Genomic DNA, 72089 nt, shown 5'->3' on the forward strand with positions numbered 1-72089 from the left:
CTTGAAAAAGACATATGTATGCGCAAGGCAACAAGTTTGATATACACCTGTGTATGTCATTAACAGACTGCCAGACAAAGCCTGAAATGCAGTTAAAGAACAGATGCCACACTAAACAACTTAATGCTCACTAGGGTTCTCTAACAACCATGTTATGAAATGCATTTCCAACCTTGGTTGTTAAAAAGAACTCGAAGGGTCATTAAATGGCTGATGTCACAACAGTCAACCATGGGATTCAGTGGGAAGGATCATATACCTTAAACTACGGCAAGGCTATTGTTTATTTCGTTTTTATTCTGCACCTCTTCCAAGGAGCGCATGGTGGCATACATAGTTCATCCCACCCCCACTTTATCCTCACAACAACCCTGTGAGGTAGGTTAAAAGCGACAGTGACTGGTCCAAGGTCACCCAATGAGCTTCATGGATGAACAGGAAAATGTGAACCCCAAGTCTTGTTTCGACTTAGTCCAACAATTCTAACCACTTCTACAACATTGGCTCTTAAGGTATCAAGAGCAGTACTGGCTGCACTGGCGACAAGTTAAACGTGATTCTATATTCCCATCTCTCTCTCTCTGATATGTAAGTGTGTGTCTCTTAAACTCAATAAAACGGAATGACACTGAAGATCTAGTTGGCTTTGCAGACTATGGCTCATAGTGCACCATGTTAATGTAACATTGCAAAAGTTGCACTCTTAATGCTCCAAACAAGAATTTACTGTATAAGCCAAAAATATTGCTATGACTTGAGGCCATCTCACTTCAGCAACATCTAGCCCAGAACATACAGCACCTGAACATTAGGGCATGGGGAAACTCGCCTAGATTTTTTAAGGGCAATGAATGAGGAGGAAACTAGAAAACTGATTTTTTTTGGCATCAATTAAATGCATGTGACAACATCCGATTCCAGAATAAATGTTTAGAAAAAGAAAGAACAACCTTCGTAAGAGGGTCCCATTGTGTTTTCCTTCAAGCTTCACAGATGTGTATATGAAAAGGTGTACGTTTCTGTCTCAGTGATTGCAAGTGTTTTCTTTTTTGAACTACAAATCCCAAATCCTCCTCAAAAATGGCCAAGGTGGCTGGGAGATTTTGGAAGCCGAAGTCCAAAAAAGAGAAAGAGAATTTTAAAAATAGAGAGTGAAAGAGAGAGAGAGGGAAAGGAGTTCTATTTGGATACTGGATGCACCCCCACACCTTCCGACCTCCCCCCAAGTACATGCTTCCCTCCTGCATTTTTAATATGCTCACATAAAACTACCATGCTTTGAGGAAAAAGAGAGACGAAAGAAAATGAATTGGGGGGGGGGGGTGTTGGATGGGGAAATCCCAGCAGTCATACAATCAAATTGTCTTTGTTATTATTATTATTATTATTTCTTTTTTTAAAATCTAAAAAGGAGAGAAAAATAATCTCCGAAGTGAAAAGCAAAACAGACTTTTCAGGGTGCGGGTAAGTGGACGTTTTGCTAATCCATCGGGCACCTCGGGATGCTAAAAACTGCCGGCCTGTCCTTTAAAAACCTATTTTGAATGGCGCTTTTATTTCCTTTTGTACAAAAAATCTTGCTGGAAAAAGGTGTTACAGTCATAATTTCTTTTTAAAAAAAAGGATCTCCCCCGAAGCCTATGCCACCGCTTTTCTGAACGTTTGGGTTCCTCATTCGCTGGCAGCCTGTCCTTGTGGGGTGGTTGAAGTGATGACACCCGTTTGCAACGGAGCCGCTCCACCTCCCCGGGACTCCTCCATCCGAGGCCTCTTGACATCCGGCTCTTTCGAAGGCTCTTCGGTGTCTTTTGTCCCAGCCTCTGCCACCTGGTTGACTACCACCGGAGTGGAGGAACTGGCTTGGGCCGCAAGGAGCTGCAGTGGATTTGTGAGGGCTGGAGAAAAAAATGGAGAAAAGAAGTAATATTTTATTCTTTTAAACAAATACATATGACACTAGCAATGATTAAATCTTTAAAATTCGTAACCTTGCCCTAGGAACACAGAAGGCCAACACAGAATCATAGAATCTTAAGAGTTGGAAAGGGCTGTAAAGGCCATCCAATCCAACCCCCTGCCATGCAGGAATACACAACGACTGTACTTCTGACAGATGCCCATCAAGCCTCTATTTAAAGACTTCCAAAACTGTAGAGTCTACTGCACTACAAAGCATTTTAATATTTAATACTGGGTGGACAAAGGGCCAGCTGTGTGTTTCTTGTGGCCCTTGGGATCCTAAAATATGGTTCCCAAAGGCCTTCCAAACCACCAATTTTTTAACAAGAAACTGATTTACAGGTGATTTTTTTCATTTAAATCTAGCCAAAATGGATCCAAAATCACATGCAAATTCAGTGGTTTACTTCTGTCATCCCCAGAGTCCTCTAACACCTGAAAAAAAAAGCATAACAGAAAACAACCAAACTCAACCAAAACAGTGGCAATGACATGTCTGGCAAATGCAACAGTGGGATGGCCCCCACCTTCTCCAAAGCCCCAAATTTAACATGATTCCTAAGGGGGGGAAATCAGTAGAATAAAAGCAAACTGTATACCCAGTGAATATTAGGTTCCAGAGACAAATAAACAAGTCTGATTGTAATGAGGCTCAACCAAGATAAGAGTTCTGTCTTCCATTACAGGCACTGATGCCCAGTGTAATGAACAACTGGCTGGTCCAACACATTATGTTTCTCCAGATTTTGTAACGGCAAAAGGCAAAGTTCAAAAGGCAAGCAGAGAATCAAAGAGGAAAACGGCACGTACCGTAAGTGCCACCAGTTATGCTGTTGGTAGGGACAGCGTGCTTTCCATTTTGTGTCACGGCTCGGACGGGGAGCTGGTGTTGCCCGATGGCTACAGGGGTCGCTTGCTGGAGGATGGTGACTGTTTGTCCAGGGATGCCCTGAGACATCTGGCTGGCGACTGTCTGAATAACCCGGCTAGCAGTCGGTATTGTAGCAAATGCAATGGTTGGCTTCTCGTCAATCCCTGCAGAAACAGAAGCAATTGTCACCTTGGCAGGGTTGGGAGCAATCTTTATTCACATTTTTCTCTCTTTAAGAAAACCATGCTCATCAGCAATATTATTAAGTGCGTACAGATATATGACTATGCAGTGGTCCCTTGGTATTCACCGGGGTTTGGTTCCAGGACCCCCATGGATACCCAAATCCGCAGATGCTCAAGTCCCATTATATATAGAAGGGTAGTAAAATTGTGTCCATTATATAAAATGGATAAATCAAATTGCTCTTTGACTCCGTGGATATGGAGGGTTGATTGTATATTTGTCTGTAGAGGCAAATTTCCTCCATTCTTTTTATTTATTTATTTACAGTCCTGCTTCTTCTTCTTCTATGAATACAGAGAGAGTCACAATTTTTGGCTAAGAGTGTTGGCTAGGCTTCACTTTTAGTAGCTAGCAACCATATAACTGCAGTCTTATTTCTCCATTTGTCTGAGTATCCCTCTAACCAAAAAGGAGAGACTGCAAGAACAGACCCACAACAAGCAACCTGGGGTGATTCGCATCTTCCTCCTGGGGAGAGTACGCTACCTCGAGGCTCACCGGCCAAGTCCAAGACTGTTCCTGCTGCTTCGTGGGTGCCGCTTGCTGGCCCTTGATTGGTCAGGATGTATCCGTTTGCTGAGTTTGCCGAAGTGGTCACAACCCGGACCATGGTTACAGTTGGGGCTTGCTGGACAACATGAATGGCATGGCCTGAAGGCTGCTGAGAGGTTACTATGGAGGCTGGCATATAAGCCACTGGCTTGGCCATGAGAGTGGAGGGCCGAGGAGGAACTGCCATAATGACTGGCTGGGCACTTACAGGCGAGCCTGGGGGGTAAAAGAGGAAATTGGAGGAAATGGACAGAAGAGAAGATCCTAATTCAAGGAACTCAGAAGCCATTGTTTTAAAAAGTGATACAAGTTTCTGGCTCTTGTGACTGTAGAAAGAAATCTAAACTGATATGTGAAAGTTTAAAAGCCTAAGACACACTAGCAATGCTGACTCTGCCTACCCCCAGCAACTAATTCAATGGTCTGTGAGCCCCTTGTTTCCTTGTCACTTGTCGATTTACGGCGACCCCATGAATTTCATACAGTTTTCTAAGGCAAGGACTACTTGGAGGTGGCTTTGTTGCTTCCTTCCTCTAAAATATAGCCTACAGCACCTGGTTTTCATGGGTTGTCTCCCATCCAAATACTATTAGCTTCCAAGATCAGACAGGATCTGGTGCCACTGCTGCCTATCTATTCCAAACCTTGATTTATTGAATCATTCCACCATCTCCAAACAGCAAATACAGGCCTACATCTGACTGGTTGTCCCAAACAGATTAGACCCATTGAATCAACAGGATTTTACTTCATATTGACTCACTGTTTAACAACTGGTTGGATAGGTCTACTCTAGTTGTTTGCCGCCTACATTTTTATTTCAGGGGGAAGGAATTCTAGGTTCATTCAGAGGTTCCATTCCTGGTTCATTCAGCAACCCACCTTTCTTCCCTGCAAAGAAATTACTTACCAGGCGCACTTTGTGAATACCGATACTCTGGAACAGAGGCTAACTTTGAACCAAAGTCATGGTCATGTGGAATGGGCGAGCCCTCCCTCGATAGGCACTCTGGAGTCTGTAGGCCACTCGTGTGAGGAGACAGCAGGCCAGGGTGGGTAGGGGATGCAGGGGCACTCCTGGAAGGGACAAAGCCGATGGAAAAGTCACATTAGTTTACAGAAGATGAGGAAACAGGGAAGCGACATTTGGATTTCAGCATCATCAGGATTTCGAAGTGAAATATGACTCTGAGAACTTCATCATTTTGATTTTACAACGCCAAGTTTCTAGTCCACACTAGAAAATAAGGTGCTTTTGTAATGTAAAATGCTCCACCTTTGTTGTTAAATTAGACTAGTATTACTAAAACCACAGACCAAACCATCTTGAATCCCAGTTCTGGAAGAAAGGCAGAGTATGAATAAAGAAGCTGTTGTTGTAAAAACAACAACAAAAGTTAAAAAATATAATTGCACTACCAATAAAATTAACACCAGTTAAAAACATAACCATTTAAAAAAGAAAACACAGTACATCCATGCAAGACTTGTCCTTCTTGATCAATCAGTCTTCAAAACTCTGCTGAAACATCACATATCTGTAGAAAGACAGCAAGGAAGGTGCCACTCTAACCTATCTAAGAAGGGAGTTCCAAGGCTTGGGAGTAGCTACCAGGAAGGTAATCCTTTGTGTTCCCACCAGATGTATCTGTGAAGGTAGGGGTGGCTTCCTCCTGAAGTTACATCTGGGGGAGCAGAAAGTAGCCCTTTTGTCCTAGTGTCAAACTGAACTTACCGGGAGGAAAGAGGCCCAAAAGGCGTTCGGAAGCAGGACACCCCCCTCTGTCTCCGTTTTCGGAATGCCTGCTCCACCAGTTTGCCTTCTGAGAGAGGATCGATTCGCCAAAAAGAGCCCTTTCCAGGCTCCTCTTGAGAACGTGGGACTTTAATAAAATAACGGTTCAAGGAGAGGTTGTGCCGAATGGAATTCTACAGGGAGCAGAGGGAAGAAAACAGTTATCCCAAAGCGAACAAAGACAGAGCTGCTTAGGCAGAATGAATGAGAGCTGTATCACTGTAGATCCCCACACCAGGCACTTACCTGCCAGCCTTTATCAGCTGTCCGATAATAGGGATAATGCTTTGTGATGTGGGCATAGATCCCACTTAGTGTTAATTGCTTGTCCTGGGCCGATGAGATAGCCTGAACAATTAGCTGGGCATACGAATATGGCGGCTTGGATTCGTCCTGCAGACAAGCAATACAAACACAGGCACACAGGGGAGTTTTTAGTAGCTTCACAGTTCATTAATAATTTAGGCTGGAGCTTGTCTAACAAGGTAGGAGCCAACTATCCAGATGCCTTTCAAAGTAAGACCTAAAAGCAGGCAGGCAAGCAAGCAAGCAAACTAAACCCCCAAAACTATCGCCCATCCACCCCATCCTCATTCCCTTTTTCTTTCTCTGCTTCTCAGGCCCATTTATGATGTCTCTTAACCCCTAAACAGCCACTATAGAACTAGTATTTCAAAAATAGAGGTATATTTATTTACTGTATTTATACCCTACTCTTCAGTGGCTTACAGATAGACATTTCCCTCTCCTCGGGCTTACAGTCTAAAAAAGACATGACACAAAAGGAGAAGGGAATAGCAAAATGGAGCCCTACCTCTGAGCTTATGGCGCAGTCATTCCTTCTATGTACAATTAGCAGAGTTTAATACCCTTCTGGGCACAGTGGAGAACCAGCGCAGACTGGAACCTGAGAGATTCAAGTTCAATTTTTTGCCGCAGCCTCTCCCAACCTTTTTACCGTGGAAGAACCCTTTAAATCATTTCCAGGCCTCAGGGAACCCCTACATAAAAACTGTTCTATCTACAGGCTAAAAAATGATTATTTCTTTTTTCAGTCACCATCTCTTACAGAACCCCAAGTGGCATCTCATGGCATCCTGAAACCAATATAATATGCTAGCTTTCTAAGTTTAGCATCAGGGAACCCCGGTTGAGAAACCCTGCTCTACAGGGTCCTGAAATTCACGGGGGGCATTTTGGTCCAGTCACTCTTTCTCTCAGCCTGATCTCTTTCACAAGGTTGTCAAGGGGATAAAAGTGAGGACGCAGAGCTCTATGGATATGCTTTGAGTTCATGGGGAAAAGTGAAATACCACTAACTAAAACAGCAGCACTTGCAAACATGCAGATGGACCATGTCAAGTTTCTTGGAACGTACCTTTGGGCTGTCTCCGCCTGACGCATCTGCCTGGTGTTCTGACGTAGCTTTTGCCGCATATTCTGCTGCCAGCTGCAGATCCGAGGTAATGTTGTGAGTAAAGCGATATCCTGAGGAGCCAGCGCCGCGTGGACTGGCTGGGCACGAGTTGGGAACACTGCAGGAGAAGAAGCAATGGAAGAGAAAGAGAGGGAGGTTTTAGCAACACAAACATATAAATATTAAAGGTGGAAAGTTACACTTCAGCAAGCTAGGTGATACAGAGTTCCTTGAACAAAAGTTTGAAAAATCCTGCCCCAACAAGCTTATTAGGTCAGTGAGAGTTTATGAAATTGATCTAATAATGTCCTTTCTACTAGTCATGTTTCAGTGGTGCCTCGCAAAGCAGGTGATGGTGGAAAATCACAACTCGGAGCAGTGCCACAAGATGGCACTCATGGCACAAGCTGTAAGGAACACATGCCAAGTAATAAAACATAAAAAATAATGAATGCTTGCTTAAGCCACAGCCTCTTTCAGACCAAACAGGAGTCATTAAGACGTGGGAGGATTAATAAGTGAATCAAGACCCACAATCAAACAGCTATAACCTGGAGAGAGAAGCGGATTTTGAGGAGCATAATGGCACTGGGACCAAACGGAAAGGTACAACAAGCACCAAGTGTTTTTGTTGGCCCTTCACCTGCAATGTGTTTGCCAAGAGCATCACAGCTGAAGCAACAGGCAAAGTGATCAAAAGACCACTGCAGTTGTGTACATGCCAAGTCCCTATATTCATGCAACAGTACGTTCAAGCAATCAATTGCCACCTTTTAAATGCCGTCAACCGGGAATGCACCAAAGTTTATCCAATGAACTTGTGTGCAGTGCCAGGAGTATAAAAAGTGAAAGCCAAGTGCTGTGAATAAAGGAAATCTATCCATGCCCAGACAATGTCTCCTTCACCACCCATATGTCTGATAGTGTTGGCATGACTGAACATTGAACGTTAATGTCTCTAATTCTACTTGCTTTGGGGTAGCAAAGTCTACTTGTGAGGATGACACAAAACAGTGTGGGCAAAGCTATATGATAGCAGAGCTATCCTCAGTCATTTTTTTTTGGATTTTGAATTCCCGAATTGGTATGGCCAGCTTAAGTATGCCTTTTGCAAGTTTATACCTTTGGAACAATGGCTAGGGAAGAAGGGATTTTTTTTCTGGGATTACTAAATCTATTTCACAAAGAAAGCCAGTGCCAGGCCAAGACATTTTGCTGTCTGAAGAAAGTGGAACTGAATGATACATCCCACTGCCAATAGTAAGGCCAATGTTTTAAAAGACAGACTGCACCATTCAGTTTCTGTCTTCATCTATAACACCCACCTATGCTAACTCTCAGGTGAGTCAATTCTCTGTGCTGTATGATAGGACCATTTGTAAGCATAGCTTGAGAGAGGATAACAACTGCTCTCTGCTGATGCCTTCAAAGAACAACAGCAAAATGGAACCTGAGAAATGGATTAGGTTTGCAATTAAGAGGTGGGAAAATGTCTACCTGTGGAAGTCAAGACACAAACAAAACTGCTACAGTCCAGGACAGAGGAAAAATGAGGTTTCTTAGACCTTCACTTTCACTTCAAGGAGTTGTATGTGGGTAGGTGCATGAGAAAAAAGAAAATTTGCAGGACTGATAGATCTTGGAAGAGAATGCCAGCTGCTATGAAAAAGTAACCCCACTATAAGAGAAGATCTGTTTTCTTCCTTTCTAGATTTGGCTGCTCCACTTTATACTTACCACTTTTTGTTTTAACCCAGCAGAGGGTTTGATTTGATGGCCCTCAGCCTGGGCTTCCAACTTTTACGATTCTGTGAACAATGTCACTGCTTTTCAAGGCACTTTGGTTCACAACAGAATTTTTAAACACACAAAAGCTACAAACCCAGTCCCCATTCAGGTACATGTCACCAACCCATGGGAGGCTGAAATGGATCCCTAGTACTCAGCAACAGCAACATCCCTACTACCCAGCTTTCATCATCCTAGAAATCTATACTGTCAACTGTTTCACCAGGAGAAGTTAACTACAAGCTTAGACGACTGTGATCAGATTATCCCTGGGTCTGTCAGTTTGTCCTAGACCAAGAATTGTTCGTGTACATGCATAATGCTTTGTTTAGAAGAGAAACACACATTCACACACAAACACACACACATGCCTATTTTTTTTTACTTTGATACACACATTATTTTTCCATTTCGTTCACAGAAAAAGAAACAAACACGTTAAATCCAACCAAGTCAAGAGGCATGTGCTTTGGGATAATACCACGAAACAGGAATGGATCTTCTCATAATCCTCTCGTGATTTACTTGATAAATCCTACAGGTAACAGGCTTGCCATACAAATTAAACCACATCAGAGAAAAATACTGATGGATTGAAAAGCAGAGTGGGGAATGAGAACAAAACATGCATCTGTAATAAATAATCCTCCATGCTTATATCAAACTCGTTCTTTGAAGGTCTGCATAGCTGCAATAAAATATTTTAGTGGGAAGTGGTGACTTTATGGTTGTGGCGAGAGACATAAAACCCGATGAATGAGGACTGAAAGTTCTTAATAACATTGGATATTGACTGAAAAACATAAAACTGGGGAAATAGATATTAAATGGAGTGCAGTAACCTGAACTGCATTTGTATATGTTGGGTGCCTTGAGGTTGCTTCCTACTTCTGGAGACCGGCCTAAGGCAACTCTATCATGGGGTTTTCCAAAATGTGATGTAGTAGTTTGAATGTTGGGCCAGAGCTCTAGGAGACCATCGGTCGGATCTGCACTGAATCATGGAAACCCACCGGGTGACCATAGGAAAATCATATTCATACAGCCTCAGAGGAAGGCAAGGACAAACACGTCCTGAATACTTGGCAAGAAAATCTGAGGATAGGGTTTCCATAAGTCAGAGTCAACCTGAAAGCACATAACAACAATTCATTTGTTTAGTTAATATCCCACCTCTATGGTAAGCCTCCTCTAAACAAATCTTGTCAAGAATACCCCATAAGATCAGAAATGACTTCAACAACCAAACTTTAGATCTCTGCTTGTAGGGATGGTTTCATAGGCCCTGCTTTTCACAGTTATTATTTCCATTTTCCAGGTAAAAAACTGATGCAAAAATGTCAACAGCCACAATCCAACATGGATGCAAGAATTCTTAAGCGTACGGAAACCAACAGGTTTAAAGGCACAAGACTCTTTGTAGGATGTGTGGCCAATGGCTTGTCCAAAGCAGGCATGCAAGCCTGGATACATGAGATCAAAATGCAACACAACAGCCACAGAACTGTAGGGTCTCATAGAAGCCATTCGCCATACTAAATAAATTAAAAAAGCAGCAGAGATAATCCAAGCAATTCCAGTCTCATGCTCCTTTCACAAAAAACATGCTGTTTCCAATTAGGGCAGCATTGAATTTAGACATGCATTATGAAAAACAGAATACATCTAATCAAGATTGCAAACAAGAGTTGCACAACCCATTTGAAAAAGCATAAAGCATGCTCGTCTTTTGAAGTTAACGCAATGCAATTATATCAGAAGCATATTTCCTGGACAAGGGAAACCCAGCGGACAGAATTCATTATTTGTGTTGTTTGCTGGATCTGAAATAGAAGCTTGAATGTATTCAAACCCACCTTCTTCCTTTCATACTCTAGATCTGTGCCACTCACTTCCTTCTACAGTGGGGCTCTACTGAGTTTTGTTTTCCTGTTTCTCATGTGCCAGCAAAGCAGTTGTTTGCTATGGTCCACACAGGGAACCTCCAGATGTTCAGCACAGCTGCTGCTACAATGCTGACAAACCCCCTTTGTGGATTCCAGGCTATGATCATTGCTGTTATTTGCACTTCAGAGTCGATAATTTCTGCAGGTAAAATGTTGAAAGACACACGGAATCCAAGCTTACAGGTTATCACTGAATTGATTTTTATGATAAAAGCACATGTGTCTGTGGCATATTAAGACATTCTGCAGCCTTTCATGCACACCTAGTTTGACGGCAGCCACCATCTGATACTCTGTGTATGCATGCCAGCTTGCAGGCTGACTCCTACAAATTCATGTAGGACAATATGTATAATAGGAATGAGTATTCCATGCATCTTGTTCAATCTGTGAGCCATAGCAAGAGATTTAATCACGTGACAAGTTACATTAAGAATGACTCTTGAACTCATGGTCAGAGCACTGAGACCCCATCCTATATCTTGTGAACTGCCTTCAAGATGACATGGACTTATGGCATCCCTATGAATGAGAGACCTCCAAGTCATCATATCCAATCAATCAATCAATCCATATTATTATTATTTATATTCTATGACTATTATTATTATTATTATTATTATTATTATTATTATTCTATGACTATCTTAACAGCAGTTTATGGATAATGGAAATAACCTGATCTGTCCTATTCTGCAGGTGGTCTACATGAAGTTCATATCTGTTTTCTTCTTCTGCCTTTCCTTTCTCTCTATGTGCAAAAACAAAGAAGGACAAAGACAGGCAATCAACAGAAAATTTTGGGAGATGGAGTAACAAGGAGGAGGAAGAGTCTGGAGATAAATGCAAGGGGCCCTCTTTTTGATGAATTGAAAATTAATCTGTAAACCATTCAGAATAAAGGCTTAGTGTGTATCTACCTTCTAATGAAAACTACATCTATGAATATGTATTAAAGCTATATTTAAAAAATAATGTACTTCTACTAAAAGAGGATGATTAAACAGGATCTTCCCCACTAGTGATTTAAACTATGATTGATCATTACAACCAAGTCCTTCAGAGAAGCAATTTCAATCATGACTTAAATCAATCTGATGTAGACCAAATCAGCCCAGTGTGTCCAGATAAACTGTGGAGCTATGGGTTATTTATCCCCTCCTATTGCACTCAGAAGTGATTAGACAGCATGCTCCTCATGAACAAGAGACCCGGATACCAGAGTGAAGTGCACAAATGGATTTCCTGCATGGCAGGGGGTTGGACTGGATGGCCCTTGCAGTCTCTTCCAACTCTATGATTCTATGAATGGGGGAAAGCCATGCGACTTTTGCTCCTGTTTGTGAGAACAAATAAACTAGGATAAGACAGTTGAGTGTGACACTGAACTCAGGGCTATGGCTTATTATGCCCAAACAAGCCAACTTTAAATCAGGGTTTCCTGTTGGCTTATGAATCCTGGGTTGTTTGGTTGTAATAACTCATAGATTCAGATGTCATGCTAATTTATCTCTGTCTGCTTTTTTGGTCCACTCCTAGAAAGGAAGCTCATAGAGACAGCGTGGTGTAGTGGTTTGAGTGTTGGAACGAAACTCTGAAGACCAGTGTTCGATTCCCAACTTTGCCATGAAACCCATTGGGTGACCTTGGGCAAGTCACACTCTCTCAGACTCAGGGGAAGGCAATGGCAAACCTCTGAGCAAATCTTGCCAAGAATACCCCATCTAGGATTGCCATAAGTCAGAAATGGCTTGAAGGCACACAACAATAACTTAGAAAGGAAAATGAAAGCAGGGTGAACAGAGCATGCATCATTATGCAGCTCATTCTCAATTTGGTTTAATAAGTCAGGATTCCTGGCTCCTTCTGTATATAAAGATGGGCTGGTTGTTCCCTACTTTCAAATGATAAGGGAGCCCATGACCTTCACTCAAAATGGAGACACTTCCAAATTTACAGATAGACTGGAATGCATACAGATCCTCCCCTACTGCATTTCAAGACACTTTGCAGACAAAATGATTTCCAAGTCAGATTGGGCTCCCTTACCCTTTTCTAACATTTTGCCTGATGATGAAATCTGAATGTCTTGAAAGCATGTATGTGTCCTTTAGTTGTCCAGATAAAGGTAACAGCTAATATAATATGCATTTTACCATTTTTATAAAGGCCAGCGTAAATTATTGTTATGTATGAGCATAGCCAGCCTGGGAAATGCATACATACAAACACAAACACACACACACACACCTCTTTAACATAACACGACCAAAAGGACAGAATGAACAAACAAGCAGAAATAAGCTAACTGTGTAAATATGACATTATCAACAACAAACAGAAATAGCTGGGTTTAGCTTTTCAAAGACAACGTAACCACAATAACGATAATACGTATTAGCATTTAATCAAAATTCTTGACTAAATTGCTTGGAGAACGGTGGCTCTGGAGTGGTACAGAAATGTAAATGAATTAACTAGTCAGAGATTGTGGAGGAAAACTAGAAAGGATAAAAAAAAGGCTCAGGCGGTGTTTGGATATAGCAGTGTGCCCATTTTGTTAATGGGGAAAATCCCCTATAGTGTAGACAGAAAGGAAGGGAAGGCTGAGGTTAAGACGCTCATTATTAAAAGGATATCAATTCTGATTAAAAAGCAAGATTTGAATGCCCTACGTCAAAGAAGACACCATAATTTATGAATTCTGCTGCGGCAGCAAGAGGTATTTCACAGCAGGCAGTATGGCACTCAGCCTAACCACACTTGCTTCTCACCAAACTAGGAGGTCATTTAATGCCAGAAAGATAGATAGATAGATAGAAATTGAGGGCTGAGAAGGAGAAAGAATTTCTGTTTGTCCTCCAGCCTACCTGGCAGTTGATCAAGGAATGTTTTAGCCTTTCCATCTAATATTCACTTACCAGAACTAGGTGGTCTCTTCTATATAAAAAACAAAATACATTCTTTATCTCGTGGTTATCAACTGGCAAATACACTGAAAGCAGAAAGAAAGAAAGAAAGAAAGAAAGAAAGAAAGAAAGAAAGAAACAACCCTGCCTTCACCCCAGAATCTGAGGTACATATAGCCTTTTATTTTTGTTGCTCTCCCATGCCTTCAAATCAAATTCAAATGAGGATGGCCCGACCTAGGGTCTGCTTGTCAAGATTTAATGAGAGGAAGGTTGTCATTGCCATCCACTTTGGCCGAGAGAGGGTGACTCTTGTCCAAGGGCACCCAGTGGGTTTCTATGACCAAGATGGGCTGGAACACGACTGACTGCAACAAAGCAGCCCAGACAATTATGGAGATGGTGTGGAATTCTTTCCATAGAAAAGAATATATTATCTCTGCAAATAACTATAAAAAGGGAAAGAGGTTGTTTCTGAAGTTGCCCATCAAATGGTCACATCTGGACAGCAGGCTGCCTGGGCACAAGGATACCCAGATCATCGTCTTCACCGCTAGGGTGAGATGCACTGTGCTCCTCTTGCAAAGGCATCTAATACTTCTAAATCTATAAACATAAGTAAACTTATGCCCACTTTGGGCAAATGTGTGCCTTCATCTGATGAAGCATCTCCTCCTTTCTAGACACAGGTAAGCAACCAGCTCCGTCCTGAATCTTCCACCTTCCAGCTTCAGTGGAGGCCCTAGGTGTGCATGCTACCAGAAGAAGAGAAAATGCCTGACACCCATCAGACCAGTTTCTGCAAAACCTTGGCTTTGGAGGGGAAAAAAACTTTGGCAATTTTCACAAAACATGATCTCATAGACAGGATGTTTCTACTGGCTCCATATCCATGGCCAAATCCCATCTTTCTCTACGTTGTATAAGAAGGCAAACCAGTTTGTTCCCTCTGTGTTATAAAAAGGATTCATTTTAAAATCTAAACCCAAAAGGACACAACGGGGCCAAGTGTTTACATTCCAACGTTTCACCAAGTCGAACACAAGTGGAGTATTTCCCCCCCTCTTGGCTTAAAATCCTGCTGAAAACAGCAACAGAAGGATGTTAAGGGGAAAAAAGAATCATTTTTTAGAAGCTATGCTAAGCAAAAGATAGGGAGAGGAAAAAAGGGAGGAGGAAAGGAGGAGGAAGAAAAAGAAGGCTAATAACTCCTAAAAGCAACCATGTTTCTGTACGCTTCGCATGGTGGAACTGCTGAAGTGGGCAGGTTTGGTTTGGTTAAAGCTCAACTCTTTTCTGGGTAGTGAACTTTTCATGCAACTTGACAGAAGTGGGGGGGATAGAGATTATAAGAAAGGAAACCAGAACCGGGTTCCAGGGCGCAGGGAGAACCTGGCAGCAAAACAAGTGAGAAAGTAAACAGAGAGACGCAGGCGGGGAGGAATAAGGGGGAGTCATCAGGGCTGGGAGTGTTTGTTTTGAGCCGCCTGTGTGTGTTCCTGTTTGAGCAGCAAAGTCTGGCCTGGCCCAATGCAAGAAAAGCTGGGAAGTCCCAGCTAAGGGGAGGGCCAGGCTCAGATTTCCAGAAAGGAAAACTAATTTGGGATCTCGAAAAGCTCCAGCCAGTTTTCCCAGCAGCCAATGAGGGGACGGCGAGGCAAAGGCACACCAAATTAGGCAAGTGAATGCTACCAAAGGGAGGAAAGGGAGAACACAAACAGACACATACATACACACACACACACACACACTGAAAGGCTGAGCTAATGAGAACTGCTTCCCAACACACCAAGGCGTGAATGGAAGAGAAGGGCTACAAGCTCTCCGCCATGCCGCCTCCTTATGTGGACTAGTTGACATTCCTCTAAGAAGGGAAGACGATGCGGAGCAACCAGTTGCTCTAGCAAAAAATCATTCCCCAAAAGCAATATTCCGGGAAGTATCGGTTTATCCATGAAACAAGGCAGGCCAGTGTTCTTCGCCCTGATGGATTGGACCAAAGGTGCCATCTGATCCAAGCTACTGTTTCCAGCAACGCTTAGTCAAAAGTAGGACAGGAAGGCAACGATTCTACTTGCCCTGCTTGCACACTTTCTAACGGTTCCAATTTGGCCGGGACAGTTCTGATCAATCCCCTGTCATCCCACTTTTCCAACTGCTTTTATAATGTCCAGGTTTTTGTCTCCTCCTCCCTTTCTTCTTTTGTGCCCAGCATATTTCAATTCCTGCAAAGTGAGTTCAAAACAAGTCTGCACTTGATTAAGTCAAAAGGAGGGAGAGGAAATGAGAGGGCAGAATATTCTTGTACACTCAGGCAAAATCACACTGTTCTTTCCCATTAATAACCTTTTGCCATTTTGACCACATCTGTCCTGGTTTTCATCTGCGACGTGGTTGTATCCAGCATCTCCCATGAGGAAAGAGGCTTCATTCAGTGAGCATCGCTTGGAGCTACTGAACTGATTACTCCTCATGAATTTGTCTCATGCACAACCTCTAAAGCTAGTGCGCATGGTCTATTCTGCAAGTTAATTACAGAGCTTATGACATATCCTTTTACTTTTTAAAAGAAATCATATCTCCCAGAAATCTGAATGCCCTTTAGCTAGGTTAGCTGGGGGATTCTGAGGGTTGTAGTCTAAACCCTGAACCTCCTCAAGCTCTGTACTCAAAGAAATAGGAGCAACACATCAGCCCCAGAAACCCAGTTTCCCCCCATCTCTAGAACGCCTATCTTCCTCTATCCTTCCTTTATCCTCTCAGAAGTCCTTAAGGCTAGGCTTCTTATGCTTTCTGATGTGGAGGACTGGCACTGGAAACTGATGTGCTTTCCTCTCTCCCTGGAAAGTCACACTGGACAGGCAGCCAAGGGCTCATGGACTGGCACTGGTCCACAGGCTGCCATTTTGAGTGGCACTGCTGTAAGTAAGTCTGGCTGAGAAGGAGCAAGCCACCCAGTGTGCTTCATGGCTCAAAGGAGCCTCTAGAGTACTTCACTTAAAAAGAAAGCCACATAAATAATACATTATTCTAATACTTCAAAATCAACTGATCTCATCTGCTTGGCTTCCTGCACACAGAAAGCAGGGCTGAAAGTTACCTCAAATGGGGCAAACCAGAAAAAGGGATGTTTATAAACCTAGCGGGTCCTCCCCTGAAACAAGGAACAGAGAATGCAAAGGCTGGGCAAAACATGAAAACCACAAAGGAGGTATTTCAAGAAACTCGGTTAGATTTTGCTGTTGCTAAGCCTCGGCGGATGTCGAAGCGTCAGAGCAGCGCCTTGTAAAACATTCTTCTGCAAAATCGGGCAGGAGAAAGCAGGACTGCCATCTCTCACTTTCTCTTCACAACAAAGCAGCTTTCAAAGGTGTATGTGGGCTGGTGGCAGCGGTGGTGGGAAGAGTCTAGTTTCAGTGATGGACACAGATCAGCATCAAAAATGCAGGGCATTTGTTGGGTTGCTTGCCACCTTGCTGCCCACAAAAGCAACTATGGGAACCTAACCCTTCTGCTTCTGCTAAAAAGAGACTGAATATAGAGCAAGCTCATTTTTCTCTCTCTTTATTTTAACTAAATACAAATATTCAGCCTGCCTGCAGCTCACAACCAGCAGCAGAATAACATCTAGAGGTGCGGTACATCAGGTGTGACAATCTGTCTACCTCATTTATTTATTAATTATTTGATGTATATGCGTCTTCCAGTCTGGGACCTAAAAGGCTAAAACAAGACAAAAAGCTACAAACCTGATGATAAAGTATTAAAACATTACTTTTAAAATGTGTAAAATCATTTAAAAGCATAACAATACAGTTAAAAATACAGATCAAACACCCCATAAAAAGGACTCCCTGCAACCAGTTAATAATTAAATGTCTGAATAAAAAAGACCGTGGAAGAGCCAGCCTAGTCTCACATGGGAGGGAATCCCAGTGTCTCAGAGCAGCCACCTAGAAGGTTCTCTTCTGGCTGCATCCACACTGCAGAAATAATCCAGTTTGACACTACTTTAACTGCCATGGCCCAATGTTATCGAAATCTGAGAATTGTAGTTCGATGTGGCACCAGAGCTCTCTGACAGAGAAAGCTAAATGTCTCACAAAACTAGTTCCCAGAATACCATAGCATTGAGCCATGGCAGTTAAAAGTGGTGTTGCTGCATAAGGCTCACAAACTCAAAGTTTGTTTGATCATCATGGCTTCTGCAACAAACCATGGTTAACACAAATTATGGCTTATTGCCGACATGCAAATGCACCCACTGAGTGACTGGTGGAAATCTGCTATGCATTTGCGTAGCGTTTTGGGGGTGGGAGAGAGACCTGAAGTAGCCACATTGGCATTATTGATAAGCTGTGAGGGCAACATGCAATTTCCTTACCTGATAGTGCCAGTGGGAGATGGCAGGGGGCTGACCAGGTTCCGGAGATCCGGCTCCGGAATATGGATCTTAAGAGGTGAGATCTGAGGGTAGAGTGGCCGAAGCGGAGGAGACGAGGCTTCCTCTTTCACCTCCTCTTTATGGAAAAGCGACGTGAACTGGATCTTGATATTTGTGCTGGGGAATCGGAAAGTACATCTGAGGAAAGAAAAGAAAGAGAAGAATTTGGTGGTCTGCATGGCAAAACCCCTCTGAAAAAACATGACATGAAAACCCTATGAGTCGCCAAAAGTCAAAAATGAACTGCCATTTCAGTCAAGATGAACCTGAAGAAATCAATTTCATCGCATTCTTCGGCATTTTCCCAGAAAGAGGGCCAGAAGAAAATAATCAAAGAAAGTTTTCAACCTCCACTGTGTACCGCAAGAGCTATACATCACTACTCTATAAAATCCAGATGTCCCACAAAATGCACCTTTACCACCAAAACAAAACCTCCCTGTTGTTCTGTTCAAGGAAATGCCTAGGCCTGCTCCATTACATTTGACATTTTCACCATCAGCAGTTATGTCTGGCTCTAACTGGACGCGCAGACATCAAACATGTTATAAGTATGGACAGTTATGATGGACGTTATAGCATACAAGTCAATTTTCTGCTGGCACATTCCTCTCTCCAGGACTGCAGGGTCTTGGCAGGGTTACTGTTACCGTACTATATCTCCCCAATGGCAATATCTTAAAAAAAGAACGTAGAGATTGCAATTCCAATTCTGAAAAATCCTGTGGGAGAAAACATGACAGGGGAGTAATTTCTTCCAGACAGAAATGCCAAGAGCTGAGCAGCAGATTTGCACACAGTCTTAGTCCCCCAGCAACCCTCAAAACTAGAGAACTTGCACTCTCCTCTTCCACCTGAAGATGACCCAAGAAAACAGGAGGCATGTCCAGGCCCTGAGATATAGTAAGTCTACTCTGACTCCATCTTGGTTTACATGTGCTAGTGGCACCCACATTACCATGCAGAAATGCACACTGACAGCTTGCATGCTCATCATTCCTTGTCGTTTCCACAATTAGGAAGACACCTTTGCAATCTTACGTATAAAATAATGAAAGGTAGAATAGCATTGAGGAGCCAGTATGGTCTAACAGTTTGAATGTGGGACTAAGACTCTGGAGGCAAGGATTTGAATCCCAGCTTGGCCATTGAAACCCACTGGGGCATATCACTCTCTCTCAGCCTCAGAGCATGGCAATGGCAAATCTCTGAACAAATCTTGCCAAAAAAACCCCATGATAGCTTCACCTCAGGGTCACCATAAGTCGGAAATGACTTTGAAGGCACACAACAACAACTACAGAACAGCACTGGGGAAAAAAATCTTAGTTCTTACAATGGAAAAAGACACTGTATCCCAAACAAAAGAAGCAAAAGAGAATTGCAAATATGGCTTTCTTTGTAAATCTCCTTCATGAAGCATACAGAATTCAACAACTGCGGCTAGGAATGCATACAATATACAAAAAGGGGGAAAAGCTGTAAAGAAGGAAGCAGCAGTATTTCAAAGCCGAGGATCAGAAGTCATAGAAGAAAGTGCTATTTTTTAAATTGACTACCCTAGGAAAGAAAAAAAGCTGAAAGAAAACTGGATGGGAAAAGACTTGTTGGCCTCTCTTTCCTTTTTTCTTTTAAAGGTGCACCTTTTTACAGTTCGCTGGGCACTAGGAACTGTAAACATGCCTGTATAAATAGGAAGGCTTCCATAAATCACTGTGGAACTGTAAATTCTACAGACATCTTGCGTTACCCAATCCGTGAAAATATTTGCAGTGTAAGAGCTTGTTTACACTCCCAAGGATCTAGAGGTCTATTTCAGAGACGGCAGTCTCAGCCATGATATCAAAAGCTTCCTATCCACATCATAGAATCATAGAATCGTAGAGTTGGAAGAGATCGCAAAGGCCATCCAGTCCAACCCCCTGCCATGCAGGAAATCCAAATCAAAGCATCCCCGAGTTGTGAGGTGTTGCAAAGACCTACCTCTCTGGTCACCATTTCTGGACATTCACCCTCGGCTATTCCAGTTTATTTAACTCACCCACTTGGTATGTGTATAGTCGACTCTTCACACCCAAAATCATGAATGAATGAATCTGTTGGTTTGGTCTATTTGCGGTTTTACCCCATTCACAGGGGTACTTCATCCCTAACACCAGCGAACGTGGAAGGACCAGGTATAAAAGAAATCTCCAGCAAATCTGTTCACATCCGTTTTATTGCCAGATTAACCACAGGCCACAACAGAATATGGAATGCAATATAAAAAAATTATACTGGTCAATAAAACAGCAGCATCCGTTACAGACATTATGAATCGACCCAATGAATTTTCATTACAGTAGGTGTGATGGCAGGTGGCAAAACCACAGCACCAGTTGCTCCCTTAAACAACAAAAGTTAAACAACTTAACAACTAAATACTGGTTAACAAGAAGTCTAATTTGAGAAGCTGATGGAGAGCTTTGCCTATCAGAATCGGGGTGAGCAAAATGCAAGTTTGAGATCTATGAAAATATTCTTCTGCCCCGCTGATGCTGAAATGCATGAAACCCCCGAATATCAGGGACAAAAACCTGCCCCCAAAGCTGTTGTTGTTGCCTATGCCTGCATTAGAAGTAAAGAAATAAATCTGTTTCGGAGAAATGTATGCAGAGGATGTAAAAAAGAAAGTGTTCAAGATCCAGCTGCTTTGCTGAGAATTTGAATTTTCACCGTCAAATGTTTGAGGGCTCTTAGTTGAAGGAACTGGGCTTGGAGGTATTTGGGGATGCTTTTTTCTGTTAGAGACAAGGGTAAACATATTCAGTGCTGCAGCATTTGAACACATTCTTCTCTCTACAAAGGAAACTATGTGCAAAGGGATCTTGTAGCAACTTTGAGACTAACCGTGAGAAAGAAGTTGCAGTTTAAACGTCTGTAGACTTGGTCCTACTTCCTCAGATGACAATAACTGGCATGAATGTTTCTTGTGCAAACCTGGGGTTTGGAATTTGGAGAGGCCTAGAGCTCTCTCTGTTGGAGAAATGTAAATGCCTCATACAACTACAAATCCCAGGATGCAACCGTGACAGATAAAAGAGGGACCATGGTGCTTTAATTGTGTAGTGTGTGGTGTGAAAGGGTCCTTAAAAGGAGCAAAACAACATGTGGCCTTGGTAAGGGCACATGATAACATCCAAGCACATTCAACAGCACAAAGGCTGGTTTTGTCTCATCAGAGCCTGAAGAAAAAAAGAAACAAAAACAAAAGAGAAACACACACACACACACACACACACAGAGTGAAGTGCAAAATTGTTTGCTTCCTGCATTCCAGTTACAACATTTTGTCCAATATGGCAAAAATATGTTTGCTCCTGGCCTGAATTTCAGCATGGAAAGGATTCTGGTTGAATGGGTTATTTCAGCCAAACCCCAAACAGCCTGAAATAGCAAAAAAGCCCTTTCTCTGTTTTAAAGAAAGCTTTTTGCAGCCTGACACTACAACAGTGTTAGAAAGCAAACAACTATAAGCAATAGAGTCCAAGTATCTAACTGAATAGCGCTACTGCTTCTTGGATAGGGCCTGAAACACATAGCTCACTAACACACAATGCCACTACATTAAATTATTTGAGATCTTCCTCAAATTTTTACTTTTTGGACCGTAAAACAATTTCTTGACAACTCTTTAAATCAGTCCTAAATGTATGGATCTGTATTTTTTTTTCCTATGAGAGCCAGTGTGGCCTAGTGGTTTGAGTGTTGGAATATGACTCTGGAGACCAGGGTTTGAATCTCGGTTTGGACATGTAAACCTACTGAGCGACCTTGGGTAAGTCACACTCTCTCAGCCTCAGAGCATGGCAATGGCAAAGCCTCTCTGACGAAACCTTGCTAAGAAAACTCCACTGTAAGTTCGTCTTTGGGTCGCTATAAGTCGGAAACTGAGCACACATGAACAGTAAAACAGAGAGAAAAGGGGCCGAAAGCATGTCGTTCCCTTGATGTGACACTCCTTGCCCCATTATTAAGAGTCCCCATAATGTGACCTCAAGCATTTCTCATGAAATCTCTCCTTTTCAGCTAGTCTAGTGATGCAGCTGTTCCTGCAGTACCTGATAGCTGTCTGCATTCCTTTGCTATTAGGTAAAGAAAGAAAACCGAATGGGTAAGAGGGGGTTGGGAAGCCCTGCAATTTCATATTCGGCTCTGGGAATGCTTCCAGCCTTCTCCCCAAACCCCAAACACAGACGCACACACCCCTCTCCTTCCCAGATATTGGAACTGCGTGAAGAAAGGCACTCTGAATTAAGAGGCTTTCCGACGAAGGGGAAGGGTCAGAAAGTGGCCATACAACCTAAATGAAAAAATTAAATGGTTTGCTTATACTGGTCAATGACCGAATAAATTTTATTACTACTATTACTACTAAATGGTTTGCTTAGACCAGGGGTGTACAAAGTGTTGCCCGTGGGCTGCATGTGCCCCCCTGGGCCTTTCTTGTAGGTCTCAGAGGTAAATAAATACATTTGCAAAACCTCTGAAAGCAGCATGTTACCCACTTCTTGCCCCAGAACAGAGCTCCCACTCTTCTATTTGCCTTGCAAAACTTATTTTGAGATAGGATTCAAAGATACAGCCATGTTAGTCTGTAGCATAGTATGTAGAGAGGTCTTGTAGTACCTCTGAGACTAACTGAAGAAAGAAGATGGCAGCCTGAGCTTTTGTAGACTTAAGTCTACATCCTCAGATAGATTTGGTCCTAATGCATCTGAGGAAGTAAAGTCTAGGAAATCTCACACTGCCAACTTCTTTCTTCAGTTAGGCTCAAAGGTGCTACAATATCTCTCTACATACTTATTTTGAGATGTGATACTTGAGTGCCTAATTTTAAATATAGGCTTACAAAAGCAGGTTTTAGTGAGTACTTAAGAAAACAACAATACGCCACCTTTACGTTACAGGTATATTTGTCAGATAACTAGAACTGCTCTCTTTTGAAAGCAAGGCTGGGTTTGTTACTATGGAATATTTGAATAGCCTTTAGAGGCAGTTTACAAAGATTTGTACACCAGCTGGGACACAAAGTCAGATGAAGTTGAGGACCCCTGACCTAAATCAAGCAAAGGGCTGACATATTGAAGGTTATGAAGAGGTTTTTTAAATGGCCACAAGCTAGTTCAAACTGAATCAGCATCATTTCCAATGTGAACTTGTACTGTATTCCACGGATGTATGCCTCCATCTCTGCTGCCTGATTCTCCCCCTCAACTGCAAACAGTGGAGAATGAGCCTTTAAAAGTATGTTCTGCATTCCATCGGGCATTTCCAAATTTCCTTGTCCCCTTGGAAATCCTAGCATAGCAACCTGCCAATAGGAGTTTGCAAGGAATATTAGTGTGACGGCATGCATCTCAAAGTGGAAGATGATGATCCTAATAGGTTACAAGCATATTCTCAGCTCCCAGATAAGCTCCCAACATCTGTGCTTCTGAAAGATGGAGCACCATGAATTAGTTTCATTTAAATGCACTTTACTGTTACCTCTACCACAGTGGACCCATACATGCAAGTGTACAAGCAACAGAAGATCACACTCTCTCAATATATACACACAACCCAGCAGATCTCATAGTACACACACGCACGCACACACACACGCACACATGTTATTGTGTGCTGCTTAGGTATCTTCATAAGGCTGTGCAGGCATTTAAACAAAGCAAGCGTGCCTTTAGAATATATCCTCAAAAGGATATATAGGCCCAAACAAAAGGACAGAGTACCACAACCCGATTCTCCAGTTGCATATGACCTGTGGTCACAGCTAGGAAACCTAACATTTCTGGGCTGCAGGTCTCAGATCCCACATCCAGCAAGGCAACGTGTCACTCATATTTCCAGGCTCTGCATGTGGTCCAGCTTCAAAGAAAAGGAGTGTTAAGACTTTCTCCTTCCATGTGTCCATTCCAGTTTCTATGCTCCACCAAGGCCACCCTATGAAGGATGTTCTTGTTGTTAACTACCCTCAAGTTGAACTCAGCTCATGGCATCTCTGTGGATGAGACATCTCCAAGACTCCCTGTCCTCAACTGCCCTGTTCAAGCCCTGTGGGTCTAACCATCTGGTGTACAGTCTTCCTCTCTTTCTACTATCCTCTACTTTTACCCAGCATCATTGTCTTTTCTAATGATTCATGCCTTCTCAAAGTAAAACAGCCTCAATTTAGTCATCTTGGCTTCCAGGGAGACTTTCGGCTTGATCTGTTCTAGGACCCAATTGTTTGTCTTCTTGGCTTTTCAAAGTATCCTCAGCACTCTTCTCCAGCACCATATCTCAAATGAGTTGATCTTCTTTCTATCAGCTTCCTTCACTGTCCAGCTCTCACATCTGTGCATGTTGATGGAGAATACAACGCTTGGACAATCCTCACTTTAATGTTCAGAGTTATATCTTTACATTGGAGAATCTTGTCCAGACCTTTCACAGCTGACCTTTCCAATCCTAGTCTTCTGATTGCTTGACTGCCATCTCCATCCTGATCAATATTTGATCCATATTATGGGAACTCTTTGACTATTTCAATCTGAATTCCAATTATGAAAGGGACCATTTATTTATACACTGGGTTTAGGCAGCGAAAATACAAAGAGAAGCTGCCTATTTTCTTTTGCGGGGCCACCTCCTATTGTAGATCCCAAGTCCAAGTCCTATCTGAGTCCCAGGTAAGGTTAGGAAATGATGGGGACATTTTAGTTTATTTTGCTACTTTTTATTCTGCTCTACTTGCAGCTTTTCCTCTTCTCCTTCTGTTTACCCACCCCACAAACACATGTCATTACCTATTTCGATGATCTGCTCAAAACCCAGAATGGCCTCTTTCCCCATACAAGTGAACTCTAATTTCTTCAGACATTAGCCACAGGAGAAAAGAGGCAGTAATTTAAGATCAAGCAGAACAGGAAAGGCATGAACTTCAAAGAGGTTAATCAATAAACGAATTAGAAACCTTAAGTTGAGCTAATGGCACATTTGTTTCTCCCATTGTGGCAGTTTTGGTTCTGGTGTGTAATTGTAGCAGAGAATGCAAGGGAAAACATTACACTACTAAGTAGAACATCTTTATTGAATTTAATTTGACTCAGAGGGAAAAAGTGGCTCCTATATTGAGATTCTGATAACAGGACACATTTGATTCATCCAGTGGGTTCCCAAATTTTGGTCCTCCAGATGTTTTGGGCTTCAGCTCCCCGAAGCCCTAACAATCTTAGATAACAGGAATTTTGGGAGCTGAAGTCCAAAACATTTGGAAGGCCAAAGTTTGGGATCCACTGGATTAGTTGTTTAAGAGGCAAAACATCAACAAGGTATTCTTAAAAGCAGTGATCCTCTTCATAACAAAACTTTCAGACCCATAGGTCCATCCAACTCAGCTCTGCCTATGTTCACCAGGAATAGGTCAACCAAAATTTAACCAAATTTACTACTCGGGGGTAGGGCAGGAGAGGCAAAATGGACAAATGTGGCCATGCCTAGCGCTGGCTTGCAATAAATCCTCCAGGGTTTCGGACCCAGGCCTTCCTGGTCCTACCTACAGATTCCAGGGATCAGGCCTGGGACTTTCTGGATACAAGGCACATGCTCACAGCTACTGAACTCTGTCTCTTTCTTGTAGAAAAGAGTGTGAAGAAGGTGTAGATTCTCTGGCAGATTATCTTATCTTGGTCAATCATGGAGGAAATGCTAGAAAAGAGTCTGCAACAAGAACGAAACACACACCAAAGGAAGTCTGCATTTGTTTTCTAAACCCTGCGCCCCACCCCAGAATGTGGTTGAAAGATTATAAGAAAATTACTTATAATAGATAATAAAGGATGGTGCAAGATGGACTCCTCTACTCTCACTTCAGGCAGTGATGAAGATGATGTCTCGAATCAGTCTGTGAGGGAGTTACAGTTCCTCAAAAGAAGCAGACTTGAGAACATTCATTGACTTTCAGCAGTTTTTAAGAGGGAACAATAGTACTGTGGTCTGGTGACTCAGTGAAGACCGTTAAAAGAACCACCCTCTGAAAGACAGGCATCGTCACAACTTGGCAGCTCTCTGGTGCTGCCCATCAATGGCCGCGCAAGGAAACAAAAGAGGAAGTTCCATAATTGCATCATGCATCCGTGTCCGATTGCAAAATACCAGAGTCCGTTTTACAACATTTCATTCATTCATTCATAACTCTGCATTTGTGGATAACAGTCATCACTGTGAGACAAAGGCAAGGCACAATATGCCTTTTGTGGGTGGTGGTGGTGAGAATTCCCTGTTCAAAAGTGACAGAGGGGAAAATGCCACAAAACAAAAATGAGTTGAGCGCAACCACTTTTTTGGGGAAGACTGGAATGAAATTGCACATTTGTTCAGACTTCTCTCAATGCACGAATGTTGCAGAGCATGCTCTAAGTGTCTTTCTTGTTAACCCTCATGCTACACATGGCTGGTACCAGAGGAGGAAAAACTCCAAAAGTCAAAGCAAAATAAGAAAGAAACTCAAACACTAATAAAAGGATGCTATTAAAATTCCAAAATACATATACTCCAACAAATGTGGGTCTAGCTACTTTGCTTCCCATTCAGCAGCAGAGGTCCAAAACACACTGCAGAAATAATCCAGTCTAAGACCGCTTTAACTGCCTTGGCTCAGTGCTAGGGAATCCTGGGAATTGTCATTTATCATGTCTCCAGAGCTCTCTGGCAGAGAAGGCTAAATGTCTCATAAAACAACAATTCCCAGAATTCCCTAGCATTGAGCTAGGGCAGTTAAAGTGGTCTCAAAGTGGATTATTTCTGCAGAGAGAGAAAGAAAGAGAGAGGTGGGACAGGAATCGTCACTCCATCCAGTTGGCAGAGAAACCAGCTGTCACTTGTCTCCTTCCCTCCATAAACTCTTTCTATTTGAGGCAGTCATTACAAGAATGTCACTTGAAGAACCGGTACCCAGATTTGCCCCTGTCTTGCTTTTCCCCACTGTCGCATTGACTAGATTGTAAACTGAAACTGAGACTATCTTGTGTGCATTTTTAAACTTTGTACAGGGCTGGGTACATTCTGGGTGCTTTGCAAATGGCCACTTCTGCTACTTCGAATGTTAAAAGTTATCCCCAGCTGGTAGCCATATCCTACAACTTTACTGCCTTTATGATATTTCAACAACAGACTGCCTCTGAGCAAGAAAGTTTTATTATTCATCTCTATAGTAAGCTTCCAGAGGCAACTGCTGGCTAGCTACTGTTGAAAAAAGAATACTAGACTAGATAAGCTCCTGCCCAAATACGCCACAGCAATTCTTGCATTCCTTTTGACTTCTTTTAATCTCATTTATTTATTTACAGTTAACAAAGCAGATGTGTTCCTGGACATGACTTCTTTGAGAGAAGCTTTGGTACCAGAGGAAGATGTAACCTGGAAAGAACAGAGGTGGTTTCCTACAGCAGAACAAAAAAGAGCAGTTCAATAAGTTTCGGCAAACCTTTTATCTACAACTAACAAAATGCACTTGTGAAATGCAACAACTAGATCAAGAAAGCCTTGTATGACAAAAGCATGCTTAATCTTCCAGAGACCACTTCAAAACATCTTCCAAAATGTATCCGGGGACATTTTTCTTCTTCCACCATCTTCCACCTTTCTTGTGACTTTTAGATCTATGCGCACATTGTCTCTCCCTTTTAAAATTCTTGGGGGAACTAGTAAGACAGGCTTGTCTGTTTCTCCCTTTTTCATTTCATGCATACTCAGTAAGGATTTTTGGAGGACGTTCTGTTTGTCTTCTCCACTGTAGACAGGGACACACAACTACAGTAGGGTTGGCTAGAGCAGAAACTTGCTTTTCCCCCCCACCTTAAAGTCTTCATTGCCTTATTTATTCCAGACATGCTGCTGCAACCTGACACTGAAAATCTGCATTTCTCCATTCTCCAACTGGAAAAGCCATTTTTGCATTCCTAAATGGAAACGGAGATAAGGTACCACGTGGAACCATTAAGTTAAGAATACAAGTGAATGGCAAAGGAGGGAACAATAAATGGAAAATAGCAGAATCAAAAAGCACAACAGTGCTTACATGTTGCATAATGCGGTAGCCACAACTTGGGTTTTCTTGACGATCAATCAACTGTAAAATTGTATGCCCTCTTCTCTTCCTCCCACCCCAAGTGTACATATACAGTGGCCACCTTTCAGGACCCAACATCTATATACATGCCAAATATCTCCAGCATTTTCTGTCTGACTCCTCCCAGTCCCTTCCCACTTAAGGACAACAAATGAGCCTTGAAGAATACCCAGGAGGATGATAAACTATGTCAATTTCAGACCCTCGAGAAGAGGAGTTCCTAAGCTTCAGCAGCCCCTCTTAGCTACACCCCAACAGCTGCTTTCAATCCCTAGGAGAGCACTTTGGGTTTAGATATGGGGGAAGAGGAGGAATAACAAAAACATGTAATTACAGCTGTGTCTACTAAAGATATATTTGGTCAGGTATGCAAGTTTTAAAATGATGTATTACATTTTAGTAAGAACAACAATGGCCCCATACAGACAGGCCAAAATAAAGCTGCTTCGAGTCACTTTGGAGGTATGATGTTTAAAAGATGCGCCAAAGCTGTGCTTCAGTCCATAGAACCAGATCGTGACTTTGGTGTGGCTTCCGGACTCTTAGTATACATGCATCATTTAAACAGCATACCTCCAAAGTGACCTGAAGCAGCTTTATTTTGGCCTGTCTGTACGGGGCCAATAGTACTGAAGCAAGGTTTATACATCTATATGTCTCAACTAGAGAATGCTCTTTTAAAAATGTATACAGGTGGCATTATGCACCTGTTAAATTGAATAGAATTAGCTCTTCCATCTCCCTTCTATGCAGGAGAAAATGCAGGGACAAGGGGAGTTTTCTTCATTTATTGATATAGCGTAAAGATGTGCACATATTGACCATTACAAGGCAAAGTATACATTTTTGGTTGCAAGCTTTTATCGCTCTCTGTTTTCTTTGGGCCGAACAAAGACCTGTTGCACAAGAAATTAATCCTTCTTCTTGTGGCATCCTGTGCAGATATTTCCTGCAAATGAAAGGATTTTAAAAATTGAAATATACGCAATTGGTGGGCAAGAACATGGAATACTGCTTTAATGGAGAAGCTGACTAATGTATCCAGAGCTTTGCAGGGCACTGGAGATGGAGACATTTTTGGGGACATGTACGTGTGGTTCCCCTTAATTCCATTTGTGAACAAATATGTTCAAGATGGAGGTCCACCAGATTCATACTCTCTATTCTAGGCATTATATATTCTGAAGGTAGAAGACTCCCTAAGTTACCATTGCCCATTTTATAATCACAGACTCTCTACAGCACTGGACCTTTTGTTCTTCAGATATATAATACAAATTAAAAAATAGCATTGAAGCAATAAGCATACTTAGTTTTTAGACAACGTACTTAGAAAAGGACTTCCCTCCTACCTAAGAAGGAAGAATGCTTCGACAGATCTGTGGGTAGTGTCTTCTTAAAGTAACTTTAATGTGACTTGGGAGTGAGGTGGAGATCCTTTCATTTGGGCAGAACCTTCTCTACAAAGATGCAACTGGTGGCTATTTTTCAGTACAGGTCATAATTAAGAAACTGCAGATTCAAACCTTAGGAGAAGACCAATACTAGCCTTGTATAAATCTATAAAAATTCACTTACTATGGGACAACATGCAGCATTCTATAACCTAGAAATCCATTCTTCTGCTCACTCTTAGAGCCTTAAGCCTCTGGCTGCTGGCTGACAATTCCCATGACCACCGGTTATTACTTTGCACATTAAAGCTGATTTCAACCCAGACAAGAAGAGTGAAATAAGGAACAAGACCTGAAGGGAAAGGAACCCTCAAGCCCTGATACTCGTAACGCTCCTAAATCTTGTAAATGTCTCTTGCTATGTAAGCATTAATCGCTTCTGACATTAACAGCTGCTGTCAAAAATCTCTGGGCCCAGAGTCCACATTTGATCAAATGCTTAGGGTTTACCATATAGTTCCTCATAGCATCCAATGTGGGTGGGGAAAGAATTGGGAGCATGCACCTCCAAATATTTATTTACCATATATACTTGACTATAAGTATGGATTGAAAGCATGCATAACTTGAGGGCAGGTTTTGGGGCCAAAATTATAGATTTTGATATGACCCATGGATAAGTCAAGGGTAAAACTTAGGGGCATCTAACAAAGGATCTAGAGGATGAAGCAGATTACAATTTTGCCTTTCACCAAGGGATTGTTCCTTTTTTAAATAAGAGTTAAAGTATTCAACATTGAGTTACAGTACTTAATATTGATCCATGGATAAGTTAACTTGGAGATTTTGGGTCAATTTTTGACTAAATTTTCTAGTCTTATACATAAGTATATACAGTACACACTATTAAATACTGTAATTAATTGGGCTAATAATGGAGAATGATGTGTTGTGCGTTTCCTAATTTGTTGTTTTTATGCATCTTGTGATTCATTTTACTTATAATATATACATATTTTTAAAAGACATCTCAAGCGACCCAATAAATATCTGGATATCTTGAAAAAAGCAATGGCAGAGCACTTGGACAATCACTTTCTGTACTCTGCCTGCCAACCATTCTATGTCAATACATCTTAGTACGGTTGTTTGAACAACGTTTAATAATAAACAGATTTGAACAAGCCTGAGAATAATAAAAGAGGGATGGCTTTCACTGACGACCAATGTGAGAGTTTCAAAGGAAGGATTAGCAAAGTTTTCCCCCCTTCTCCCACACTGCAATTGTTTTATTCCCTATATCACACCTTTCTTTCTTCCACCTTGGAAGTGAGGTGGTTCCCAGAGGAAGGTCTCTTTGCCAGACGTTGAACAGACATGGCGAACGTCAGCAAGCTGTCAGCATCATGCACCCTGAGACCCAGCACTGGGACAATGAGAAGGAGGAAATGCGCATACTGTGTGTCAAAGATACACAAAGAATGGTTTGTGCAACCAAATACAAAACAGAAGCTCGTGTTACTTGGAAGCATTATCAGGATCTTGAGCTCTTTCCACAGCGCACACTCCCCGCAATCTACCTCAAACATCTTTCATAAAAGCAGCCATACCTCAGTTAACAAACCTTCTTACAGTGAAGCCTCTTTTTAGTCTTTTAATGCTCACCCACCTCCCTCTTTTTTCTTCATCCTTCATCAAGCTGGAAGATTTTCTTTAGCAGCATCAGCACTGGGAACATGATGGAGGAGGACTGGAGAAAGTCATTAATCAGAATGGAAACTGCAGTCGAGAAATCAGAAGACTAGGGGTACAGCTACACTGTAAAAGTAATGCAGTTTGACACCACTTTTAGTGCTGTAGCCCCAGCCTATGGAATCCTGGGATTTGTAGTTTTACAAGAATATTAGGTTCTCAGCTGAACAGTGCTGGTGCTTCACAAAACCACAAAGCCCAGGATTCTTTAGGACAGAGCCATAGCACTTAAAATGGTGTCAAATTGCATTATTTCTACTGTGCAGATGCACCACAGGACTTGGAAGGGCAACTATGAAGGAACTATAGAAGCTCCTGAAGCATCAAGATATATCACTGAATACTAAAGTGAGAATGCTCAATGCCACTGTATTTCCAATTTCTATGTACAGTTGTGAAAGTTGGACAATAAGTAGGAGAGTTGACAGCAAGAAAATCAACTCATTTGAAATGTGGTGCTGGAGAAGACTTCTGAGGATACAGTGGACGGCTAAAAAGACAAACCAATGCGTTCTAGTGCAAATCAGACCTGAAGTCTCCTTAGAAGCCAAGATGACTTAACTGTGACTGTCGCACTTTGGCCACATCACGAGAAGACAGAACTCACTAGATAAGACAATAATGCTTGGTAAGGTAGAAAGCAGCAGGGGGAAAAGAAAACCACAATCCAGTTGGGTAGACTCAACCAAGGAAGCCACGCAAAGTCCGCAGGGCTATTAATGATAGGGAGACTTGGAGGTCTCTAATCCGAGGGTCGCCATAAATCAAAATCAACTTGACCGCAGTTAACAACAACAAATGCTTGGCCAGATATAGTACTTCTAATGATGGGGGAGAGTTTGCAGTTCCACTACTACCGCCCTCCAGCATTTTCACTCTCCAAAGCAGCAAAATGCAACCATTTACAGAGTCCACCTCATAAAGTAACTTAATAGCAAAACCTCCAAGGGAGAGGCACTGTGTTAGCATCTTTGTTGGATACACTAGACTGGTTTAATTGTTATGTAAATTACACTTGCTATGCCATCAACTTTCTCTTAATGGGCCATTCATCATTGCAAAGTTTTCTTTGAAGGAACCAGCTGCTCTCCCTCAGAGGTCTCCCAAAACATCTTAGGTTTCAAAAAAAACAGTGGAATTACCCTGAAGTAAAATGAGAGATAGAGAAATCTCAAATTCACAAACTCATTCCACTCTCTCTATGCATGAAGGGAAGTTAACTAACCATTAAATAGACTTAAAGGTTTGCTAACAGTCTAATTCACAAGTCAGTTAATCCAACCTACCTGGACAACCCAGAGCCAAGGCTGCATACATATTACACGGATTAAAAACAGGCACACAGCACAATTCTACACCAAGGGAAGCCAAATTCTGAATGCAGCATTACACAAGTTCAGTCAACCTGCATGCTGTGGATTTGCATGTATGCAGGTAGCATATTCTCCATCTTCTCCTCTGGAAGAACAAGCAAGACAAATTGAAACTGGATGCAAGATCTGGAGGAGAGATTTAGAGATACTGTACAAATACCCAAACTATGAATAAATGCGACAACGAGCAAATTACGTCAGAACTCTCTCTAGAAGCCATGATGACTAAACTGAAGCTGTTGTACTTTGGACATATCATGAGAAGATAGGATTTGCTAGAAAAGACAATAATGCTTGGTAAGATAGAAGGCAAAGGGAAAAGAGGACAACTGCATTACAAGCCAATAGACTCAATGAAGGAGGACCCAATTTGCAAGATCTGGTAATGATTTGGCAGTTGATGATCAGGGATTTGGGAGGTCTGTCATTCATAGGGCTGCCATAAGAGGAAGTCGACTTAACAGTAATTAACAACAACTAACAAGATTCATTTTCCAGAGAGTCTCAACTGGAGTTGGGGGTATGCTGAAGGGCCCATGACTTTCAATGCAGCACTGAATCAGGCTTCTTGCCACGTGGCACCATCTTTTGAGGTCTGAATGTATATCGGGATATGTCAAATACTCTCCTGCAGTGATGAATTCAATCAGTGGTTCCCAAATTTTCTTATGTATGCCTCCATCTGGTTTTCACTACCTTCATACATCTCTCCCTCCTTTTAACTAAGTTTTTACATCAACTCTTCTGCAACTGAAGATGCCAGTCACAGATGCCGACGAAACGTCAGGAATAACCTCTTCTAGAACACGGCCACATAGCCCCAAAAACCCACAAAAAACTACGGATGCCGGCCATAAAAGCCTTCACGACTCTCTTGTAATCATTTTACTCATCTATTCAGCACAATTTTAAAATTTAAATAATATTAAAGTTTTCATGCATTTATCCAAACTTTAAATAAACTGGAAAAGATGATAATGTTTTAAACAATGGAAGATGATTTTGATCTGTTTGATAAAATGGAAGGCAGTAGAAGAGGAAGAAGGCACTGCAAGTGGACTGATTTCATCAAGGAAACCATGGACCTGAGTTTGCAGGACTGTCGATATCAGTATCCTTTATGTCTCTCATTCTACAGGGTTGCCAGAAGTTAAAGTCAATTTGATAGTAAAAAAACACAACCACAACAAACGCCACAGCAACCACAGTGACACAGGCAATAAAACAACAAAAACACAGAACCACAGCAAGTACAACCGCAACAATTTCTGCAATCGCAGTGAGTATGTGAACTGAACAACATGGATACCAAACTAAATACTGAAGCTTTCCAACTGTGCTAGTTTAAAGGACATTTTGCTGAGACCATGAAGTGTCAAAGCACAGGCGCTCAAGTATTTAATGTATTTATCTCTCTGCCATGTCAAGCTTAAGTAATTTCGCCTTAAAACTGGGAACAGTATGGAATCTGCACATTCTATCCCACTTCTGCAACTCCTCTTATACTACTGCTGGCTTATACAAAGCCATAGGCTTAAGTCTTCTTGAAAAAAGCAGACAGAGCAGCTTCTGTTACTGAATTTCCCTGTATCCCTTTTAGGCCACAAACAACTAATAGGTCAGATCCATTCAAGTAAGTTCTGAATGACATTCTTGGCAAGTTTTGCCTCATTCGCCAGACTGTACTAACATTTACAGAAGGCACAGATCGGGACTGGCCCAAGACATTTTGCTGCCTGAGGCTGAAAAGGCAAATGCTCTACTTCCACCCCAGGTAGAGATATACAGTAGTCAAAGCCAGTTATTTTGGTACCCAAACAGAAAGTCTAAAAAGTACCACTTCCTCCTTTTAGGAGTTACAACACAATGAATATAAAATTAAATAGCAATCGATGTGCTACTCTTTCCAAAGGCATTAGAGAGTCTGTTTAAAGCAGCGATGGTCAACTATGTGGGGGACTAGGCCAATTCCACCCATGGATCCCCCCATGGGCTGCATCCCCCCTCCCCAATAACAAGCTCAAAATATCTCTACTGACCCTTCAAATACATCTGCAAATGGTGGCAGGAAGGATGTCACAGAGGACAATGGTGGTACCAGAAGTAGTACAGGGTTCTGGGGTACTGATGGAAGTGGGGTGAAGGTATTTTTCTATGTTTTAATACCTTTGGGAGACTATCTGCATGATTTGGGGACTGGGAGGGAGCCTCGATAGTAATAAAAATGGGGTCCAGGAGCCACATGTCCCACAGACGGCATTATGCCCACCCTGGTCTAACAGAAGGAATAATCCTGGCAAAATGGATAGGAACGGCTCAAAGGCACTTTTTATTGTCTCACTGAAAACCAAAAATGTATCCACAGTCATTTTTTAATCAATTGGCCTGAAGGAATGTAAATGCACTGCGCCAGATGTAAGCCTTGAAGAATCCATTTCCCCCCATCCTCTGAGCCAACTGCTTCTATGCCATCACACAGCCAATGAGCCTTCTTCTTCTTTCTAAAAATACAGAGGTGGTTCAGAAATTTTTAGTCTGCAAGTTTTGCATCTCTTTGACATATCTTGGGGTGTGGGTTGGGGAGGGGAAGAGAATCCACTTGAGCCACGCATCTTGCAAACTGCAACCAAAGGCATGTAGGTAACGCATCTCTGTTCAACCATCTCAAGTATGCAACTGAATATACCCCAGGCCAGAGTTCCTTGTCTGCAAAAATGGCAAAATTTCAGCTGGCAACATCCAAGAAATAAGCTGTTGGTTTTCTAGAAATGATTCTTAGAAACTGGAGGGGAGAAAATGAGCTATCTTCAAACAGTGCATGATGTGCAAATCCACTGATCTGAATGAGACCTCACCAACGGGAGTTGCCTGAAGTTGTCCGGCAAAACCATGAAGGAAGGAGTCCTCGCTGCCATGCAAAACCATGAAAGAGCTAAGGAAAAAAAACCTCCGGTGTTCCAAAGCACACATGAGACATGTCTCTCAACCACAGATGCCACATTTCCACTCGGAACTAGAGACAGGAAACTGGCTCCTCCACATCTGTGCAGCACTAAACCAAACAGGGACTGGCTGTGTAATGAATTTCAGGGGGGATAGAGCGCCCTTTGGCTCTGCAAACACAGAACACACAGACATCGCTGGCTTGGAGAAACAGAGTCAGAGAGACAGCCCCAGCAGTACATGAGTACACAACATCAGGTGGTTTGATGTGTCGCTGGGCATCTGGAGTGGCTCATCCCAAAATAAACAGAGTCAGCTAGAAATGGATGCCCAATCTGCACCCCGCCACCACCGATGAGTCAACCACAAACTAAGGACTCATTCCTCCTCCCCATAAAGTATATTCCCAATTTGGCTTCCCCAATCCCTACAGCTTCCAACAACCATGAACAGAAGAACATAACAAGAGGCCCTGCTGGAATGGATGGGAAATTCAACTAAAATGTCTTTTTCCAGGCTTCAAAGAGCAGCCAGATGCTGCGCAGAAGCAAGAGACAAAGGCACCTTCCCTTATGGATAGTCTACCGGGCCTTCAAAAGCAGGGCTATGAAGTCGGTATAGGTTGAGTCTCCCTTATCTAAAATGCTTGGGACCAGAAGTGTTTTGGAGTTTGGGTTTATTTATTTTTGATCTTGGAATATTTGCATATACATAATGAGACTAAATATGACTAAACATGAAAATCATTTATGATTTGTATACACCTTATAATCTGCCTGAAGGTAAGTTTATACATATTGTTTTTAATAATGTGCATGAAGTGACATTTGCGTACACTGAACGATCAGAAAGCAAACAGCTGCTCATGTGGACAATTTTGGATTTTGGAGAATTTTGGAGTTCCAGATAAGAGACTCAACTTGTGCTCCAAACCTTTGAGTCTGGCTTCCCTCTTTTTCTACTGTCCAACTTCAACTCTGATTCCTTCATAAATGGCAAATGCGTATTAATTAGTAATAACAAATTTACTGTAGTAAAATGGTAGCACAAGACACAATCCCTTGCCTTCTGACCTATGGGGATCCTAAAGCAAACCTATCACAGGGGTTTCTTGGCAAGATTTATTCAGAGGTTTGCCATCACCTTCCTCTGGAGCTGAGAGATTGTGACTTGCCCAAGGTCACCCACTGATCTTCTAGAGTCCCAGTTCATCGCCCTAACTACTACACCATGTGGGCTACCAATACCAAAATAGGAAGCACTAGGAAAGATTTGAGAAGATCTCTTTGTTCCATTGTTTTCAAGAGGATAAAGAAACCAGTAAAATCAAGCAAAAGTGTTGTTTCCATAGACGTAGCACTAGATACAAAAGGATCTTGAAAGGAGTAAAAGGAACGTTATTGAGTTGTTTGTCCCCCTGAACACTGTGCAACAACAAATGGAACGTAAGAGGAAAGAATCATTAGAAAATAGTTAAGTACATATCACTTTAGAAATAGCTCTGGCTTTGAACTAGTGGTTATGTGGTCAAAGTAGTTCCTCTGAGAAGAGAGTTTACTGTTTTCTCTGAGCGCATGCACACACATATCTATCCTGATAACATCATTGTAACCACAAGAATAGAGCGTCCAGGCAGCTGGTAAGGTCACCAAAAACACAAAAAAGGACAAGTCATGATGTGCAGTGCCACTAAGAACAGTACTACTTAAAAGACTACATCAGAGCATTTAGGCTTTTCCACACACACACACAACCCATAACAAAAGGGAACAGAAGGTAGGAATTCAAAACCACCTCCATTCTGGTTTGCACAACTGTTCTTGACATGCTTCCTATAGCACTTCAGTTGTCTACAGCAGTGCTAATCCAAGCGAGACAGTGGCTGGTAGCCCCTGGCTAGTGTCCAGGAAAGGAAGGAACCATTGTACTCTATGGGCCTTAGAAGTACTGGTCAAATTCAGGGCTGAGCAACTATGACAGGATCCGGGTCGAGTCCTCCAAGAGAAGAAATGATCTTTGAGATCTGGAGAATTAAGAGTTCCAAGACTCCAGGAGTCTGAATTAACCATTAAAAAAAACCACAACTCCCAAAACCTCCTTTCCATCCTTAAACAGGCGATGGGATTGTGGGAGTTACAACCCAAACTATAACTTTTCAAAGTTCTAGTTATACAGTCAGCCCTCCATATCCATATTTTATCCATGGATTCAATCATCCCCGGCTTGAAAAGAGTAAAATAAATAAATTCCAAAAAGCAAACCTTGATTTTGCCATTTTACATAGTGACACCATTATACTATGCCATAGTATTTTTGGGACTTGAACATCCATAGATTTTGGGACTCATGGAAGGTCCTGGAATTAAACTCCAGCGGATACCAAGGACACACTGTATTCATACTCCATGCACTTCTCCTTGAGTTTTAGACTATGACTCTAGAGACCAGAGTTCGATGCCTAGCTTAGCCATGAAACCCACTCGGTGATCTTGGGTAAGTCGCATGCTCTCAGCCTCAGGGGAAGGCAATGGCAAACCTCCTCTGAACACATCTTGCCAAGAAAATCCCGTGATAGAGTTGCCATAAGTCGGAAATGACTTGAAGGCAGACAACAACAACAAGCACTCTCCAGTAGGACAAAACACTGACCCACACAACCTGTGGTCTTCATTTTATGGACCACCTGAGGTTGAATGAATCTCAGCAAAGCCTATTTTTGAGGCCTACGCTCCTGATATGCCCCAAAGAACACAGGAAAACCTGGAACTGTTTACCTGCAAGAAGCCAGAGGGCAAATTCCATTCCAGAAGAAAGCAGGGGAAGAGTTACATCACTTCTTTTACAACTCAGAAAAGGAGGGGACTAGAGTTTATTTTGTGTACTCCAATCATAAGCAGTGACTGAGAAGGCATTTTATGGTTCAGGGCTCCCCGCTGCATACAAAAAAACCCTGAAGGAAACCCTCCCCTTTATGAACATCAAAACTCAGGTCTTTACCGCCATTTCAAAGAAAGAGTACAGACAGCTTGTTTTGTCCTCTTTTAATTCGACACAAGGTTTACGTCTCAGGAAAGGAAGTTACAAGGCACCGAAGAAATGTACACAAGTAAATCAAGAGCTTATGGGAGAAGCACAAGAATGCCGCTGGCTTCACAAAAGGATGGGGGAAAGTCGGCTTGTTTTACAAGGAGAAATTAATTACACTGACATAGTCCAAGGGTATCGCCTTCTAAAAAGAAACATTTCAAAGCCCCAATGCCTCCGAGAAAGTAAGTGGCTAGGGATTTATAACTAAATTACTAAACACAAGAAAACAGCCTACAGAGAAACCTATTTTTTAATATAAAAAAGGCATCTATAAAATGTGACAAGAGTTGCAGCCTGAAGTTCTCTGGTAAGGAAGGTGCCCTGTATGCTGTCTCCTATCCCACCACCTCCAAGTATTAAGTGTTGAAAACATTAATAATATGATGCATTGAGACAACACTATGTGCGTTGAAAGATATTAAAATGCAATGCCCGGGGGATGATAGGCCATATCCATATGCCAGAAGTTTCTACCATTATACATCAATTGGTCAGTCGAAGAACCACTGCTTGCCCTCAGAAACAGCATAGTGGTACCTTCAAGCAATGTAAATATTCTCATGCTCGGTTCACATGGAGCACCAAGCCAACATCTTTGTCTTTGAATCTTGGCTAGATACAATGTAAGGGCAGCTATGAAAGAACTAGACAAGATCCTAAAGAGTAAAGATATACAACAAAGCACTACAGTTAGAATCGTCCAAGCCGTTTCATTCCCCATCGCCATGTACAGATGCGAGAGCTGGACAGTGAAAAAAGTGGATAAAACGAAAGTCAACTCTTTTGAGATGTGCAATTCAAAGATGTGTTAGTCTGTAGAACCAGTATGTAGAGATCTTGCAGCACCTTTGATACTCACTGAAAGAAAGAAGTTGGCAGCATGAGCTTTCATGGACTTAAGTCCACATTCCTCAAATGCATCTGAAGAAACAGACTTAAGTCTATGAAAGCTTTCTTTCTTTCTTTCTTTCACTGAGTTTCAAAGGTGCTACAAGATCTCTGTACATATTCATGGTGGAGAAGAGTGCTAAGGATACCGTGGATAGCCAAAAGGACAAACAAATGGGCCCTTGAACAGATCCATCCTGACTTGGGAGGCCAAGATGATTAAATTGAGGCTGTCATACTTTGGCCACATCATGAGAAGGCACAACTCATTAGAAAAGGCAATAATGCTAGGAAAGGTGGAGGGATGGCAATGGTCAGAAATGATGGAGACCAAAGTCCAGAACATCCAGAGGCCCCTTTAGGGTCGCTGAACTGTCCTTCAGGGAAGCCTGTCCAACAGTAATGATCTTATCACCATTTCCAAGTCATTCCTTCCTGCTCCTTTCCAGGTTCATAGAATATGATGCATCTCCGACTTAGAAGGACACACAATGGTTGCATGGGGCAAAGCCAAGAGAGAACTTGTTTGCACCCCAATGCTCTTCCTTAAGAGAAAGAATATTCTGGAGTGTGTGTGTGTGTGTGTGTGTGTGTGTGTGCAGCTTTTCCTCTCCGCTCTAACTGTCCATTATCAATTCCAATTGTTAGTCCCTAACACATATTATACATGAATTGGCTTAACATAAAATCATCATGAATAAAATACAGTATTAAAAGTACAATTTATTAAAAATATAATTGCAAAGGTTTATTTTTTTGTTACAAATGGAGCTACAAAGTCCTGCCAGTTTAAGGACCAGGCCAAAACACACACACACAAAAGAAACCACCAATGTTACTAAAGCAGAGGAAATTATTTTGTCTCCACTAGTTCTCCGCAGTTTCATGCAGACATAACATACTCACTCCTATTTTTAAAAACCAGAAAAAGCAAGCAGGAATTGCAATGATCTGGCATTGTCCATAAAAGTCTTCTGCTTACATAGTTTTGGGGCAGTAGATATGGGACCACCTTGATTTAAATAATTTATTCCTCACTCTAAAAGAAAACACAGCTGGTCCTCCATATCCACGGATTCTTTATCCACGGATTCAAACATCTACGGCTTGGAAATAGTAAAATAAAATATAAATTCCAAATAGTAAACCTTGATTTTGCTATTTTATGTAAGGAACAAATTTACTTTCTTTTCTGTTTCCATAGGATCCATAGGATCTGGCAACTCAATCCTATTGGGAAAAAACAAGAGTCAGGGGTTCTTATATAGCATTTTACTTTCTTTTCTGTTTCCATAGGATCTGACAAAACAAGTCCATGCTTCCTTGTGTAATCTGTCCATTCTTGGTAAGCCATGGTGTTTCCCCTTCTATTTATCCCAGACAAAGTGTGTCCCTGGGATAGAAAGACAGCTGTTGCTCCTTTTCCATCTGTGGAAACTTTCTCCACCTCCACAATCTGGCATCCCTCAGGAATCTTTCTCTCTCTCTCTTCCCACAATGAACCACCTACTCCCTAAGGAGGAAAGATATCCAGTACTACCAGACTTGCCTCAGGGAGACTCAATCCTCTAGTTTTTTAATTAGCACCAACCAACTATGCTTTTTAGGATCATGAATAACTGTCTTCCCTGGCATTGTGCGGAAACAGATTCCTATTTCTTCCTGCTAAGACGACACGGTTCTCTCTGATCCGAAAATGAACTCTCTCCTTGCACATCTGCACCACCTTCTCCAGATTATCATTTTCCCCTCTAAGATCTGCTCCAGTGATCTTATTTCAACTAAAAAACCCACCTCACCCCACACACATCCACACCGCTTCTATTCATCAAGGCAAAAAGGGAGGCAGCCGCCCTGCTGTGAGACCAGTTCTTTTCAGTGCCACATCACTCCAACATTTTCCCACCCCAGCAGGTCTTTGCAAGCTCTGGATAATGACTGCCTGAGTTTGCTTTCTCCCCTCTTTCTCTCAGTACTGCAACTCTGCAGGCAAGAGAGTCTTGTTTCTGGTTTCTCTGTAAGCTACTCCAGTGAGGATAACAAAAACAAACCCGGCTTTTTGCACTGAATATAATCGGCACCATCAACATCCAAAACAATTTTTGCCCCTAGATCCTTCTCTGTGACAGTTTGGACTGCACTATAACTCCCAGAATCCTTCAACTAAGATGCTGGCTGGGGTGTTCTGGGAAATGTAGTCCGAAAGGTAACTGTCCAAAGTTGTGCGGCAAACCAAACTCCACTTCCACAAAACTACTGCAAGGCCTTTTTGTCTCTTCCGCAGATGAGGATCTCCAATACAGCATATTGATGTGGTTCTCAAGCCTTGGGCCTCTGGGGGTGCTGGACTTCAACTCCCAGAAGCCCCAGCCAGCTTGGTCAACAGCCAGGAATTCTGGGAGCAGAAGCCCAAAACATTTGAAGAACTAAAGTGTGGGAACCACAGGTATAGTGGTTTGAGCGCTGGACTAGGGCTGAATCTGCACTGCAGAAATAATGCTCTGCTTTAACTGCTATGGCTCCATACTATGGAATTCTGGTACTGCTAGTTTTGTGAGATATTTACCCTTTTCTCAGAGAGCTCTGGTGCCACAAGAAACTACAAATCCCAGGATTCTATACCACAGAGTCATGGCAGCTAAAGTAGTGTCAAACTGTATTATTTCTGCAGTGCAGATTTGGCCTAGGACTCTGGCAGACCAGGGTTTGAATCTCCTCCGAAGAGATCTTGCCAAGAAAACTCCATGATAGGCTTCCCATAATCTAGAGCTAACTTGGAGGCACATAACAGGAAAAAAAGCAGCCGCACACAACACAAAACTCCTATTTGGTCCATGGCGCCCTGTTTCCTTTTTTGATTCCTGGACTGAAAACATCCCTTGTCCTTCTCACCTAGCCTGAGGATCTATTTTCACCTCAATATGGGGAAATCATGGTTTATATATTTCCCCAACTCATATATGAAACCAGCCTTGAATCCCATTGTGGGATAAAAGGCGGGCTATAAATCCTTGAAAATATATATATATATATATATATATATATATATATATATATTCCTTTCCTCCACATACAGCTCTCATATTGAGAGTTTATAATTGGATGCAAAATTCAGGGCCATTTGAAGCATCTGGTGCCCAGCCATGAGATATGTTTACGACTTACAGAAGTGCATCCCTTTTGTTGCTAACTGGAATTGTCAATATTGTTTCGTGTTGTTGGTATAGACATTCAAATAACCTTTTTTCACATCCTTTTTAAAGGAAAACAAACAAAACTGTTAAGTGAGCTATGCTACCCTGCCAGGCTACAATTCCATTTTGGACTTTTCTGTCCATATATAGAATAACCACAAGCTAGCCCCCCGTGTGTATGTCTGCGCAAATCCCCTTCAAAGCAAGCCCAAGTCTAAATATTTCTAAAATCCAACCACTGCCTAGCAACATTCCCCAAAAGTCCCCCCAAAAAACAAAACAAACCCAGCCACTATTCTCCGAGGTTTCATTTAACAGCACCATCTCCCCCAAAAACCTATTTGAAATTTGTTCCAAGGCACAACTTGGATCTACCTGAGTTAATCATAAAGAAGGGGTCTTATCCATGTGCTGTCGGAGTTCGAGTTTTGGACCAGGACTTCTAGTTCTAGTGTTCATGGAGCCATGAGCTTCACTGAACATGGCTTCCTCTGAAATATAAGCAGGCCAAAATACAGACAGGCCAAAATAAAACTGCTTCAGGTCACTTTGGAGGTATGGCGTTTCAATGATGCATGAGTCTTAAGAGTCTGGAAGCTGCACCAAAGCTACACTCCAGTCCTTAGGAGCGTGGCTTTGGTGCGGCTTCTGGACTCTTAGTATCATTTAAACAGCATACTTGCAAAGTGACTCGAAGCAGCTTTATTTTGGCCTGTCTGTATCAGGCCATAGCAAGTTTTTGTTGGCGTTCTCCCATCCAAGTCACACTCTCTCAGCCTCTGGGGGAGGCAATGGCAAGCCCCTGCTGAACAAATCTTGCCAGGAAAACCCCATTATAGGGGTCTAAAAACACACTGCAGAAACAATCCAGTTTGAGACTGCTTTACCTGCCCTGGCTCAGTGCTAAGGAATCCTGGGGATTGTAGTTTATTGTGGCACCAGAGCTCTCTGAAAGAGAAGGCTCACAAAACTACAGTCCCCAGAATTCCCTAGCATTGAGCCAGGGCAGTTAAAACGGTCTCAAACTGGATTATTTCCGCAGTATGTTTTGGACCACTGTGTAGTGCGGAAGGGCCCCTTGTTCCCATCCATCTCCCCAAGATCCACTAAGAGAGACCAAGGTTACCCACTGGGTTTCGCAGTTCGGCGGAGATTCGAACCCTGGTCTCCAGAGTCGTAGTCCAACACTCAAACCACTGGAAACGACTTGAAGACACACAACGACCAAAGCATGGGTTTTGGTATCCACCAGAGGTCCTGGAACCAAACCCCAGGAGATCCCAAGGGCCCACCATACATCTGTATGTCAATTCCTCTCTGTAGGATGGACTCCCATCCTCTAAGACAGGGATTCCCAAACTTTGGTCCTCCAAGTGTTTTGGACTTCAACTCCCAGAAGCTTGGGCAGCAGTCAGGAATTCTGGGAGCTGAAGTCCAAAACATCTGGAGGAGCAAAGGTTAGGAATCACTGTTGAGACTTATAAAACTCACCATGCCTGTAAGGCTCACCACGTCTCCTCTTCCTTTTGCGCCACCAACTCCAGTTCCCACAACCCAGAAACCCAAATACAGTGGTCCCTCCACATCTGCTGGGGTCAGGGGCACAAGACCCCCATGGATATGGAAAAACCGCAAATAACACAAACACCATGTTTTTACCTGAGAGGGCGGACACCTCTCTAGGAATCTCTAAGTCCTCCAGTGCAACTCTGTGGTCAACGTCCAACAGACACCGACCATAGGACCGCGCTGGAGAAGGAGCTACAAAGGCCTAGTAGAGTATTCTCTCTAGGGATCTCTAGGTCTCTCAGTGCAACGTTTAGTTAAAGTTGACCACAGAGTTGCAATGGAGGACCTAGATATTCCTAGAGAAGAACATATTAGTCAAATCCGCAAATATGGAGGGGTGAGTGTATTCTTAATTCCACAAGAGAACACCTCTCTAGGAATCTCCAGGTCCTCCAGTGCAACTCTGTGGTCAACATCTGCCAAAGGTTGATCATCGAATCACGCTGGAGGACCCACAAAAGTGATTTCTCTAGGAACTTGTAAGTTCACAAGCACAACTCTATGGTCAGCTTCCGGGAGAATTGCGCCGGAGGACTTGGAGATTCCTAGAGAGAACGTATTAACTGAAACCGCAAATAATCAGATCCGCAAAAGCGAAAGCCGCAAATGTGGAGGGCCAAGCGCATTGCTCCCTTCCCCTTAAAATAACCATGGATTGTCACTGCAACTCCCATTGTGTTGCCTGGGGTCAGAGGCACACACAGCGCACCAAACTTCAACTCTCTTAAATCTATTACTATTATACGCTACTTAAAACTTTTGTATTTTGTAAAGCGATTTTTAATCATTAGCATGTTGTGTGTGTGTGTGTGTGTGTTTTATAACTATTATGATTATCATTATTATCCTCTGAACCAATCTTGCTAAGACTTTAGATCACCATTAAGTCAGAAATGATGTGAGGGCACACAGTCACAACAACAACACAACAACATTGTAATGATAGTTGTTGTCTAGTGTCTAGTGTAGAGTGGGAATACTTGAGGGCACAAAACCACAACTACATAATAATAATAATAATAGTGTATAGTATGTATAGTGTTGTCTAGTGTGTAGAGTGAAAATTATCTGAAGACACAGCAACATAATAATAATAATGTATAGTATGTAAAGTGTTGTCTAGTGTGTATAGCGGAATTGTTGTTGTATAGCGTGTATAGTGTTGTTATAGTGTGTACAGTGGGAACGACTTGGAAGCACACAAAACAACTATATACTAATAATGATGAAGATGATGATGTTGTTGTATAGTGTGCATAGTGGAAACAGCTTGATGGCAGCAGCAACAACAATATTGTTGTTGTACAGCATGTATAGTGTTGTTATAGTGGGAAGGCCTTGAAGGCCCACAACAACAACTACATAATAGTAATAATAATATAGTGTGTACAGTGGGAATGAGTTGAAGGTACAACACAACAACAACTACATAATAATAATAATAATGTTGTTGTGTAGTGTGTATAGTGGGAATGGTTTGAAGGCACACAACTAAATAATAATAATGTTGTTGTATTGTGTTTATAGTGGGAATGGCTTGAAGGCATACAGCAACTAAGTAATAGTAACAATAATAATGCTGTTGTATAGTGTGTACAGTGCAAAAGACTTGAAGGCAACAACAACATAACGACAATATTCTTGCTGTACAGCAGGTATAGCATTGTTATACTATGCACAGTGAGAAGGCTTTCAAGGCACTCAACAAGTACAGAACAACTGCAACAACAACAACAACAATGTCGTTATTGTATAGTGCGTATAGTGGAAACGACCTGAAGTATAGTGGAAACGACCTGAAGGCAATAACAACTACATAACAACAACAACAACAACAACGTGTGGCGTTGTGATGGCGTGCAGCGTGGGAAGGCCTTGAAGCCACACAACAACAACAACAATAACAACAAAATAATAATAATAATAATAATAATAATAATAATAATGTTGTGTAGTGTGTAGTGGGAACGATTTGAAGGCAACAAGAACATTGTTGCGGTGCAGCATGTGTGGCGTTGTTGTGGTGTGCGGCGTGGGAAGGCCTCGGAGCCACACAACAACAACAGCAGCAGCAGCCTAGCCATGATGCTGCCAGTGTTGTGTTGTGTTGTGTTGTGTTGTGTGCCGGGGTCCTTGGGCCGTGGCACTCACTGGGTCGGGAGGCGCAGCTCGGCGGCGTTCCTGCGCTGGAAGGCTCCGTCGACGAAGACGCCGTTCTTGCCGAGGCAGCTCAGGTAGAAGTGCGGGGCGCGGAAGGCCAGCTCCAGGTGCCGCCGGGAGATGAAGCTGGAGCGGCCCATGCTCACGTCCACCGAGCCCTGCGAAGAGTTCCGACCGATCGTCACCGCCGGACGACGCACCAGGAACTCGAAGTCGCGGCCCAGCAGACGGGCCAGCGGCGCCGAGGAGGAGGAGGAGGAGGAGGCCTCCGAGGAGGAGGAGGAGGAGGCGCCTGAGGCGGGCGAGGGCGCCACGCGAGGCCCCGGCTCCGGAGGGGGAGTAGGCCCCGGCTCCACGGGCGCCCGCTGCAGCTCCAGCAAGGCCCGCGCCTCCACGCCGGCCCCGACTTCGGCCATTTTCCCAGGCAGCGTGCAGAAGCAGCAGCAGCAGCAGCAGCCAGCCGCCGCCCGACGACGAGGACGAGGAGGCCGGCCTCCGGGGCGGAGCGAGCGGGAGAAGGAGGAGGGAGAGAGGGAGGCTTTGGAGGGCCTAGGCCTCGGCTCTCAGGAGAAGGAAAGCCGCCTAGGGAACGCTTCTCTTGTGTGTTTGTGGCACACAGAAAGACACTTCACGTGTTTGTGTGTCACACTTCGCTCTCCTGTGTGTGTGTCAGAGATCTCTCTCTCTCTCTCTCTCGTGTGTAAATGTTGTTGTATAGTGTAAACACTCAACTTCACTCTCGTGTGTCTCTGTGTGTGAGAGAGAGAGACTTCCATTGTGTGTCTTGTGTCAGTGTGAGAGAGACTTCTCTCTGTTGTGTGTTTGTGTGTAACACTTAGCTTCACTCGTGTGTGTATGTGTCTGGGAAAGAGAGAGACTTTTGTGTCCTGTGTGTAAGAGAGAGGCTTCCGTTGTGTGTCTTGTGTGTGAGAGACTTCTCGTGCGTTTGTGTGTAACACTTAGCTTCACTCCTGTGTGTATGTGTGTGGGAAAGAGAGAGACTTTTGTGTAGTGTGTGTGAGAGAGAAACTTCTGTTGTGTGTTTTGTGTGTAAGAGACAGACTTCTCTCTCTTGTGTTTGTGTGTGTGAGAGAGATTTCCATAGTGTGTCTTGTGTCTGTGTGAGAGAGACTTCTCTCTGTTGTGTGTTTGTGTGTAACACTTAACTTCACTCTCTCGTGTGTGTGTGTGTGAGAGAGAGAAACTTGTGTGTCTTGTGTGTGAGAGAGAAACTTCTGTTGTGTGTCTTGTGTGTGAGAGAGACACTTTTATTGTGTGTCTTGTGTGTGAGACAGACCTCTCTCTCTTGTGTTTGTGTGTGAAAAAGAGAGAGACTTCTCTCTGTTGTGAGTGTGTTTGGGAGAGAGAGAGACTTCTCTTGTGTGTCTTGTGTGTGAGAGAGACACTTCTCTCTCTCCTGTGTTTGTGTGTAACCACTTCACTCTCTCTCATGTATTTATGTGTGTGTGAGAGAGAGACTTGTGTGTTTTGTGTGTGAGAGAAAGACTTCTCTCTCTGTTGTGTGTAACACTTCACTTCACTCTCATGTGTGAATGTATGAGAGACAGATTTGTGTGTCTTGTGTGTGAGAGACAGACTTCTCTCTCTCTGGTGTGTTTGTGTGTAACATTCAATTTCACTCTCTCTCATGTGTATATGTGTGTTTGAGATAGAGACTTCCCTCTGTTGTGTGTTTGTGTGTAACACTTAACTGAAAGTTGAAATAAATACCAATTTAAAGCAGTTACCAAAAGAGAAGTAAAAACATATAAAATTGTAAAACATACATAATAAAACAGCAGTAAATAAGAACAATGGGAAAGTATGTGGCCTGGTCGCCAGTTGCGCATGCGATGCGCAGAGGCATTCCCTCTGTGTGCGTTTTAATTGACGGAGTGATTAAATAATCGAATTACCGCTTTTTGTTCTAAAAAAAAATCCCAAAGTGATTTATAAATCTTTTTTTAAAAGGTGACGAAGACACTAAAAACAACAACGGCAACAAAACAACGAAACGCTCCATTAAAACCACCGTGTTTAAGCTGCGTCAATTTCCGAAGACGGTAGCTGTGCTGCTCTTTTATTGATGAAACTAACAAGCAAGCGAACAATGCGGCATCTTATGGCAATTTAAAGATTAACTTTATTATAGCGGCCTCATTAACGCCAATTCCCTGAATTTATTATCGCCCTCGTATGCCATAATAAATGGGCTAGTCTTCCCAGAGCCACAGGGCTCTGTTGTTTCGGCTGGGAGTAAATCTCATGGAGGCTGGTGTTTGTTTTTGACTTCCGCAGAATCGACAGACAACGTCTTTCATGCTGCAAGAGACACAACTGTGTCTTGGGACACCTTAAAGACCGCAAGAGATGAACACAGACATCATCCTTTGGAAGCAAGTGACAGAACTGAGGTTGAACTTGATAGCCCTTGAGGTCTCTTCCAACTCTACGATTCCATGTTTCTTCAATATCATTATACCTGGCTGTTCAGACTGACTTTCTGCACTTTGACTTGGTCATTACTATGTAAAAATAGAGACTGTGGTCAAGAAATCGGAAGATTAGGATTTGGAAGGCCAGTGATAAAGGAACTGGACAAGATTCTCAAGTGAGAAGACACTGTATATACCAAGATCAAGACTATCCTTGCAATAGTATTTCTCATTTCTATAGCCATCGGTACAAAATCTGATGCCTCCCCCTGCAACTGATGTATGCAACTGAAGTCATGGTTTGTAGTTCTCCATGTCGGTGGGTTGGTGAATCTATGCCATGGTTTTGGCTCTCTGAAAAGGAGCTTTCCAAGATGTTGGGCCTGTTTGGGAACAAGGTTCAGCACATGTTAGAACCTGGATTCACAGCCTCACTGACATGAGAGCCACCATCTGTTATCACGAGACAACAGCAAAGTAAGATTACAAATGCATCTCCTTGTGTAGAAATAACAGCACTATGCACTGGTGGAAACCGATGTTAGAATAATTCCCCTTCAATTGAATGGGGCCTCTAGTCGGGAAGACAGTTTTAGGATCCCAGGTGATAACATGCATGAAGCATTGCTTTGAGCTGGGCATTGTGAGAGACAAAGGACTTGCCAGATTGCACTGTGTTGATTTACCGTTTCATGCCTCTGTATCGCAGTGCTGTGCAAACAGAAAGAAGTGCGGAAGAAGTGATAAAAAGACGCGTTTTGCTTCTGTACTTCCATAGGATGTGTGCCAAAGTCAAGCATGTTCCTGATAAACGGCCCAAACTGGGTTAGATCTGTTGGCTCTCTTCTTCTTCTTTGTTTTAATAGTTTTTATTAAATTTTATCATTGTGTTGTTTTAAAACACAACACAAGTACTGTATATATTATTCATTGTCTTCCATACATTCTCCCATTTCTGCTCATACCTTCAATAACATGCAATCGCTCTAACTTCCATCTAGTAATACTTAGTAGGTAGGTCAACTTATCCATCTCAACCACGTCTAACAGTTTCAACATCTTCTACCGATAGCAGTGTTGACTCTCTTATAATGCTTATTCTCCTGAATGTGGCTAAAGATGTGTTGTTTTTATTTCCAAATCCCATTACCAAAAACAACAACAACCTTAAGGCGAAACTAGATGCTAGGTTATAGACATCACATGCAGGGAAACCTTACTGTTCCTTGCAACTAAATATACGGATTCTACTCCAAATTGGGTCCATCCCAACAGAAGTAGAGGAAGTTTAGACTTCCCTACTTCTTATTACCCCTAAAATTACGCCACTTCTTTATGGGGTGCCTTAAAACAGTGCCTTTAAAAAGTGGAAGGAGCATCCACTGACTTTACTGCAGTGTGAGAAACCTTCTTACTTCAGTAGCAAGCTGTACTTCCTGAATAGTTAGGCAATACTTGATGAGGAAATATCAAGGAACAATATCCTAAGGAGCACAGACTGACCCAGTGAATGACAATAACTAACCTGTAGGAAACAGAACCATATCTCAGTAATGTAAAAGGATGCCTCCCACCTTCCGTGTACATTTGTGATGTTCTTCTTGTCACAAATTTAGCCTCTTTCCCTGATTAGCCAAGCTGGGAAATATTGGAGAGCCAATTGAATGTATTGCTGGGAACCTTTTTAAAAATTAGGCTGAATTTTCCCAGTTCCGGCAAATCACAAAGGTGTTCTGAAACACCCGACAACCGGTTCAAAATCTGCCCTGTTGGGAAAGATACTGTGTCCCTTCGTTTCTGAGTTATGGCGATCCTAAGCTGAACAACTGAGATGTAATGGTTACAGCAAGAAGCATTGTGAATTCTTGTCATAGTTGCGTTTTTGCCATATTTTATCCAGGTCATGGAATTTGCCCCAATGCTATGGTCTCTCTTCCCTATAGAAGTTGGCGATACTCACAGGAAGGCTAAAGCACCCTCAGCAGGGAGCTGTCCAGCCTCTTTCTGAAAATGTCCAGAGAAGGAGACTCCATCATCTCTGTAGGCAATTGCCTCCATTACCAAACTGCCCTCACTGCCAAGAAATGCCTTCTAATGTTCATTCAAAATCTACCTTCCTGTAACTTAAAACCATTAACTCTGGTCCTACCTTCTGGTTCAATAGAAAACAAACCTGTTCCTTCCTCATTGGGACATCCATTGAGATATTTTAAAAGTGCGACCATGTCACCCCTCAGTCTTCTCTTCACCAAGCTCAACATGCCCAATTATTCCTTCAATCGCTCCTCATATGTTTTGTTCTCCATACTTCTTATAATGCTTGTTCCCCGTCTCTGAACTTGCTCCAGCTTTGCATTATGGCTTGTTCTAACTCTATCCTGTTTTAACTTATAAGATGCATTGGGTCTTATACTGGGGAAAAGGTGGGATGTATATTAAATAGGTGTATAGACTAGCTGCAGTATAGAGTGAAATGTAAATAAGAGTATTTCTGCAGTTGTCAGATAGGGCTAGACACTGGGCAGACTTCAGGTTTGTTGTAGCCATACCCTCCAACCATCCTGGTTTTGCTGGAACAGTCCTAACTAATCCTCTGCCATCCTGTTTTTTCAGCTGCTTTTAAACTGTCCTGGTTTCTCTCTCTTTCTTTCTTCCTTTGTCCTCAGTTTAGTTCAGTGACTGCAATCTGAGCTCAGACTGTAAAAGTTTCTATTCAACTCAGCAGGAGGAGAAGAGGAAGAAGAATATTGCTCTTCCCAGTAGGTTCTGGTAAAAACAAATTGCTGTGGCCTTTCCTATTTTGTCTGTTCTCATTAATAATTTTTCCCATCTTGACCACACTGATGTTGCTTGGCTGTGATTTCATCTGTGAAATGATGGTTGGTATGCCTATCTACTTTATTTTTCAGCCTACCAGCCAGATCTGCCAACCAGTTGTAAAAGATACACACTTGGAGTGAAAGAAGACAGTGGCTCTGAGAGTATTCTGAGCCTAGAAATTTTGTTCTCAGTCGCAGGACTGACCTGAACTCACAGACGTCCACAGAAAAGTCCACTATTGATTACTTCCACCTCTCTGTAGGTAGAAAAAGTCATGTTAGTGGTTGTTGCTGTTGTTGGGTGTTTGGCAAGCATTTCTGTCTACTGCAAACCAACCCAAGAGTGGACCAGAAGATCCCAGTCAACATTCTGCCCACTCCTTTAAGGCTACAAAATCCATGTTGCAATGCAATTGTAAGTGAAATCTCCAGAGGCCATAATGCAGTGTTACCATAAACAATAGAATAAGAGAATATAAGTGTATGTACTGCACATGGAGCTTTAAGAGAATAAAAATCATAATCATTTGTGTACATAATCATCCTAATTTTGTGACTATTTGCAAATAGATTATCATACTTTCTTTAAGCTTTGTTCCTTGTATTGTTGATACTTCAAAAAATCAGAGTCAGCTCTTTGGAGTGTGTGTGTGGAATTGGACAGAATCCAGAGCATTCAGAACTTGGAATGCTGTAGAGACATGCTATTCTTGCCAAGGATTTTATTCCACAGTTTCTTGTTTGTCTGCTTAATGCAGATATTTTGTATTGGCTTGGCTGTTGGGGGTGATCCTTGTAGTGGAAGCTGGCCTTGGAGGGTGATGCTGAGTGAGGAGAGAGAAAGGTCACAGTCAGGGAACAGTTTCTTTTACCACTCTTGATTTAATTGGGTGAAGGAAAGTGTATTAGAATGTGTTAAATGGAACTGAATGTGCATTAAAAGCTCTTGTGAACTTTTAGCCTTTGTCTGATTCAGACCAGCAGTCTTTCTTATAGCCGTGTTGCAATGCAATTGTAAGTGAAATATTCATAGGCCCTGAGGCAGTGTTATCATAAACAGAAGTGTGTGCGCATGAGAATATGCAGTGGTCCCTCCACATTCTCTGGGGTTAGGGGTAAAGGACCCTGTGAATGTGGAAACACCGCAAATAAAAAAAAACACTATTCTTTTTAACTGAGAGAACACCTCTAGAATTTCCAAGTCCTCCAGTGCAACTCTATGGCCAACATCTGCCTGAAGTTGATCATAGCATGATGCTGAAGGACCAACAAATGCCTAGAGAAGTGTTTTCTCTAGGAACTTCTAGGTTCTCCTGCACAACCCTATGGTCAGCTTCTGGCAGAGTTGCTCTGGAGGACCTAGAGAGAACATATTCATCAGAACGGTGAATAATCAAATCTGCAAAAATCAAAGCCACAAAAGTGGAGGGCTGACTGTAAGCGTATGTACTGCACATGTAGCTTTATATCCAAATGTGGTGGAAATACCCTCCACATCCCTTAGAGCATAATATTTGAGGATATACTGTATATATTTGACCCTTGGGGAGCACAAACACACCATTGGAGGGAGCCACATGCAACCCACAGGCTTCACATTTCCCTCCCCTGCTCCAGAGGGACAATGCATCATACTAAGAGCATGGTGCCAGCTGCCAAAAAATAATGCAGATCTATTTACTTGGAAAAATGCCTCTCCAAACTTGTACAAGCAAAAGCATGTTGTTATTTTGACATCCAGCCTGCCTTTCCCTCCTCTGGCTTGATTTTCCTCTCGTCTGAACAGCAAAGGTGTGGCGCCAACACCATGTTTGGGGAGGTTCAAATGCAGATGTAGCACCAGCCCTAGGAGTTGGCTAGAAAGTGTGCTGGAGAGAGCATTTTGTGCTCCTGGGACACGTCAGGGCCCCAAACAGGGCTATGGAGTCAGTATGCCCAACATTTCGACTCCAGCTCCCTCATAAATTGCAGCTCCCTCATAAATTGCAATATTAATTAGTAATAATTTTACCATCGTACATACGCAGCATGAGAAATTTCACCACCGCCATGGGACTACTCAGGTTATTTAGACTGATAGAACATAAAATGCATTTATTTGATTAAAATGTTTGAATCCGTGGATAAAAAATCGGTATGTGATTCACGTTGCGGTTCAAAAATTAGAAATTAAGATCAAAAGACTAATAAATATTTTCTAAGGTTGTGGAGCATAGAAAAGGTTGGGAACCACTGGCGTGAAGGGCTTCGAAAGTACAGCATGCAAGGCCAGGAGCCTCTGCAGCAACGAAGACTGAAGTTCACATATTGATTTAAAACAACCAGCCAAAACTTGAGCTGCAGGGCTCTTGTTTTTCTGTCTAATCCACTGCAACAGACAAGTTCTTCCTCCAAGCGTTGTTTTCCACCAGCGCTTCATGTAAATATGATACTGATTGGTAAGGCCATTATTGTACAGGATGGCCTCAGTCCTTCTGCCTTGAATTATTAATTCCTTCCAAAGTCATCATTAAGCCTGTCATCTCTTTCTCTCTTTCTCTTTCTCTTAGCAAGGGGTTTGCTTAAATCTATTCCATTCAAAACTTGCAGGGCAAATGCCAAATGCTGAATACCAAGTGTTTGCTGGGTCGTTTCAATCAAATCTGCCTGCTTTTGTTTGGAATTTGTTTTTTTGAGCCTCAAAGCATTTGCAAATATTTGCCGGGGCAGCCTTTTTGATTTCTAGGAAGAGAAACGGCCTGGAGCCGCTCACATTGCGGTTCGTAGCCAGAAATCCAATTTCGAGGTTCTGTTGTTGCATGTCCATCATAATTATTTCATATCTTTCCTTTCTTGCTCTTCTAAGGACTGGAGTGAATTGACGTTGTCTTGTTTAAGGCCTTCGCCGGGCTTCCAACGCCGCAGCTTCCAGGTGGAATTACGTACAGGCCGTTGGAATAAAATCTCATCCGAGGCTGTAGAGATTGCTAGGCAACTCAAGAGGAATGGAGAAACAGGTCAGAGAGAGCATGTCAAACTGCAGAGAAAGGCAAGGAGAGAAATGTTTTAGAAAAACATTATTGCTGTCCTTTTACTGAATCATTTTCAACCCCTCTGCATACTCATGTATACTAGGATGATATACAATTTTACTACATTTGTATACCACTCTAATATCCATAAAGTATATAATTAACTACAACATAGTATGTGTATCCATAAAGTATATCATTAACCACAACAAAACACTGCCGACCCAAATATCCAGCCCCACACCTCTTGCAAATTGCCATAGGAAATCCTTCCTGAATATTGTTTGCGTGCACAAATATTTATTGCGTACGTAACATTCAGCCCCTGCATCCACACTGCAAAAATAATCCAGTTTGATACCACCTTTACTGACATGGTTCAGATGGTTCAGTGCTATGAATTCTAGGAATAGTTGCTTGTGAGAAATTAGCTGCCTCTTTTTGGTGCCAAAAACAAACTACAGTTCACAGAATTCCATCGCATGGAGCCATGGCAGCTAAAGTGGTGTTAAACTGAATTATTTCTTCAGTGCGGATTCAGACATAGTTACATTTTAAACTTTGGCATGAAGTAAAATTTTAACTATGTTTGTTTTAACCGTTGTAAGTAGAGTGGCCAGTTCTGTATTGTCCTAACCCCTGAACCTTCCAAGTCAAAATGTGAGATCTAGAGACTTGGGGGTTGCATACACACTGCAGAAATAATCCAGTTTGACACCACTTAAACTCCCGTGGCTCAATGCTATGAAATTCTGAGGATTGTAGTTGGTTGTGGCACCAGAGCAGAGGCACAACCAACTACAATTCCATAGCATTGAGCCATGGCAGTTAAAGTGATGTCAAACTGGATTTTTTCTGCACTTCGGATGCAGTCTATGTAATGCCGTTAATAGCTACGTAGTAAGTACCAACCACAGTTGCTCATGGCTTGTCATTGAAGCACATACACAGGCAAGAAGGGAGAGAGAGAGAGAGAACATATTATCCTGTTTGGAAATTAAAGGCAAAATTTTAGCTAATAGGGCTGCTCACAGATCAAGGTGAAATTAAGGAATTATTCCTTCTCGCTTATTTAGAGAGATCAGATTAAAAACAGTTAATCTAGTCTACTTGTATCTAGACAGAAGGTGAATGCAGAGCAGAGAGTGGAGAAGCAGAAAGTGAACTAAGGCTGCAACCGCACTGCAGAAATAAAGCAGTTTGACACCACTTTTAATAGCCATGGCTCCAGCCTTTGGAATTCTGGGCTTTGTAGTTTGTTGTGCCACCAGAGCTTTCTGACACAGAAGGCTAAATAGCTCATGAAACTACAAATCCCAGAATTTCATAGCATTGAGCCATGGCAGTTAAAGTGGTGTCAAGCTGCATTATTTCTGCTGTGTGGATTCAGCCTTAGTAAGTCTATAGATCGCCCTGCCCTGGAGCAACAGATCTATTACTTGACTATAAATCGACCTCATATATAAGTCGAGGGCAGGTTTTGGGGCCAAAATTATGGATGTTGATATGACCCTTGGATAGTCGGGGATAAAACGTAGGACCATGTAACAAAGGATCTAAAGAGTTAAAGTACAGTACCAATATTGACCCGTGGATAAGCCGATTCTGTTTTTTGGGGTCAATTTTTTGACCAAAATTTCTAGACTTATACATGAGTATATATAGTAAGCCTTGCAAATGGTAGCAAGCTGCCGCTCTCCTAACTTAGCTCACGATTTTTGCACCCAGATCTTTCCTCTTGCAAGGACCTGAACCCAGTCAAACTAGAAGGTTTTTTTTACCCCAACTTCTTGCTCACATACCCTCCGCTACGCTCTTTCCTTTGTACTGCAATTTTTCATGCTTGTTCTCAGCCCAAAGGTGATTTCTTTTTTTTTTAACGTGCAAGAAGTTTGAAGAAAATCCATTCAGCTATTTCTGAGTTATCGGAGCATGAAAATAACATCTGGTTTAGAGGGTGAAGCTCGTCGCTTTCCCCCTCCCCTCCATTCTTTTTGTTCATCAGAGTCAGAAGGAGAGAGGGGGGAAAATGGATGTGATTTAATGCATCTAATTTGGCATGTACACATCTTCGCCTGGAGAACGGAAGGCGATGCTTTCATCGATTCATCCGGGACGAACTTTGATTGCGAAGTAACAAAATTAGATGCTTACAATTGTGCCCAAGTGCATTCTGGCGTGTTCGGTTACCGATGGAAACATCGACCATCAAGGGACCAAAGTTTATGAGGGTCTGAGTGGTTCTGGAAGAGCGAATGCGCTGAACAGTTTATTGGGAGGGTTTGGGAGGGGATGGAAAAATCTGGCAGTGTAGGAACATCAGGCATTTACCAGGCCACAACACCCAACTCTCTGGTTGCAACAGCTCCACTGGCTGCCAGTCTGTTTCTGGGCACAATTTAAAGCGCTGGTTATAAGTGATAAAGCCTTACATGTCTTGGATCCAGGTTATTTGAAGGACTGTATTCTGCCATATACGTCTGCCCATGTTTTGAGATCTGAGGATGGTCCTTCTCATTCTCTCACCCCCTTCACAGATACATCTGATGAAATGCAGGAAATGGCTTTCTTGGTGGCTGCTCCCAGGCTCTGGAACTCCTTTCCAACAGAGGTTAGACTGGTTTCCTCTCTGCTATCCTTTCATAGGCAAGTCAAGAAGGCCTTTCATAGGCCTTTCAGAAGGCCTTTCAATGGCTGATTGCTTGGATGGAAAAGGACCTTTTAATTTTTAATACTTTTAATTTTGGTTTAATTTAATTTCCGGCCAGAGAGAGGAGAAGGAGAGGAGTAGCTAGGCAGCCATATTGAGAATGTGTGCTTGTTGCTGAAGGGGCGGAGCTTCTGTGAGTCACATCTGTGAGTCACAAGGGGGCAGAGCTAGCAGACTAGCTTTATATAACACCTTCCAGAACAGTCCGGCCAGAGAGAGGAGAAGGAGAGGAGTAGCTAGGCAGCCATATTGAGAACGTGTGCTTGTTGCTGAAGGGGCGGAGCTTCTGTGAGTCACATCTGTGAGTCACAAGGGGGCGGAGCTAGCAGACTAGCTTTATATAACACCTTCCAGAACAGTCCGGCCAGAGAGAGGAGAAGGAGAGGAGTAGCTGGGCAGCCATATTGAGAACGTGTGCTTGTTGCTGAAGGGGCGGAGCTTCTGTGAGACATCTGTGAGTCACAAGGGGGCGGAGCTAGCAGACAAGCTTTATATAACACCTTCCAGAGCCTTCCAGAACAGTCCGGCCAGAGAGAGGAGAAGGAGAGGAGTAGCTGGGCAGCCATATTGAGAACGTGTGCTTGTTGCTGAAGGGGCGGCGCTTCTGTGAGTCACATCTGTGAGTCACAAGGGGGCGGAGCTAGCAGGAATACCAGCTGCATGTAGGCTATATTTTGGAGGATGGAATGGACAAAAACACCTCTGGAGTATTCCTTGTCTAAGAAAACCCTATGAAATCCATGGAGATCCAATAAGATCCAATAGGAAATGTGAAGGCAGACACACAGATATAATGATGATAATTTTTTTCTAATTCATTGATGACTGTACCAGACCTCCCCACCCAGGTGCCCTCCCAATGTTTTGGGTTGCAGTGGTCATCATCCCCAGCTAGCAATGCTGGGGATAGGAAATACAGCCCAGCACTTTAGGAGAATGTCAGGTTGGAGAAGCTTGGTCTGCAGTTAGTCTTGGGCATTATCATCTCAGTCACAGAATCTGCACTATAGAAAGAATACAATTTGACACCGCTTTGACTGCCATGGCTCCATCCTATGGAATCCTGGGATTTGTAGTTAGTTGTGGCACCAACTCTCTGACAGGGAAGGCTATATGTATCACAAAGCTTCAAATCCCAGCATTCCATAGTACTGAGCCATGGCAGTTAAAGTGATGCCAAACTGGATTATTTCTGCAATGCAGATGATGCCTATGTCTTTTATGTAAACCATTCCTGTCAACCCTCAGATTAAATACCCAGAGACCCACTAGATTGGGAAGCCATCAGCCATCCATGATGGAGGGGCTACCCACACAGATTGTCATTGCTTTCCAGGTAAATTGTAAATATGGAAATGTAAGCACCATTATAAATATGCAAAATACGTAAAGGAAATGATGGCTCTGTCTCTGCATGCAGACTTTCCAAGCTCAAAGCTTCTAATCTCGAGCATTGTGCTGTTCTCCTGCTTCTCTCTCTGGCCCAGAATTAATCTGTGAAAGCTCAGAGGACACCTTCCAGAATCCCAGCCAGCCTCAGCTGAAACCTCTCTCTTTTCCAGTTAACTGCTTTTACACCTTTGAGTCCCCCTGCTACACAAAGCAAGGAGCCCTAGGTGGCAGTGTAGGATCCAAATTGCAAATCTGTTTGGCAGAATCACACCCTTCATGCAAGAGAAAAAGAAGGCAAGAGGTTGAAAAATGCAGGTTGTTGCAATCCAGTGTGCCTGAAATGTTTTCTTTATTTTGCAAGAATTTTGCTCTGGACATTATGATCCCTTTCAGAACAATCCAGGCCATAGTATTTCTGATTGCTATTCATGGATGTGAAATCTAGACAGTGAAAAAAGCTGCAGACTCTCAATTGTTCCAATATGGCAGGGACACTCCTGGTTAGACCTCTGTCATCCTACCTTTTCAGTTACTTTTAAAGCAGATATTCCCAAACTATGGCCCTTCCGGTTTTGGGGCTTCAACTCCCAGAAGCCGCAGCCAACTTTCCCAATAGTCAGGAATTCTGGGAGCTGACGTCCAGAACATCTGCAGGAGGATCAAAGTTCGGGAACCAGTGATTTAAAGTATTCCAGCTTCTCTCTCCTCCTCCCTCTTTTACCCTTCGTCCTCAGCTTGCTTCCATTGCTGCAAAATGAATTCAAAGTGCAAAAGTAGTTGCACTCAGTTAATTCAGGAGAGGATTGAAGAGAGAGGAAGCAGACTCATGCCCTTCCCTGTGGGCCTGCGAAAAAGCAATCAGCTGCAGCCTCTATTCTTTCTCATGAATGACTTTTGCCATTAGATTTCTTTGGATACCATGGTCTACTACAAAGACAGATGAAAGGGTCTTAGAGCAAATCAAACCTGACCTCTCACTAGAAGTAAAGATGCCTAAACTGAGGCCGTTGTATTTTGGACATATTGAGATGACGTGACTCATTGCAAAAAGCATATGAAAGACTCTTAGAGCAAATCAAGCCTGAACTCTCCCTAGAAGTAAAGATGCCTAAACTGAGGCTGTTGTACTTTGGACACATCGTGAGATGATGTGACTCATTGGGAAAGAGGATAATGCTTAGTAAAGTGGGAGGCAGTAGAAAAAGAGGGAGAGGTGGATTGATTCAGTCATTTTTATAAAATCATAGATTTTTTTTACAGAGACTTAAAACTCTTTCATTTATAACCCTGCTGCTTTTTTCCACAACTCTTCCTCTGTCGTTCCTCCCCTTCTTTTGTACAGAGACATATCTTGTTACAGAGGGAAGATGGAGTAGCTGCACAACGCCTTCTGACTTGTAGTAGAACTAGGAGGAGCTGTCTATCCGGAATTACCTCCTGCTGTTGAAATTTTAGACTGCTCCTTAGATTTGCTGCAAGCTGGAGAAGTCTTACGCACATAGAATTATTAGCGTTATCATTCCTCTCCTGCCTGTCAATGTTGGCTTCATTCCAGTCGATACTTGGGATGCAGTGAGGTGGTGTAGAAAATTCTCTACTATTCTGTATTGTTCCACGCGAATTTTCCCTCCTACTATTATAAACGCATCATTTCATAAAACGAATTAGGGAACATAATGCGCAAACACAATGCAAGTCAAATTGGGCAATGAGAATGGATGCAATACCAGTTAGATCTAAAACCAACATTGTAATTAACTTTCTTTCAGGTGAAAGCACAGCAATGTATGCCTACAAGTCTATCGGTGTGCTAAAAACTGGCATGTTTGAATGCAGTTTTTTACGGCAGCTCCACTGGTCCAAATAAAGAACTGCGGACTGTCTTTTCCTCATGGAACAACGCGTCTGTTTTATTAAGGGTAAAAATCTTTTTCAATGCTACCGTTTTCAAATATTTATATGAATTAAGGAAAGTTTGTTGCTGCTGCTGTGTGCCTTCAAGTCATTTCTGACTTGTGGCAACGCTGAAGCAAACCTATCATGGGGTTTTCTTGGCAGGATTTGTTCAAAGGGGTTTGCTTTTGCCTTCTTCTGAGGCTGAGAGAGTGTGACTTACCCATGGTCATCCAGTGGGTTTCCAGCAGGCATTCCAGTGTCCTAGTCCAACACTCAAAACCACTGTGCCATGCTGGCTCTATATATGTGTAAATATGCTAACAGAAATAATACTCAAGTAAAGTTTTGAATTGATTTGAATTTGCCATTTAAACCACACCAAGAAGGTAGTCCTGTGGATATCTACTTAAAAGATAAGCCACACTGTGCTCAATGAAACTTACTCTCAGGTATGTAAGGATTGTAGCGTATAAGCGCTATGAAATCTTGAATTTCCTCTGGCCCCAAAATATTTCAGCTCAACTATTTACACCTGTTGGAAAAACTTTTTCACTTATCTGTGCAGTACAGATATGCCTCAGTTAATGAAGTATATGTGTTCCTGGGCACTACTTCTTTAACAGAAAATTTGGCACCGGATGCAGAAATAACATAGAAAGAATGGAGATAGGTTCTGATGCTACAAAAACAGCATTGAGGACACAAGAGAAGACTTTCCTGGTGGCTGCTCCCAGGCTGTTGAATTTCCTTGGCTGGATCCCTTTTTTGCTCTCCTGCTGACAGGTAAAGACCTTTTTATTTGAACTTTATTTGATTTTTAGTGATTAACTAGTTGTGGAGATGGTTCTTCTAATGGAGTGTGCGTGCGTGAGTGTGCTGTCTTTTTACACTTATGTTTTTAGATGCTTTTATCTTGTTTTAAATTCGTGGGAGTCCTACTCGGATGGTTTATTGAATTGTTTCAAAGCTTTGTCAGCATTGGCTTTTCCACTGTACTTTGTGCTACAAGCCTTCTTGGGTCTCATGCTGAGAGTATGGCAGGATATAAATTGAATGCACACGCATCACACACAGCAGGATGTCTTTGACAATGTGATCCAATTCATGACTTAGATCCAGGCTATCTGGCAGACCGTATCTCCTCTTACGAGGCTTGCTGCTGCATGCCTTCAAGTCGTTTCCGACTTATACATCCCTAAGGTGAACCTATCATGGGGTTTTCTTAGCAAGATTTGTTCAGAGGAGGTTTGCCATTGCCTTCCCCTAAGGCTGAGAGCATGTATCACCCAGTTTGTTTCATGGCTGAGCTGGGAATTGAACCCTGCTCCCCAAAGTCATAGTCCAGCACTCAAACTACTATGCCACATTAATGCGCCTATGAGGCTACCTGGGCCTTGAGATCCTCAAGTGAAACCCTTCTCTCAGTACTGTACTGCAGTAATAATGCAATTTGATACCACTTTAACTGCTATAGTTCAATGCTGTGGAATAGTGGGGTTTATAATTTGTTTTGGCACCAGAACACTCTGACAGAGAAAGCTAAATAGCTCCCCAAACTACAAATTCCAGATTTTCACAGCACTGAGCCATGATGCAGTTTGGCACAACTTTAACTGCTCTCGAGGCTCTGAAACTCCCCCAGAAAGCTAGAAAGGTCTCCTCCTTGCTATCCTTCCATTGTCAAACAAAGACTTGCTTATTCCAAGAGGCTTTTTGAGAAGTGAAACGTTTTACAGAAAGGGCTTTGAAACAGGGTACTGTACTTAAAGCTTTTTAAATATGGCTTTTCACCACATTTTTAACCCTATGCTTTCAGCAGTTTTCAAAAGCGTTGCTAGCTTAATTTCATTGTAATGTTCACCTTTTGAACATTGTAAACTACAGTCAGGCATCCATACCCACAGATTCTTTATCTACAGATTCAACTTTCCACGGCTTGAAAATATTCCCAAAAAGACATACATTCCAAAAAAGCAAAACTTGATTTTTGCCATTTTATATGAGGGGCACCATTTTACTACCCCTTTGTATATCATGAGACTTGAGCATCCATGGATTTTGGTATCCACAGCAAGGTGTGTGTGTCCTGGAACCAAACCCCAAAGGATACCAAGAGCCCACTGTGTATCACTTTTTCATATGTGAGCTGCCTTGTTCATAAGGGTAAAAGGTTGGGTATAAATAAAGATAATGATGATGATGATGATCGATGGTGGAATTTGCCATGTACAGATATGGCTCTGCATAGCAAAGGTGATGCACATGAGAGAGAGAGAGAGAGAGAGAGTTCCCTGTATGATTAATGCTATGCCTATAGTTTTGCATAAGTGCATACTCTCCCCACTCTTCCATATTTCTGGCTTCTCCATGAGCAAACAGCCCCGATTAACAGCCTTGTCTCCACCTCCATCCTGGATTACTGAGCTGGATGGATGAACCAGCAAAGCCGTCTCTGACAAGGAGATGGGCTGAGCTCCTCGGCTACAGGATTTTAATGCAATCTTACACATCAAGCGGATGCGAATGACAAGAATGAGTGGCAGGGGCCAACCATGTGCCTTGATGTTCTGATAAATTGATGGCCCGGCACATCCATCACTCTGTTCTGCTGTCAACAGTACTTCCAGATTTGGAAGAAGAGAATTCCCCTCTTCCACAGTGTTTTATAAAAACGGGGGAAATACATGCAAATAAAAGAAAAGACTCAGCCGTGAGCTATGTCCGGCAGCTCTCAACATCTGAGATGGCACCGGAAATACCTTATAGAAGCGGTGATATTTATTCTGCATTTTTTTAAAAGTATAAACCAGAAATGCTGAATACTTCCCAGAGACTTGATTTCCATGCTGGAGGCCCCATCGGTTGTAGGGCAAAATCCTCTTCCTCCTCTATTCTTAATTAATATGCTCCCCATAAACCTAGACTTGAAACTGTAGGTTGCTTAGTCCATGCACCAATTCAGCACTGTACTGCCAACGTTTTAAAAAATGGGTTCTGCTGGCAGATAAACACCAGTTGTCCCGATAGCAGCAAGGTACTGTACGTTGTTTCCGATGGAGCCGTGATGTTTCAGGACCAGAGGGAACAGTTTCAATTAGATAAGGAACCTTTGACCCGGCTGATCCTGCTACCAGTGCGAATAGCGTCCCTTGTGAATGGCTCACAATGCAAAGTTTAACCAATTGCTAATCGCTTTCAGTGGCAGAGTTTGAAACGCCGGATGCCACGGGGGGAGTTCATCTCTCTCTAAACCTTTTTAAAAAGCCCAGCCAGAGCTATCCCAGAGCTTATCAGATCAAAAGAACCAGGCCTACGGGTCACACGCTTGCTTGGGAAGAACAAAATTATAAGCATTCAGAAGGAATACTGATGAACTCGGTGCAGCATTAAACTTCTAATTGGCCTGAAATAACTCTTTCTTACTGTCTGTACCTCTGACAGATCTCTTGTGCATCAGATGCCTTCAGGACAGGTAGAAATTCAAGCTGTGGGACCTCCTCTTATTATTCCATCTCTGTGTTATGAAAAGTTGCATTGGTTGGATTTCTGCCAGCCTTACAAGAAGGGGCAACCACAGCCCTTGTATATTGGGGCCAGGGATCAAAAGGGGAAACCACTAGGATTCTTTGATCACCAGGGACAATGAAATCATATGCCCAACGCTTTAGCTTGTCCTGATCCTTTAGTTATTGTGTGCCTATGAGTCAACTCTGACTTATGATGACCATTATGAAGTGCTGTTTGCCTTCAAGTTGTTTCCGATGTATGGCAATCCTATCACAGGGTTTTCTTGGGAAGATTTGTTCAGAGGGGATTTGCCATTGCCACTCCTGATGCTGAGAGATAAGAAGTAGAAGGACATCTTCCCTGGCAGCTTTTGCTATACATGCCACTGATCTGTTCCTAATTTATTCCTGAGAGTGTGGAAAATGACATCCAAAGAGCCTTTAGGAAAAGCAAAGTAGTGGCCGCTCATGTGGCATCTTTCAGTTTTGCTGCAAAATGGAGCGTTGCTCTGCAAGAAGTCAAGTTGGGTCTGTATAGCTCACATTGCATCCCATGAGACCCAAGGCCTGCCACAACATCCAGCAATGTGACTTTGCAGGGAGAGGATGGGGAGGCGAGAAAAGACACAAGAATGTTATTAATGTACTGGTAGAAATTCAATTACTAGACAATTACTTGAATTAATTACGCATCCAGGCATCTGCCATGCAGGACTTTGGCATCTGATTTGTCTCTGTGTTGTTCTCTAGGATAGAGTCCAGGCACAGAAGAAAAAGAGTACTTGGGAGAGGACAAGCATAGGGTGGCGGTGAAAATTTAGGATTGGGAGTGGACTGGATGGGGCAGTCGGAGGTTCAAACTATCACTAAGGCTGGACATTGGGGTGGTTGGTGGCTTCTGTGTCTTTGGATGGTGAAGCCGCTCTGAGCTTTTAGTCTTAAATTTAAAGGAGTGATCCAGAATGCTGGAGCCATTCTGGCAAATGGCAATACACACACACACACACACACACACACCAAAAGCAACATAATAATATTTTTAAAATGCAATTCATTACAAATACATGGTAACGATGTTCATTGTATTACAATATTTTGCAATTCTGAACATAGCATTTTTCTTACTGGCAATAGCCACCTAATTAATTTTAACTTCAACTTAACTGATGTAATTTTTGGATTTAATTTAATTTAAAAGCAGCAGGCTCTCTGTGATTCTTTGTGCCCACTGATCGCCCACCAACCACAGAGTACAGAAGGTGCTGGTTCATAATTGTAGGGTATCGGTGAACCTTTGTTTCTTCAGAACCCTTACTGATAAATCCATTTATCCATTCATCGTCGAACTTTGAACCAGAGCTAATCACTTTCTTCCTGAGAGTTGGAATAACTTTCAAAGAAGTCCAGGCAGGTGGGCTACATCCCATTGGACACAAAGGGTATCAGTGGATCTAGGGAGAAGTTCTTATTGCCAGTCACAATAAAGGTGTTTCAGTAGGGTTACCATATTTTGAAAAACAAAAAAAGAAGAAGATAGATTTACTAATTGACTATAGATTCCTCTAATGGTGTTTGCATTATCAGTAAACATGGTTTCACGTACCTGTACCTGCACTTGGGTGAAAAGGTCTGGCCATCTGGAGGTCAGCAAGTGCCCAATGTACATCAGAAGAATATGATGCACATTGGAGAATGCTCACCCATGTCCCATAATGCATCAAAGGACTGTAGTACATAGGGGGCCATACCACATAGTTTCTGAGCCATATTGGTCCCAATTTGGATCAGTCACTTTGGCAGCCCCCCTATGTAGTTACATAACAGCAGCCCTCCACTGGGTACGGATGTTATGGAACTTTAGTTGTTGTTGTTAACTGCCATTGAGTCGATCCTGACTCATGGCAACCCTGTGGATTAGACATTTCCAAGGCTTGCTATTTTCCACTGCTCTGCTTAGGTTTATTTTGTAAGACAGTGGCAGCAACTGAACCTGGTATTTATTTTATTTATTTATTGTCTGAACGTCTGATGGCATGACAAGGCCAGGCATGAAGCGTCTGCACTGGGACGTGGGAAGTGACGGCTCATATTTTAATTGGACCTCTTTTTAAAAAGAATACAGACAGGTGCATATATATATATATATATATATATATATATATATATATATATATATATTCATATTTGCCAGCCCTGAACTGGGCCTCCGCTTTGAGCAGCCTGTCCATTAGCAGAGGCAGCTGTCCTGATTACCAGCAAGTCTTCGGCGGCTTGTCAATCGCTTTGACCCAAAGACTCGCCTCTGGGGAGATGCCAATATCAAATGCAGCAGAGACTGAAGCCAAATAGAATTGGGTGGAAATGGAGGGAGCACACCAGAGGGATAAATCAGCACAGAGGGCAAAGCCACCACAGCGTTGTGTGAGAATGGATTTATTTGAGGTAAACTTCACAATATCGATCGGCTTTCCTCAGGAACAGAGAGGGACGCGAGGATGCAAGGAATGCAATCAAGGGCCTTGTTGCCTTTGCTGTTATGTGCCTTCAAGTCAGCTCTTTCTAGTGACACTATTCTAGGCTTATCATAGCAAGATGTAATCAGGAAAGGGTTGTGGTTGCCTTCCTCTAGGGCTGAGAGACTATGACTTGCCTATGGTCACCCAGTGGGTTTTGGCGGCTAAGCAGTGGGGTGGTCTATCCATCCTGGATTTTAGCCCAAACTTTAAAGGAGATATCTAAGATGCATAAACCTAGTCCCAACACTTGGAAATCTCCTTTAAAGTTCAGTCCAACAGCCAGAGCTCATTCACTGCCCCAGTGGCAAGCTGTGAGCAGATGCCACTGGGCATCATGCAGTCCAAAAGTTGCCCTTGGGGAGCTCAAGGAAACTGGCACAGGATCATAAACACTACATGGAACAGTTACTTTTTTCAATCACCGTGTTTTCAGCTTACTCCTTACTGGTGTAAATAGAATTCCTCTTAAGTCGGGTTCTGCATGGAGGGAGAGCAAGGGTCCTTGTTGTTCTTGTTGGTTCTTTTCTGGACCAAAATTTGAAACAGAAAGATGTGTCACAGGACTCCGTGTCGATTTATTGGAATAAATCAATGATTCTGTACCTTTGGGAATCTCATCTGATGTTCTCTGTTTGGTAGACCAGGACCAGGCTCTGGAAAAATTACTATTTTGGATAACAAGTCACCAAATATTCCTGCTATTGACCTTGCTAGCTAGTAGATTTGGGGACTTGTAGCCCAGAAAAGTGACCTTCTCAGGCTGTTATCAGGATAGTCACTTTTCTTAAAGTGTTTTACTGCAGAATACTGGCATCCAATAACACCACTTTGTTCTCTTTGCCTGGCATCCGCATATGTTTTTCTGCAAGATCAAGGATGGCATAGTGTTTAAAAAGAGAGAAGAGTGTGTATTTTGAGAATTGGAAGTAAAAACCCTGCAGCCCATCAGAATCTGCAATGTTTGAAATTTAATCCTGTGCTATACTGCTCCATTTTGAGATTCACAGCTTATAACAATGCCATCATTTCAGAGACACATGATTTCTGAATCCTCATAATGCTTCTCGGAGAAACCCATCTGCAATATTTCCATCTGTTCTGGCGTTTATGCTCTGCAAAGAAGAGGCAATTTTTACCCTCACCCCCACCCTGCCAGCTTTGTATTATTTTGGAAGCCTCATTCTCTGCTCCAGTGAATAACCAGTTAAACATTAGATGAAGAAATCTGAAACTGGAGCCAACCCCACAGCGGAAAAGGCGCTTATCAAAGAGAGAACAGGCCAGATTTTCGTGTTTGCCTTCCAACACAATGTAGTCAGACACACAAACCTCCTCCATTACCCACAGCAACACACTCTCAACTTGCCTTCTAGCCCAAACAGGATTCCTATAGATGGATACAAACCACCCTGAATTTGCAAGCTCATCCACAAATCATTCCTGCCAGCAAAGGAAGATGCAAATGCAAAAGGAAGCAGAAGATTATTTCAAGAAGCAAGAAGGCGTCAACTCACTAGTGTTTGAAACTGCAACCCTGCTCAGCCATGGAAACCACTGGATATCCTTGGGCACGTCACACACTCTCAGAGGAAGGCAAAGGCGACCCCCTCTGAACAAATCTGGCCATGAAAGGTTTGCCTTAGGGTTGCCATAATTCAGAAAGTACTTGAAGGCATACAACAACAAAACTCCCTCCATCATCCTCTGACACAGGTGGAGAAGGTGTACACCTCCAACTGCAGTTAGATTGCAACTCTACCCAACATAGATAATGGTAGAGCGTCATGGGAATTGTAGTCCAACACCACCTGGGGGGATCACATATTCCTCATTTATAATCTCACCCATTAGAGATGGATGGCTCCCAACTCTTTTGGATGGTGAGTTCATTGTGGCACAAGCTTTAGCAGGAACTTGAAAAGAGCCTGTTTCCAGGGAGTGAAAACTGCCTTCTCAAGTAAGCAAAGCTGGGTACATGAATCATTCATTATATTCCATATAATTAAGCTCCATTGTGACACCTAGTCTGCAGTAGTGCTCAGAGGGCTTGGATAGGATTGGGATGGTAAATATGCAAATCCCCCACACAGCCATGAAAATCATAGTCTGACCCAGTCCCTATCTTTCAGCCTGACCCACCTTGTGGGTTTGTTGTGAAGATAAAAATGAGTGTGATGATAACAAGGAACATTGCCTTTCACTTTTTGGATGATCTTCCAGGAAGAACTTTCTTTTAGTTCCATCACCTTCACAGACATTTCTGGCCGGAACACGAGAGAAGGCCTTTTTTGTGCCTGCTTCTAGATTTTGGAGCTGGAGCTGTACCTTAGTGAGGATCAAATAGTCCTTCTCTTGTTGTCTGTTTATTGGCAGTGGCATGTTCAGGAGAGGCTAATTAGTAAAGTATACCTAGGGTACATCTATACTGCAGAAATAATGCACTTGGACACCACCTGGTAGATGGTGACACCAAATTATTGATTAGTGATAGTGGTGAGAATTGCTCTGGGAGCAATTTCAAACCAAGCGACAAGACTTCTGGATGAGATCAGTGTGGATAGGCTCACAAAAATCACAATTGCAAAAAAGTGATGGTACTTGGAATGTGTCACATTCTCTGGAAATACTTCACTCATTCCCAGTTTCATGGGTGGACTCTGAATCGTGGATGGTCCAAAATTCTAGTTAATAATATCTGGTAGACTGCAAAAGTGAGGGTGATAGTGATGATATTAATAAGTCCATAGAATGGATAGATTAAGGGTTACAGTTGTGTTGGATGGGGCTGGAAGTGCCTCTGAACTCATCCTGCCAGAGATACAGATGGTCCTCATGACTAGGAATGATCCCTTTGGCCAATTTTCAACCATTCCATACCAATTCTCAAAGGCTAAAAACCATTGCAGGTCAGCTAACAGCTCTTGTCAACATTTGAAATGCTGTTGCATGCCATTGTGTGGTCAAGTATGAGCTATGTATCAAATGAGAGCATATTATTTTGGACATGTCTGTTGCCAAATGTTTGACCTCTCTATTTGTCCCTGTTTGTTCATTCTGTTTCAGCACTAATAGCCATGCCACAAACACTTTCCCCCAGTTGTCATTCTCATTCCTCCATCCAGCAAGGTTTGTCCGAAATGTTCCTTCCTACAAAAGCCTCCTCCCTGCCTCTAAATTCTTTTCTTAACTCTGGAGCCCGCTTCCTGCTCAAGATGGATTGAGGGATGCATTTCCCGTAGCAAAGATGCAGCGTTTTTTAAGTCTTGATTTGCATAATAATTGTCTATCTTCTCTGCAGCATATGAATTTTTAAAATCATGCCAATAATTGAGGAATTCCATGTAACAGATTCATTGCTACTGGGCAAATTGCACAGCACAGTAAAAAAAGGAGACATTTGGCAGCTATCAGCTTCACAACACACATCATAGACCTTTACAGCTCTGCTGTAAGACACTTCTTTCTTGTCAGTTAAAACACATTTGGGGCTTATTTTGCTCTACCTTAGCAAACTGGTGAGACAAGAGTTCAAGATGCGTCCTTCCACCCAGGAGGGGGCAGCATTAACTCACGGCTATGGCCTTAACCCAAAGAGATCAAGGCCCAGCCTTCATACCCACAAAGCTAAGATTGTCCTTAAGAGAAAAAGTTCTTTAGAAATGGGGAGTCATTCTCCATCTAGGAGCGGGTCTAGACCTCAGTGGTTCCCAAACGTTGGTCTTCCAGAAGTTTTGGACTTCAGCACCCAGAATTTTTGAGCGTTGACCAAACTGGCTAGTTCTTCTGGGAGTTGAAGTCCAAAGTTTGAGAAACACCGAGGGACCTGGATGCCCAACATTTGGAAACACTGTGGGACCAAAGGTTGATTCCCCCCCCCCCCCAATGGACTACAGTATAGCTCTTGGAATCCCTTAGCCAGGGGTGCATCTACCCAGTAGAAATTATGCAGTTAGATACCACTTTAACCACTGCTTTAACTGCCATGGCTCCAGCCCAGAGCAACCACATCTGCATCATTTTAATTGTCTCCCTTTCATTGGTGAAGAGCAGCAGTAGTGCCTCAGGACTTGCCACCTGCCAGGGGAGACAGTTTTGAAAGAAGCACAACAGGCTAAAGAATAGCCTGTTGTGTCCCCCATCTAGAAAGAGTCATGAGGCCACATGAGTCATGCACATATGACTAACAAGATGCTACCCAGAGTATCCTGGAAAAGGTCGATGGGTTGCATTGGATCCGTACATGCCACAGAGTTTTATTGCAGTTCATTGCATTAGTTTTGCACAGGCTTAACAGTTACCTTCCTGATCAGTTCTAACTCGTCCTGGCTTGCACTCTAGGTTAGCAATTTACATGTGCATGTGATGAATTCTTCCCGGTAGTTTTGGATACTTCCTGACCGTTGGGAGATTCCCAGATGCTTGATTGCATCAGATGTTCAAGCTGGACATGCAATATTAGCCTGCTTAATCCTCCCTTCTGTGATTGCAAGAGTCACGAAAGTCTGGGAAGAATATCTATAAGGACACACATCTTCCACTTGTAAAACTTTCAGGGTTAAACCAAAGGAATTTGATTAGTCCATTTTCTGGATCAATCAGCAGAATGTGCTACTTTCGGGTAGGAAATGAGCTGGAGATGCTGTAGCTTTAGAGCAAAAAAGTGGCGTTGCAAAGGAGTGAAAATGAATTTCGATACTTTTGAACAAGATGAAAGAAGGTTGTGTGTTTCAGGGTCGTAACGTATGTATGTGTTCTACAAAAGCTTAGCACTGGGGTGGTAGAATTCAGCAGAATTAATTGCTTTCAGTGAGGATTATTAAAAACACCAAACAGTGCAAATCTCATTTGGGAAGGAAATCTATAGCCAATATTCTCGTATCCCCCAACATTTCAGACGAAAACTGGGACAACAAGTCCAAGTAACATCAGAATGTGGTCAAGGTGGAAACTATTAATGAAGGAGAACACACAAGCTAGGAGAGGCTGCAACAGTTTGCTTTTGCCTTTTCCTAGTGGGAAGGGCATGATGTACAGACAGGATTGGAAGATTCACAATTCACAACCAAGCCTGGAGATGTCAGGAATTCAACCTGCATTCTTTGGCATGCAAAGCCTATGCTTTTTCACAGAGCTAGGATGGTTGGTTTCACAGATCATAGGAAGTCACTTTATACTGAATCAGACCAAGAGTCTATCCTGATCTTTGTTTTCAACTGTCATTTTGAGACCCTCTCCAGAGCCTTTCTTAGGCAGAGTCTTTTGCATCCTCTGCTACATAAACCTTTTGATTTGAGGTGTTTTGGAACTTGGGACCTTCTGCAGGCAAAGCAGGTATGGTGTCACCATCCTTTCCCAATAGATCCCCAT

The 72089-nt window shown here is 42.6% G+C and overlaps 1 protein-coding gene across 3 annotated transcripts; it reads right to left on the reverse strand.

Annotated features, from left to right (window-relative positions):
• Positions 1-277: 277 nt before the first annotated feature.
• Positions 278-46879, reverse strand: FOXK1 (forkhead box K1). Of its 3 annotated transcripts, none has more exons than XM_089540261.1 (9): positions 46429-46879; positions 17868-18065; positions 6802-6958; positions 5670-5816; positions 5364-5557; positions 4539-4705; positions 3575-3844; positions 2770-2994; positions 278-1895 (listed from the first exon to the last, which is right to left on the reverse strand). In XM_089540261.1, the coding sequence occupies exons 1-9, from the start codon at positions 46851-46853 to the stop codon at positions 1672-1674; spliced, it is 2007 nt and encodes a 668-aa protein (XP_089396387.1). In that variant the 5' UTR covers positions 46854-46879; the 3' UTR covers positions 278-1671. The 3 variants fall into 3 exon arrangements, with proteins under 3 accessions (XP_089396387.1, XP_089396386.1, XP_089396388.1); XM_089540260.1 differs by having other exon boundaries at positions 3563-3844; XM_089540262.1 differs by lacking the exon at positions 3575-3844.
• Between the last annotated feature and the right edge of the window lie 25210 nt (positions 46880-72089).

This window comes from Sceloporus occidentalis, unplaced genomic scaffold (assembly GCF_023333645.1).
Source record: "Sceloporus occidentalis isolate IW3139 unplaced genomic scaffold, rSceOcc1.0.p SCAF_10, whole genome shotgun sequence".
Taxonomy (NCBI): Eukaryota; Metazoa; Chordata; class Lepidosauria; order Squamata; family Phrynosomatidae; genus Sceloporus; species Sceloporus occidentalis.

Bases quoted from the DNA above. Each gene is read 5' to 3' on its own strand.
- FOXK1 (XM_089540260.1), bottom strand. From the start codon at position 46,853: ATGGCCGAAGTCGGGGCCGGCGTGGAGGCGCGGGCCTTGCTGGAGCTG. The intron at 18,066-46,428 runs GTGAGTGCCACG...TTCTTTCCTCAG, and splicing joins GAGCTGCGCCTCCCGACCCA to ATGTACTTTCCGATTCCCCA. The intron at 2,995-3,562 runs GTAGCGTACTCT...CTGTTTCTGCAG, and splicing joins CTTGGCCGGTGAGCCTCGAG to GGATTGACGAGAAGCCAACC.